The sequence below is a fragment of the Aythya fuligula genome, chromosome 8 (genome assembly GCF_009819795.1).
Source record: "Aythya fuligula isolate bAytFul2 chromosome 8, bAytFul2.pri, whole genome shotgun sequence".
Classification (NCBI taxonomy): domain Eukaryota; kingdom Metazoa; phylum Chordata; class Aves; order Anseriformes; family Anatidae; genus Aythya; species Aythya fuligula.
The window spans coordinates 29,103,623-29,170,738 of NC_045566.1; the positions used below are offsets into that span (position 1 = coordinate 29,103,623).

The 67,116-nt window shown below is 37.0% G+C and overlaps 1 protein-coding gene across 2 annotated transcripts; it reads right to left on the reverse strand.

The window, feature by feature from the left end:
* Positions 1–27,188: 27,188 nt before the first annotated feature.
* Positions 27,189–59,725, reverse strand: AGL (amylo-alpha-1, 6-glucosidase, 4-alpha-glucanotransferase). Of its 2 annotated transcripts, none has more exons than XM_032191966.1 (34): positions 59,718–59,725; positions 59,213–59,341; positions 56,542–56,752; positions 55,489–55,655; positions 54,830–55,033; positions 51,403–51,584; positions 51,070–51,181; positions 50,505–50,625; positions 50,219–50,321; positions 50,031–50,128; positions 49,366–49,505; positions 47,952–48,139; positions 46,278–46,401; positions 45,546–45,709; positions 44,863–44,964; positions 44,447–44,599; positions 44,214–44,364; positions 43,134–43,258; positions 42,913–43,025; positions 42,653–42,787; positions 41,999–42,129; positions 41,266–41,402; positions 39,369–39,502; positions 37,982–38,157; positions 36,024–36,126; positions 34,528–34,753; positions 33,947–34,058; positions 33,462–33,597; positions 31,716–31,828; positions 30,755–30,966; positions 30,065–30,162; positions 29,421–29,508; positions 29,199–29,332; positions 27,189–28,647 (listed from the first exon to the last, which is right to left on the reverse strand). In XM_032191966.1, the coding sequence occupies exons 2-34, from the start codon at positions 59,292–59,294 to the stop codon at positions 28,530–28,532; spliced, it is 4,593 nt and encodes a 1,530-aa protein (XP_032047857.1). In that variant the 5' UTR covers positions 59,295–59,341; positions 59,718–59,725; the 3' UTR covers positions 27,189–28,529. The 2 variants fall into 2 exon arrangements, with proteins under 2 accessions (XP_032047857.1, XP_032047858.1); XM_032191967.1 differs by lacking the exon at positions 59,718–59,725 and adding an exon at positions 59,453–59,461.
* Between the last annotated feature and the right edge of the window lie 7,391 nt (positions 59,726–67,116).

The following is a 67,116-nucleotide window of genomic DNA, read 5'->3' on the forward strand; positions in this document are numbered from 1 at the left end:
TAAGACTACAAATGTGTACTGTGCCAAGAGTAAAGCTGTATACAAATGCAAAAATCAAACAAAATATTGATCACTTAATATACATGATATATCACTTAATATACATTACATTGCTTAGGGCTGGTCTGTGGACATGAAGATGTGAGATTATAACCAGTCATCCTTCACTGAGACCTCCAAACTGAAACAATAAAAACAAGTGAGAAGGGAGAGAAACTGTTTCTTCCACACATAGTTTGGACAAAGAAAACAAATGTTACTGAACGTCCCTACCTCATCTCACATGCCAGATGCTTTCCAAAGATCTCCCAGTCCTACTCTTTGTTTCCTTCTTGCTCAAAGAGGGAAGGCCAAGAAAAATTCCTATAGCTGTTAAAACCAAAATTTGCTTCCCTAACACCTACTTTGAAAATCAAAAGCAATTTTCTGCAATTTAAATGAAAATATCCTACATTTCTGCTCCAAATAAAAGTGGTTTGTTCAGTGTACAGTATTTATGCTATTAAGACAGTGTTATCTTAGCTGCAATCCTCCAACATGTTTTAAGTAATTGGAAAGTACTCAACTGAAATTTCAAAACGCATTTCATAGTCTAAATTTACTGCTAAACCTTCTTACTAGGCTTTGTGAGTTATATCCTTAGGATTATAAGAGGGATGTTTACTTTTCCTTTAAACACAGTCTTTCTTCTGTGTCAATATTTATATTCTATTTCCAAGGCCTTTAAGTATTCCCACATTTTTGTGTATTTGTAAACATTACACTTCCTATGTCAGATAATTACATTCCCTTCTTTAAAATATGCCACCACATAATATGGTAGAATTCCTTACAGCTCAGAATAGTCCTAGCCTATTTGTCTCATTCTAGCTAAGTATAGTGTCTCTATTCAAAAAAAAAAAAAAAAAAAAAAAAGGATTACATTATTTTAGTGCATTATAAGAGCCAAATACATATAATTTTGCACTTCTAAGGAAGTATATTAAACGTACTCTTAAAAAACATGTAACAGATAATTTAGCAAAACAGTAACATACATTATTTTTCTAGAAAATAAAAAGATATGAAAATTATCCTTTCTCTCATATTAAACATTTTCAGTTCCTTGTCATCTTTAATTGTTTGTCTTCTCATGTTAGCACTTTTCCTGTCTGATTTAAACCCTGACAGAATTAATGTAAAGACTCGTTCTCTATAAATAACAATAATGCCCACACCCTGAAAGTCTTAGATGATGTCACTGGGAGCCTAACAGAAGAATTAGTGAGTTTTAAAAAAAAAAAAGGGCGGGGGGGAGACGACCACATCTACTCATTTTTATTTTGTTTTATTTATTTTTCTTTATGCCACAATCAAAATGAGGGTGAAAAAGATTGTGCTTACTGGTGCCATACACTTCTGTGTTGCTCAGGAGAAACACCTGTCACGAGCAGTATATACAACAGCAGTGACATCCGAACATTGCGTCATCTTATCTTGTGTTGTGCAAGGTAGCAAATAGCGTTGTCCCTATGTGCTTATAAGGTGAGTGTTTGGGTGTAGCTGCAAACATACGCAATACTTCATATAAACCACAGTGACTACCATTTGTGAGTGCTTCACCAGACTCTATATTCAGATTGACGTAAAGAATTTAAACATTGCTCATGGAATGGGAGACATAGGAAAAGGATTTGACTACTCTGATATGCAGTCCAAAAGAAACCTAGAACCTTAATATTAACAATCAGAATTCATTGTTTCCACAATCCCAGAGAAGCTAAATAGTCTCTCATATGTGTACAACCTACTGGATTTACTGAAATGTTATGTTAGTACATAATTTTGTATCTGTGGGTCTAGAACACTTCTGGCATGGTTAAAATAAGAAACTTGTTTACAGGCTATTTGTAAGGCCCTGAGGCCTAGAGGATCCATCAGTAGTTAATGCAATGCACATGTAGACTTGATATATGTAAGTGTGGCCCATTCATGAGCAAGCAGTTAGGGTTCGGTCATATAAGTTTATCTCTAGAATGGCTAGCAATCCAACAGTACTGGGTCAAAAATAACACAGCTACATGGTGCAAAACACTGGCTACTATAAACTCACTTTGCTGATGCACATTCATGCATTAAAAAATCTTAACTAGTTAGGCTCATTGACTTTTGGGTAACTTTTCAGAAAAGTAGTTGCATGTCCATAACTGATACCCTTGAAATTTGTACTGCTACGTGACCAGATAATGCACAGATCTGGCATTAACAATCACAGAACTCCAGCTAAGAGCTTCTGTTCGGTCAGAACAGGGATGTTCCTTTGGATTTCAAAATCAAGGTAGACACTTGGGACCCATTTGTTCAAAACCGTAACCCACTAGGAAGGTTATTTTTTATCTCTATATTAAACTATAATACAGCATGTTTCCTGATAATGGAATATGATTTCAGCTTTGGGGGTCTCAGCTTTATTATTTGTAGCAGCCAAAAAGCAGTTATTGAAGAAACATGAGTATTTTTTGTTAGGCAGAGAGGCTGATTTTGCCTAACAATGCATGCACAACTACTTGAATACAAGAGCATAAAGGAAACAGAGGCATGAAGGAAGGTGTGATGGGCTCATGGGGTTTCTGATAATATCAAATTCCCAAGCAATAGCCAGTTAACAACATACATCAGCAGGACTTGATCAACAAGTTGATATTGTACAGGTTTCCAGCAATAACTAATAAGACTTCCCTTGCATCTTTCCTATTTCTCTGAACACGCCTTAAAAATAGTAATGAAGTAATCCTCACAGCTTCTTCTGAGGCAGGGAAGTGTTATTACTACTTAATTTTACATGTGAAGAAACCAAGTCACGGAGGGATTAAGTGACTCGGCCAAGGTCATACAGAAAGTTCGCTGCCATACGTGGTATGCGTCAGTCCTTGTCAGCACTCAGTGACACTCCCTGAGGAGTTCACTCACCCCCTTTCTCTGCGTAGGTTAGCATCTTTAAGATTTCTTAAGAATCATCTTCTACCCTAACCCTGAATGAGAGAAGAAACATCGCCAGCCCAGGTGAGAGTCAGGCTGAGCATGATCCCCAGTTAATGGCTTTCCTGTTAATTCACATAGGACTCCTGATTATCTTCTGGATTGTACTTTATTTTCACCTCTGCCAGGAATTCCTCCTAACGGACTCCTCTAATTTAAAACTATGTCACTAGGCAGGGTAACATGGCACAAATAGACTATACAATAAATACATGCAGTAATTATTTTAAAAATACATTTGTATTTCGCTCAGAATGTAAGTGGAACATAAAACTCCCAATTTCTACTGCACTAAAGAACAAACGAACTAACAACTAAACTTTCCTTCTTTACTTAATATAAATTTGACAGCCCAAAGTTTCATAGAATTTGTCTTACTGTGTACACTTTTGCGTACACACGTACAGACAAAACACGGATAGCATAATACCTCCAATATAGACACTGTTACATTACAGATGTAAATCTGTAAATCCATAACCCTCATAATGATTATCAGCAGGAATAATCTCAAAAACTAAAAACCACATGCTGAAATATTTCACTTTTACAGCAACTTTCCAACGAAAATCTCTGATGTAATTTTATGTGTAAGCATTTATGCGTACTCCCACTTTAACTACAATGATGCATTTCACAGATTACTATTTCATTGTGTGCTTGTACAGTCAGAATATTTACTGTACTTCAGGTGATGCCTAAGGTGAAAAACTTCAGTGCACATCAGGTCCCTGTCTTCTTTCTGATTAAGCAGAAACTCGAGCTTTATGTTAGGTTTCAGTTCTCTAAACATTGCCTTAGTTTATGAAATTTCTTCAGATCTTCCTCATTTTAATTCTTCTGTTCCTACTATTGAACAAGCACCCTGAATCTCTCTGTTCCTACTATTGAACAAGCACCCTGAATCAGTCTACAACTTCCTCGTAAGGGGGTGTCGAGAGGCAGGAGACCTTTTCTCCATTAACACCAGTGACAGGACCCGTGGGAACGGGGTTAAGCTGAGGCAGGGGAAATTTAGGCTGGACGTCAGGAGGGGGTTCTTCACAGAGAGGGTGGTCGCACACTGGAACAGGCTCCCCAGGGAAGTGGTCACTGCACCGAGCCTGTCTGAATTTAAGAAGAGATTGGACTGTGAACTTAGGCACATGGTCTGAACTTTTGGGTAGACCTGTGCGGTGTCAAGAGTTGGACTTGATGATCCTTAAGGGTCCCTTCCAACTCAGGATATTCTATGATTCTATGATTCTATGATTCATATTCTTAGAATCTTTTTCTAAACTACCTAATAAAGTTTGTAACTTTATTCACTTTGAAATTTCAAAAGAGAAGAAAATCCTGCTAGTTGCAATATCTTTTGTGATTTAATTTACTTTTAACTTTTATTATGTTAAATTGCATTTAATTTGCGTTTAGTCTTTTCACTGAATTATGACCTTTTTATAAGGTCAACATGACTGATGACAAATAGTGACCAACTCTGAAACAAAAAGAGGACGTAAGCAACAAAATAGTCAGTTTAGATTTTGAAGGTTTTTAAGTGGTTAACCTATAAGGGGAAGTTAGATGTGTTGGACAGGATAGGAGAGAAACATTACTCTTTTATCTGCATTAGCAAACTGCAAATTGAGAAACTGGACATAGCCAATGAGTCAGCACTTAAGTATTGGCCTCATCATATCCAGCAGACGAAAGAAAATGAATACCATTTCTGGATGGTCAACAGAAGCAATCAGTGCCTTTTTCTCCACAACAGGGAAGAGAAAATACTGTTATCCCCTGTGACCAACACTGTGAAGATTGCATTTTCCTCAGGTGAAACAGAAATGCTGAGGTACAGCCACAGCCAAATCGAGAAACTCAGTAATTAATTGCTATGTTCAAGACTCAAGCCAAGATTAATAGCTGTCCCATTAATTCTGGTCATACTAGATTTCTGGAGGTTGGTCCTGCTGAAATCCCCCTTCCCCTTCCTCACTTTCCTCAAATTCAGGTCTCTTGTAATCTTTACAACCTGTTGTAAAGCATCCCTGTGCCAATAATAGCTTAGTTCCTCTATTATATTAGTAGAAGAAAAGCAGAGTTGATGTTGTTTTACTTATGTCACTGACTCAGTAATCCACCTTTTCAGTTCATGCATTAGCAGTACTGCTACAAGAACAGGAGTGCCTTTTCTTTGGGGCAGAAAGAGCCATTCTGTGAACAAAACAATAGGCATAAGAGCTGGGGGGGCTGCCATCTATACCTTGCTCTGTCACCGATTTCCTGCATGACTCTAACAAGTCATTAATCTCTATATGTCTCATCTAGAAAATGGGATAATAATATTTAACTATTTCATTGGAAGGTTTAATGGTTGTGAAATGTGCTGAGCTCCTTGGATAGAAGTAAGCTGCTGTCAGAGTAAACAGTAATAGCATGATTATATTTGGTGGGAAGGTTTTAGGAGAGTCACTTTGTAACATCAATATTACAATTCTACATTACACAGGCAAGCCTGGCTTATGAATCACTGACCAAGAAATTTGTCTTTTACTTCAGCTGAGGCATCTACGCACACTGCATGGAAACCAAAATTAAAGAGAACAGTTAACACCTTATAAGCCTGTGGAAAGGTACCTTCTTTAGAGAACATCACATAATTTTCTTTAGTTTTAGAATCTAACTGCAAGTGCCAGCCTACAAAAGGTTTAGAAACACGTCTAGGGGCACTGAAACCTGCTACAGGCAAGTATGTTCCACCACATGACAGATCAGTTATAGACAAAAGCACATGTATTAGTGCCTTGTTGATTTTTCCTTTGATATTTTAGAAAACAAAAGGGTCTTGAACTAATTGGTCTTCCATTAATATATTCTTAGATGAGACTGCTACTATGGATTCTGAACACATTTGTAGAAAAAAATTCTAATCCACGAAGTCAGTGGGAAATGCAGATGCTTGGCATTTCAAAACAAACAAATAAAACAACAATGATAAAAACAACAAACTGACCCACAAAGCAAAACAAACAAAAAAGCATCATTTTTTTTGCAACTTCTCTTTTTGTAGGTATTTAATGTTATACGCATACCAGGTAGCTCAAACTTCCCAAAGCCTTTCCCCTCTCCAGTGTCTCACTGTCTCCCTCTTTCTCATTGATGTTTTGATGTTGATACAACATCAGTGAACATATATTGTTTTCCTCTTCAAATTAAAAGGTAAATAAATGTTCATATACACTGTTTGTAAATATCTGTTTCCCTACAACTAATATCTTAATAAATAAATAAATAAATAGATATCTATATCCAGTACCTTGACTACAGGTAATAACATGCAACTTTTTTACTTGGAAAAGAACTTAATCAAGTGTTTACTTTCACCAAATGCATATTACTAAATAATAATGAATAAGAACTGTATTATGTATTAGAGAAAACAGTATACAAGGGAGAGAGAAAGCTATTCTTGTATCATTTTCTGGTGAATATATTCTCAAAGGTTCTCATGGCACTGTCATGGCTCTTATGGGATTAGCAAGAATGTATAATCATTGCAGAAGAAAAGCCTTGTAATAGTAGTGGCTCTGTACCACCAGTCCTAACAAATTGTCTCAGTTCACAATGCCTTTGAAATTCAACTGAATTTTCCCTAGGAAACACCTGTCCACAGGATATTCATATTTCAGAAAAAAAAATTATCTTGGGAAAAACATGATGTTCACGTATTTTGTCAAACACAGGGCAACTAGCTATCTAACTGATTTAATGAATTTTGCAGCCTCTCCACAGCAACACAGATGAATAAACATCCTCTCACACTTCAGTCACACTTCCAGGTTTCATTTTTTAATGATCTGGAGATCATTAAAATGCCACTCTAGTGCCTATTGAGCTGTTGTCTGGTTGCAAAGTAACCAGTTCTGAGTGGAGTCAAGAGATGTCATTTAAATGGATTTGTAGGTAGCAGCACTTCTGAGTTCCATCAGCAAATAACTTGATTGAAGCAAACCACAGCAGAATCAGAGCCCTGTTATGATATACAAGTGGCCAGAATACATATATAGTAGGTCAACAGGATAGAATATTCATTCTACAACCTGCACCTTGGGAAGCACATATGAAATAATTACCCAAGTCCCCAAAATAAGAAACATTTACCATTTACCATGGCAATTTTCAAAAACTCAATTGCAAAATGAATGTTGAAATGGGAATTAGAAACGCAGAACCATTGTGCTTTTTTCTGCTTGGCAGTATCTAACTCTTTTAAATCTAACTCTTTTAGTGGCAAAGTTTAGAACACCAAGTAGATGAAAATTATGAATTATGTTAAATGTACAGATATAGAAAGACTTGAAGGGACTGTTTCTGGTCTCTTACTATGTTCTGTCTGCTTCTGTGCTCTGAAAAGCCTTTGTGACAAGCATCTTTTTAACGTATAAGCTTTTTGAAGTGCCCAGTACCTTCTCTTTTGTGTGACAAAAGATAGTAGATATGCTACAGGAGAGAACACTGAACCTCTGAAAAGGCCATGGATTAAGTTCAGTCCAAATTTTAGAACCAGGAGGAGTCACCTGCTTTGCAAATTGTTATAAAATAGATATACAATGACAAGGCCTATCCAACACCTATAACTGATCATTCACTAAAGCTAGGGCTTGTCTAGTATGACTTTATACTCTAGAATCTGCAGATTTAAAATGAAATCAGGTCATGTAAGTTCCAAATACTCGCTTTCAGCACGAGGAACGCACCAACTACATTGTATAAACTGACATCACTGACAGGTCTGTACAAATCTACAGTTGCTCATAACAACAATAGACATTTACAACTGAGAACGAGTCCTACTTTTGACTCAGAAGGCAGTGCCTGACATCAGGAGCTAATAATCAACACAGAAAAATGTGAGCTTGGCATGACTGAGGTAGGCATTATAAGATGTACAGCTGGGAGTGGATAAACCAGAATGGGCAAGGTGGAGACTATTAAAATCTGGCCTATTTCTTCTACTGAAATGCTCAATGAAGAACTGTACAAGTATAAGGCACCATACACATTGTATGCAAAAGTAGTAAAAATGAACAACTCTTCAAAAAAAAAAAAAAAAAAAAGAAGTAGAATGTATATGTCAAGTTTAGGCAAATTAGCATTGAAGAAAACAGAAAAACGTGAAGAGACATTTTAAACTCTAAATGAAGAAGTTACAGATTACTTATTTTCCTCTGAACATTGCTCTTGATATTCGTATTCATCTGTATTGATGGAAAAAAAATGTATTGTGTTGTACATACTGCTCAGCTCATACCCAAACTCCCCAGTTGACTCTGTACCTATCTAATTGGAATTATGTGAGCTTGTAAAGACTGTACCATACCCATGCAGCTACAGAAAATACTTTGTCAAGATTGCAGAGTTCTTAAATTGCATAGACTCTTCCTTGCTCAAAAGTATGAAATAGTTGTAATTAGAAAAGTAATAGGGGAGAAAGGGAGCTGCAGAATTGAGAAATCTATAAGTAAGAAGAGTAAGAATTGCAAAAGGTGTGGAATTTACCTAACATAAGCACAAAGTAGCAATAAAAGAATGAGAATGCTAACCATTGCCTTCAAATACAGCTCTTTTGCATTCAGCCTGTGGTAAGAGCAATGAGCAGATCTTTGAAAGCCAGAATCTTTCTATTTTTCTCCCCATGAAAACCCCCAATACAGACATGTACAAGAGCAATAAAAGAACAAAATGATCGATGACCTAGCTACTCTTGCAATGAAATCTGTTCCTTTTTCCTGTATCAACATTAAATGTTTAGTAGTTAATTATAGAAAGTTAATATTATCAAAGCATAAAAAATAACTTTCATAATAAATCATATTCATGTTTCACGTTAATAATTTTACAGTAGAAAAAATTACTTTCTTTAAAATTCAAATACATAATAAACCTCAAAAGGTAGTGTTTATGTAGTTAGGTTAGCTCCAAGGTATTTAAAGTTTTATGTGTTTACAGTTTATACTCTGAAAGTGTTTATGTGTTAAGTGTCTTTTAATTGTAAAGGGCTGCTTTGTTGAAAGGGTGCAACCCAAAGTTCAAGGGCTGACCATGACCTGTGCGGAGATGACTTGGAGCCCTAGGGAACTGGGATGTTCCTTAATTTATTATGACGCTGGCTAAGACATCACAAGATTTTCTGTTCTCTTGGTTAATGGTAACCTTGATCCTCATTCCCTCACAACAGAAACACAGGCTAGTTAGGATATACACTTTCCTCAAGATGCTGTTGCAGCTTTATGAAAATAAAATAGAGAGAAAAAAAAAAAAAAAAAAGAAAATCTGGGCAAATAAATTCATTTGGAGGCATACAATTGATAGGCTTAAAAAAAAAAAAAAAAAAACACAAAACAAAACAAAAAAAACTTTATTTGAGCAACACGGTATTGTCAATTCCTATGATTCAATAATGAATTTCTTTAGGCTGAGAAGAAATAAATGATTACATAAGAATATTGGCTTTCTTCTTTTCACTCTAGTGAAAAGCAATTGACCATTTCATCTGTATTTTAAAGACTGAGGACAGGAAATATTATTTATTTAACCACATAGCTTTTTAATGTTAAGTTTGCAAATTTACGATCCTGGACTGCAAAAAGATGGGAGACAGATAAGAATACCATCTGTATAATCTCACTCTCCAGTATTTAACAGCCACAGCAATCCAGAAACTAAAAAGGAAAGTGCAGCATTAGTGGCACTCTGGTTCCAGCTAGCCACAGCTATTTATTTTGACAGAAAATGCAGACATATGTTGGAGGAGGAGGGAAGGATTTGAGAGGGAGTGCTCTGTGTTGAAAACAGGATATGGTGAAACAGCTTCATTAGGCTTACCCTATCATTAATTTTAGGAACATATCTTGCAGCACCCTAAGGATATCTACTCTTTCCTGGCTTTGTGCTACAGAAGCTCACACTGAACTGGTACTAATTCTAGACCATAAACTTTTCTAAGCTCATGAAGGGTCAGTAAAGCAAATTATTTACTGCATTTCAAAGTTTTAGACCAAAGCATTAGTCTTGAATTGGACTGTTGGGGAGTTGGCAACACACTTTAGTAGCATGAGTTACTTTCTAATTAATGACCTATCACCTATTTTTATTATTCTGGAGCTTAGGATAGAAAAAAATGAGACCTCAAGAAACAGTTCTCCTGCCACATGAAAAAACAACACAACACTGGATCCTACAATATATACAAGTGCTAATGAAGAACAAAAATTAAAAGCGTAACATAAGGTGGCCTAACATACTTTCAGTTAGCAAGACTAGAAACCACAAACAACTTACTGAGCAAGTTCAGTATATTGCAAACACTACAGAAGCAAACTTAAAGGTACAGGATCTACAAATACTTTTTCCTAATAAAAGAGTTTCTAAAAAATAACAAAAGGTTAAACAGAATGTGAGAGAAAATGTATTAAGTGATCTGAAATTCTGAGTAGCTGTTTTTCTGATACTGAATAAAACCAGGTTCCTAAAAATAAAGCGTGAGAACCAATCACCACTGCTAGTACCAGCAACGGTAATTATCCGTTCCACTTATACATGTACCAAAGCGATACTTAGTGTTATGAAAATAGGAGGGTGGCTGCTTCGATCTATCAGCCAGTCTAGATGAAGGACCCTTCCATGCTCAGAAATAATGGAACTGGAGAGGTGTGGATACACTTACATATACGAAGAACATTATTTACTGGTAGGGCCTGGGAAACAAGGTGTGACAGGCTTGAGCAATGCCTGTCACTATTTCTACAGATAGCTTGCTACATTGAAATCAGGCCTGTGATACATATTTCTAGGGGCTTGATTGGGTGAAGTTGCATCATAACTCCATTTTCAACTTTGTACCCAAAATATTTTTGCAGACCAAAATCTATTTTTATCCCAAAGCCTGTTGTATGATGACAGGAAATGTACTTTAAAAAAAATGATGGGGAAGAACATAAACTACACAGGAAGAGGCAGGCAACACTGCACATGATATGCTTATTCTGTATTGATCAGTTTTGATAAGTGTGATGCACACCAGTGTCTGTACACAGTTAGATCAGTGACTGACAGTAACAATCATTTCATCTCCATTTATTTGTCTCTTTTAAAGCAGCAAAAGAAAAAACTCGCTGGGTGGCTCAACTATCTCATTTATATAGATGAAAATTTCTGGATGACTTGGAACAATTTTTTGGATGTGAGCTACTTCATACTTTTATATTTAGACATGAGGGCATCTCAGCTAAGATTTGCTGTTGCTGACAGTTGATAATTTCCTTATATCCTCAACTTGTGAGCTAGTTATCTACCCAAAGGAACATTTTTGTACAATCATATGACCCTGACACTAATACCAACTTAATGTACTTCTAAGACCAATGTATAAAATGTTACATCAGGAAATACAATTTCTATTTTAAACTTCATCAAACTTTTTAAAGTCAAACATTCAAACCTGTAGATTTTAATATATATATATATATATACAATAATTATTATTGCATTACTCCCAGAATATTTTTGATGCTTAGGCTATATATTCTACTTTTTGTTATTTAACTTCAATTTTGGCTCTGTCTAATATCTTCAATTTAAATGCCTTAATTAGACACTTCATGGTTAAACAAACAAATGCTTAGGAGCATTAGTCTTCATCGATTAAACTTCCGTGACTTTGTCACAGAAAAAAATGTAAAATTTTACATTTTTCTTAACTTGTTGTCTTTCATCAAAGATTCAAAGAACATATTTGCTACTCTTATAAACCTATGCTGGTTGCTTACTTAGTTATCATATGAGTAAAATATCACAGAGAACAGAAAAAAAAACAAACTTGTTTTCTTGTAATTACTTTATCAAAAAACAAATATTCTCCCTCAGAATGATGCAGTAGATCCAGTGCAGTGGCAAAGAAAGTACATACAAATTTTGAAGAACAAGTGAGTCTTTGGAGCTGAGTTCAAGGAGTTGGATACGAACATTCCCAACATTAAAGAAATTTACAGAGGGCATCACATATGAAGCCAAGGAGACAGCAGTGAGTGGAACAGAGAAACTTGAGTGGAGAGCAGCAATACATAAGAAGATTACAAATGAGTTAGGTCAAACTTGTGGGCATAGATTTAAATGCAGTAGACAGAAATTTGAACTTAACATAAATCACAACACCTCACTTTCTTCTCTGCCCTTTTTACCAAAAATCCCTCTGCCCACTTGTTAGAGAATACTGCAGTTTAATTTCTTACCTACACCACTTCACTGCCCTCAAATCCATGAAAAAAATACAGCTATCAAGAATCTTTTTTTAGGTCACTCCTTTCACTCTACATAGAAATGAGAAGTCACCGCAGAATGTTCTCTCATGATGCTAGGTCATTAGAGTTGTACTGAGTTTTCACTTTCAAAGGCAGAAGCAGGTGAAGTCCCACCCCTTCAGAGAATAACACTAAAACAAATACCCATGGGAAAATACCTGTTCAGAATCCTTAATATTTTCTTTAGGTGAATTTGAGATCTCTCCACTGAAAGGGAAAACATAACTTACTTTATATAGACAGCCAGTTCCCCAAGGCTGGAACAATCTTCCATTTTGTTTCAAAATACTAAACGTGCCTGAAATAATACCTGAAACAAATCCAAAATAAAAATGAGAAATGCATAACAACAATTTAATCCTAGCACAGATTAATTTCATTCAGAAATTCCTGTAGGGCACTCTATCCTGGGATATGATGACACACCTTATTTACCTAACATAATAATATAGATAGTAAATACATATATATTATATTTATAAATACTTAGTGCACCTAATACTGTCTTTTTTTTTTTTTTTTATTCATATTGCAGTAGACAGAAGTGCAGTAGTGGATGAATGTAATACAGAATCATAGGATAATTCAGATGGCAAGAGATCTCAGGAAATCTGTGGTCCAAAGCTGTTCATATCTGTTGAATTACAGATACGAGGTCAAACCTCATATAATCCTGTTAAGGGTCATATCCAGTCAGGTCTTGAACACCTCCAATGACAGACTGTGAAACCTTTTTGGACAACTTGTTCCAATGCTTGAGTATATCTCCATCATTACTTTAGAAGGGCTCAGCTTCTTTTCCAGATTTACATGACACAGTACATAATGAGCTTTTCTTGTTGCCTACAACATAGAATCTAGTTTAGATTCTAGATTAGATTCACAGAATCTAGTTAGATTCCTCTAAGAAGAGGAGACGGGAAAGAATACAGGAAAGGGTAACATAACCTGGGACGTGAGCTTGACCCAGATGATTTGGACCAGTCTTAGAAGTTTGAAAGTAAATAACTATATTGCATTCGAGTACTGTCTAAAGGCTAAAACATCAAAGTTTAATCCAATTGCAATTAAATGGTAGCATAAATATAGGTTTAATCTATTAGGCACGTAGGATTAGTTTATGCTTTTGTTTAAACTTTGCTGATTTACAAATTTTGTTTTATAACTGTTGCAATATTACTTAATAAAATGATAGCAGCTGGGTTCATGCATTTCAAATAAGGATCTTCATAAGACAATTTTGTAACCATAGATTCAAGTGTTATACCTTTGCTTTGATTTTTTGATCCAAATTGATCACGGGTTTTAAAACAACATACACGTCCAATTGTATATCTAGTGCATACAGCATTTAGCATACAAGCCAGCCTGCCATTTTGCCAAACAACATGCTCAACCTGATGGCATTTTTGTCTCTCTATAACACAAAAAATGTGAACTTTGTAACTGCATTATAACCAAAATTCCTGGAAATGCTTAAGGCATTGGTGGCTAAAATCCTACTGGACTAGGGAAAATTGCTGATGGAGAGAGAAAGCAAGAGTACTCCTTGCTTTATTTAGTATAGCTACTCTTTCAGGCACAGATGTACTTACCAATCTGCAATTTTTTGACTGGGATATGGTCTGTTAATGCCTACCAGCATCATTCCCAGAATGCCCACTACCTGAGCCTCAGAACAAAAGCACCTGGCTGCTGTTTGTCCTTCCCATTGAATGGTAAAAGGTAGAAGTGCAGTAATGGATAAAAGGTGCAATGGTTGGAGCCTTAAAACAGCTAAGATACCATATATCCTGCAGTACCACAAGTAGCTACAGAGCCTGATTTGCAAAGACTGCTCAAACCAGCATAATACATAAGATCAGACAAAAGTACGACAGGCTGAAGACAAAGCATTACTACAACTTGAGGCCTTTTAACCTTCCCTTTTTGAACTTTTTTTTTTTCCTTCCTCTTTCTTGATCACTTTCCTGCACCATCACTGTCTCCTCCATCAGACAGAAAGAACATTGTCCTCATGTGGGAGCTGTGATTTACACCAACTTTCTGGCTTGCAAAGCTCATTTGTAAACCTTCACGTCCCTCTGGCAAAACCTTCAGACCCGGAGCTTGGTTAACAAACTCGGCCTTGGAACATCCACAAATTCTCCATCCTAGAGACCAAACCAGAGATGACAATTTCTGCTAGACTAAGATACCTCTTGTTTTCTCAGGTACTCTGCTGTGGGATACTTTGGTACCCCATGTAGTATTCAAAATACAACAGAGTAAGTGACACACTAACAGTGACCTCTGATTTCTGAGACAAAGTCGTAACATGGGAATAGACACAGCTCCTGGTATGGTGAGGAGGAGAACCTGTTTTGGCAGACAGTGGAATGGAATATAATGTACATGGGAGTCCACTATCTATCAATGTTTCATTACCTCATAACCCTGGGTATAAGGGAAGGGGCACATGGAGACCCAGAATAGAAGAAAAGGCAGAAATGAACTGAAGAGAGCAGAGCAATAAAGAACTCCAAATGGGGGAGGAACGGGAATGTGAACAGCCCCTGTTTATAGGGAAGTACGAGTCACAGGGAAACCTCCTGTGAAATGGAAGAGTCCCTGCAGCGTGCGAGCAAGCCTTTTACAAGAGTGGTGAAGTGTACCTGCTCTCTACATTGGATAAATACAGCTGCCCTTACAATTTAAAAGACCGTTTTCAGAAAGAAACAAATAACGCACTTCACACTAGTAGCATTCCCTTCCATATAGCAGTCATTCATGAAAATACTTTGAACTCAGAGTTTACTTAATTACAAACACCCAGCAAGTTAACTAAGACAAAGATCATGTTTTTTTTTTGAAGTGGCCACTCTAGCCTCTTGCTATCACTCATGGTGTTATGCTTAATGTGTGATTATCACCTTTTGGAGGCAGAGACTGGGTATTATGTCTTTGAAGCACAATGAATCCTAATTAGGTATAATCAATAATAATTACAGTTATGTAATGGAAAATAAGAAGATGAGGAAAAGCAAACAGCTGAGATCATAATAATTACTGTATATTACGACTGATAGGGAAACTAGTGTAAGAAGCTGGTCAACCAAGGAAACAGATAACTATTTCTTTGGCTTTATAGTTGAAAAAGCAAAGCTAAAGTGTATCAAATGCCACACTAAATGTGATTTATAACTTAAGTTCTGGAAGTGAAGCTATGCTTTTTTTTTTACATGCAACTCTGAGAGTTTTGCTGAGGTAATTTCTTTGGAATGAAGCAATTACCACCTACGTGGCAAATTGGAAGTGTTACATTCCTCTGGTAGTAATCCTCTCCTCCATTTAGCCAGAGGACAGGGAGGAGAAGGAGATGACTTGAACGGAAAGAACTGTCAGAACTACAGAGCATTCTACTGCAAGAGTGAAGAAGCACTAGGTGTTAATCTCACAGTATATGATTTAAAAGCTCTCCATGTGGAGTGTAAAAGCCTTCTACACAAATGAAATAAGAGATAATTTGGTCAAGAACTGAAATTGTGCTCACTGACCCTTCTGATCATATACTTTATATTCCTACTGAGCATTGAACTCTGGCATTCCCAGAAACATTGCACAATGCTGCCTTGCTAACCCAAGATATATCTATTTTTTTCACTGACAGGTTCACATTTAAATGCTACACACCCAAACGATAATTACATGCTACAACTATGTTTATATATATATTTTTTTGCTTTCCAATCCATGGAGAAATCATGCTACAGCTGTGTAATAGTATCAGCACACACACATATGCATATATGCATACATGTAAATATTTATGCACGTGTATTGATTGGGAAGTATCAACTAGCACTTCAGAAATTGAGTTTTATAAATAAAACAATGTTTTATCTTCCAAACAATTGTGGATAAAAGACAGGATTTCAGAATAGGTCTGTACTTTAAAGAAAGAGAAAGGAGTATTGCACAGATCCAAGCTTCTTAAGTTAAGCTTCTTAAGAACAGCTGTGTTGTTCTGAACAAGATAGGACAGCGGTACAACTTTCATACACACTTATGTTCTTCTTGGTGCAGTTAAAACAACAAACAAAACATGGAAATCTCAACCTTTTGGCTGCAGTTCAACAACTGCATTATGCAATCTCTATGGCCAATCAATAGCACTTTTAGTCCTCTACCTAATTGGACAACTGTATTTTAATCACTGTAAAAAAAAATCCTGTCAAAACCATGTTTTCTCAATTGTCTTTATTACTGTTGGTTCATATCCAGTTCTTATGCGAACAAAGAAGTGCTCATGTTAATCCTAAAAAACATGCTCTCTATAAGCTTTCCCCATTGTGCAAATTCCTGCTCTTGCTGCAACCTGTAGGGTTATATGAATGTCAAACACAGCACCGCAAAGACGCAAAAACGTCAGACTCAGTTCTGAGTAGGTCTAAGATGACATCGTGTTTTGCAGCTTATATTAATGAAGACAAAATTGTAGTATGATGGTGCTGAATGCTGAGAAGTAAATAGTGCAAAGCAGGTGTTTTAGTACAGTGATGGATTGTGTTCTGAGTGCAGGTCTTAGGCCTCTTCCAAGCTTCAGAGCAAACTTCAGTTCTGACGGCTCCACAGAGAACCTGCTGACTGTTGAGGCTGTTCCTGACACAGGGTCATGGCTGTGCTAGACCTGTAGCAGTTCAGCATACAAAAAGACAGGACAGTAAGTAATAAGTTATCATGTGGCAGCTATGGCCAATGGAAGCTTTAAATCCTTTTATTCTTCCAACACTATTTTTTTGCTCTGCAATACGAACCTACTGTCCAGCCTTCTTCAGGCCATTGGGTCACTGCGATCAGGTGAAGTTTCTGTTCAGCTTTCTTGAGTTCCTCCAGACTGATGTTCCATCCATTAAATGGATTCCTTAGAAAGTACATTATTTTTTGCAATAAATACAAATGCGATTGTAATGTGTGACTACCCAATATCCTGAATTGTCTCTCTGATGGTTACAATGGCCCCATGATGCTGAATACACGGTGTAATTGTACAATCATCCTTATGAAGAAGTATTCATCTAATCTAAGCCATTAATTTAAAGACTTTCATTCTTAAAAGGAGTATGTCTTTCAGACTGTGGATAACATATCTGTTAACGTCATATCACCTTTTCACAAAAGGACAGCATTCTTTTTGTCACTGTAGTGATAAAGAAAACTTTATATATACATGCATATATGTTTAATATGTCTTTTAATTAGGTTTAGCAAAGGAAACTATTTGTGAAAGTCAATTCAAGGTCAGATGTCTAAGTGATTTACTGTCAGTGATTTGCCACCCTGCAGCAATTCACAGGTTGAGAATTTCTGCAAAAACTCAGGAAAATGCATTAAACTATTTGCTACAACTGCACGTTCATACCTCTTGTTGTATTACCTATGCACAAAAATGTCTTTGCATGTCTACTTTAAAAGTGTTAATCCATGTCCTGATCCACAGGGTAATATATTAATTACATACTTGAAACTAGGTCACTGGGTATAGTTTTTAAACATTAATTGAAACTAAGCAATACAACTAGGAATAAAAGGATAATAGAAGTGAAAAATGGGATACGAAAAGGGAAAAAAATGAAAATATAAACATGTTTCAAGTCAGACAGAAGTCACTGAAGTAGTACATACATCTTGCAGTTAGGCAATTCACTGGATTCAGCTGTGGAGCCAGACACCCTCAGCTTCACTTTTCTGTTCTCAAATAAGCTTTAATTTAAGGAATATGTTATTTCTACATTTCCAACCCTTCCTCCATCAATGCCAAACTAAAATAATCTGGAATAGTTTGTAGCTTCCAGTAACATTAATTGCACTATTTTATTTTTAAATCATAATATACAAACCTGTAGTCTACAGATGTAAAGACCTAAATTATGGAATATTTTAAAACAAAACAAAAACAAACAAACAAAAACCCACCTACCATCCAGCCTGCATCAAAGTGTTATATAAATGTAACTTTCACGCATCAGCTTCTTACATGCCATGTAATTTTCTACAGAATGCTGTATGCTGAATAACATCACAATACATCTGATGAATATTTGAGCCGTTTCATTAGGTACAGCCATATGATGATCAAAAGAAAGACCTATCCTGGACCTTTTGAAAGCTATGGGATACATTTCAGGATTCACTTGGGAGATCATGCCCAAAACAGCCCAGAAAGCTGCACGCAGTTAGGTCAGAGCACAGGTCGTGAGGTTTCCTGATGGCTAAACACGATATGATGTGAGCCTTGCCACAGCAAAGGAGATGCAAATTGTAAGAGATAAGGTCTTCGTTCTGCAGAGCTGGCTAAGCTCTTACCTATGGGCAGTAATCTAAAGACAAATACACAAGTGGACCTTGCAAAGTAGAGCTTGATGAGGTTGGGGATGATATAAACTGCTGTGTAATCCCTGGCAGATGCACATTAAGATTACATGTGAAGCACATATGGAGGGTGTATCCAAGGCCTTACCATTCCTCACATCTGCTCTATCATCAGGACTGTCTTAAGCAGCTCCTGATGAGTGCAGCTCACAGACAAATGTTGTGCTACTGGTACGCTGTTGGAGTGATATGAACAGGTAAAATTAAAACTGCGTGGACTAGAAACTAATTCTCAACTTCCCATTTTCAAATGTTTGAGTTCTGCTGAACTTGATGGTCTATGAGAATATCACCTATTACCCCATTAATGTTAATTTTTATTTTTTTCCCCTGTTAATTGTACCAGCAGCAATGAAACCGGCAATCTTTAGATTGCTCATCCTTTAGATGCTGCTCATCCAGGAGCAGCAGCAAGGCTGATGGTTCTTTGCTTAGAATATGCCTATTTGGCCAAGTAGGAACTTAGCAGCACACTTGTTATTGGCAGAAAAGGATTATTGACTATCTGGGAAGGACAGTGAAAATGACAGAGCTGTAGAGCCATGTCAAAATTACCCCAGAAGTGTTTGAACCAGCTAGCACTATTGCCATCCACTTCTAGATGTCCTTGGGATACAAAATGTTCATAGGGTGCAGCAGTCATAATTTTCTGAGCAAGGAAATTTAGGCCATAGATACACCTCCATACTGTGCAAACATCTCTTCAGTTAATTTTAGGTGAACCCTAAATTCTTAGCACTGAAAATGGACCATTGTGAATGATGCGTATTAATTACTGCCACAGATGTTTGGTATTTCTAAGCATTCTCACATCTGAGTTTCACACCACATTTATAACATAATACAGCATTTAGTAAAGCATTAAAACTAAAATAACAATTACAGTGTTGTGTTTGACTTCTACTGCTTTCCATGTTTGAAAACACGTATACATCAAACATGGTGAAAGAGTATATTTATTAGCAGTGCATTGAGTATATAATCATAACAAATAAAATAGCGAATGCTGAGAATTAACTTTATGGGATAAAAGTTACAATTATAGTAATTATTATTATGAATCACTTTTGTACATGACACTAAGAGACATTCAGATGTGAAGTTCAAGCACATAAAATCTTAGGACTTGATGTAGCATTTATGTCTCCAGTGAGTTCAATGATGTGAGTGAAATTCAGAGGAGTATTTTAGCTGTAGTGAGGAAGTGTGAAGTACAAAGAAAATGAGTTCTCTTTAAAATACCACAATGCACTAACGAAAAAGCTAGAAATAGGGCTGCCAAAAGAACAAAGAATGTTGACCACATTCAGGTGGAAAATGTTTTTTCAGCTTTTACAGGAGCTCCTTTCCCCTGAGATTTCAATGTAAAAGAAGTGTCTAATTTTCAAACGTGAAAAACAGGTGACAACTGAAGTAAGTTTGGAAATGCATCTATGATTACAATTAGTTACTCCAGCCACTCTTCTCTCTTCTGTGATCCAGAATTCCTGGTCAGACTACTGTTCCGTTTTGGTATATCACCAGAACCCTACAACTGTGATGTCTGCAAGGACATACCGTGCAGTCAGGGAGACAAACTTCTCACCAGGCACTTGTATTTCCAAACCAAACTACATTTCCACCACTACCACCATCTCTGTCTTCACAGATTTGGAATTATAGTCCACAAACAGCTGTATCCAAAGGGACTCTTCACTTCGTACATCTATTAAAGTCATGGTAACAGAATGCAGAGTACCTTTGCTATATAGCCTTAGCCCAGTCACTAGCCATATAAAACCTTAATGCTCTTTTTGCTCTACATTTTGCTGACTTTTTCTTGAGTATCATACATGTGTTACTTTGCTCCAGGCTGAATGGTGTACTTTCTGTTGAAAAAAAAAAAACAATATTTGTATTTGCTTACAGTATAAATAAAACTAGAAAAAAATAATTCTACCCATATTAAAAAATTATTGTAAATTTTCAAAATTGTTGAAAAAATTCCTTTGTAAAGGTCTCCCATAAGCTGTAACCAAAGACCCCACTGTCTGCATTCGCCTGCCTTTAAGAATTAATCTCTATAAAAAATAAGAGAAAAGCTATTACTTCAAAGCAACATTGATACAGGTAATTTAAGCAGCCTCAGTTCAATAATTTCAGTGAGATTATACAGGAGTCCAGAATCAGAAATGGATACAAATGAAGAGTTAAATATCAAAAGATAATTTACTTGCCAAAATCTTTCTGATGAAAACTTTTATAGCACGAAAACAGTTAAAAGCAGATTTCTTGTTTATCTAACAGAAACTCTGGTAAGTTTTTCTTTTATGAATGAATGTTATTTCATGAATGTGACGAGCTAAAATGTTACTATACAGTCATAAACAAAAACAAAACAAAAAAATGCCCATTCCTATTTCCTCTCTTTCCTGTTTCCTCCCTTTGAAACACTCTGGAGCTAAGTAAACACCCTCCTTGACCCTCTTTGCTGTCCTGATGGAAGTCCTTCTCCCTTTCCCTCACATCCTGCCCTTACACCATCACCATATCTGCGACCATCCAGACAGATTCACTGAGTGCCAAGCAGAAGGCTGCTCTTCAGTGAAGCAATCTGGGGTCCAAACTGAGGCACGGGCTGAAACACTGAGCTTCCACCTTCCAAGAGACTTCAACAAACCCCTTTCACTTCCAAACAGCAACCCAGCATCTCTCCCTCTCAACAAATATTTAAGTGGTTTGTAATTTAAACTCTGGCACCAAAAATAGAACACACACACCCCTCAATTAAATAGGGCCTTTTATGTTAAATGAGAGCAGGGAGAAGGACAGGAAGGAAGATGAAGCAGAGCTCTGGAATCATGCTAACAGCAACTTTCAGGTTAGAGCAGCTGATTCATCACTGGCACAAAATACACATCAAAATTTGAGAGAAAGGTTTAGTTACTAAAAAAAAGCTCCTGAAAGCTCACATCTCAGCTGCTAAACCAAAGTGTTTATTTATTTATTTATTTTTAAATATTGTAACTTTTAAACTTCTCTAGTCAATCTTCCAGCACAAACAGAAAAACCTTCCCCCAAACCTTTCAATTTTAGTGGTTTTCTTCTGCAGAAGTCAGCTTTGAAACGGGAACAGAAAGAATCAGATGAACACCTGTCTACTCCTACTAACACTCATACCTCATTGTTCTTACAGAGAACACTTGTTCCAGCTTGATAAATCCACAGCACAAAATCTTCTGGGAATACAGCAGAATTTAGTCTGCCCTGCTAGGCTCCCCCAAACATCTGACCCTTTATTTCACAGGAGGTAAAACCCCCTACATACATTTAAAGGGCTTACCGTGACTGTACATGTATATCCAAGCACAGAGCAGGCTCCTACCCTGGAGCAAACAATAGCGCGCAGCCTTAATGCTTACCTTTCCTATTTCAGCTGCTGTTTGTAAAGGTGTCTAAACCACCTAAAGCCAAAATTATGCGAAAGGAAATCTGAAATAACTCAAGAGGTGGAAGTTAAATTACCCCATAATTACTCTGATGCAGCTGATAACAGCATCTGGTGCTTAAATTTAACTGAATTTGACTGGAGGTCTTGGGAAGAGTGCTGGGGAACCGAACTGTAGCCAGTGCATTAACATGGGGAGAACAGTCCTAGAAACACACAGACAGCCATTACAAGAAACGAGTACACTTTAAATGTCTCTCACAGTAGGTCTGATTATAGGCCTTACAAATTACAAAATTATCTGGAAAATCCATCCCATCCATCTTCAGCATTTATTTTTTCACCCAATATTCTCACAATAGCTGGGCCTTCTTGGTACATAAAGACAACAGATCTCTATGTGTTTCCATAACTTTACTTTTATGGTGAAGTCAGTGGAAACATAAGGGGATTTGACATATTTCTAAGTTTACTGCAAGCGAATCATTTTCAATTACAGTTTCACCATTTTTGGCCCCAGTGCTTGCAATTGATTGTCCTTGAAAAATACTGCATGCAAGCTGAATGCCTTTAAAAAATGCATATAACAAAATACCTAGGTTAGAATAACCACAGCTATTGTGAAAGATCAGGTAGACTTTCATTTTCTGTATTGAGTTTATATAGCAACTGTATTGAGTTTACATAAAACATAAGGAGACAGACACGAATGTAAGCAATTGCAGTATCATTAGGTGAATTACAGTGGAAACAATGAAATGCATAATGTATACATGGTTTCATATCCTAACATGTCCCATTCTTTAGAAGGTAAACAGATTCCCAAACTTCACAATAAAAGGAAAACTGTTTGCAACCTTCTCAATACTGAAATCTGCTCATGAGCTTCGATTACCACTTTAAACCATCAAACTGTCACAGATATGGTCCTTTCACTTTCCCCCATGTGGAAATGTATTACTGAAACATTTCCTAAGGACCAAATATATATATATATATATATATGGACCTGTGGGAGTAGGAACAGAGATTCCAGCCATCAAAATACCGACAACATAGCACCTGTGGCTGTACCGAAATAGAGACTTTCTCAGGAGGATGTGGAGAGCTGTATCGCCCTGAGAGCAATGGAAAGTGGCAGACTGGCGCCACCCTCTGCTATCAACACGGAATTACTCATTTCCCTCCACTTAAAACCAAGCTTTTGTTGTGTGTTACTAGAGCAGATAGCCCTCTCCAGGTGTGGGGTGTATGCTGGGCTATTTCAGACAACGCCCATATGATCAAATAACGAAAATAAATAAATAAAAATAGCTCCTCAGTGTGCCCTACAAAAGAACAGATTATTCATTTTGTAGAAATCTATTCTGACTGTATGCCATGCAAATAAACATGCTATTTGGAAAGCCATAGGATGGCTTTATATAAACATATTTCTTTTTCAAAGAAGCCTGTACATACAAACGGCCAAGAAGGCCAATAGAGCTAGAAAATACTATAACTTGCAGTAAGTAAACCTGTTTGGAAAACAGAGCTTCTGTCTCATGAAGAATTTCCAAAATTGACATCGGCATATAGCATCACATCAGCTGAAACATTAGCCTTGTTTAGCCTATCCGGCAAAACTTCCCCAAAATGCACTCCTAAAGCTCTACTTCTGGTCATGGCTCTGCTTACAATCTGTAACGAAATTCTGAACAACTGCTTCAGAAATCCAGGTTGAAAAGCACAAGGTTAAACCTTTGACTGAATACCAAAAGTACAGCCTAGGCCTTGGCCTGGCTTCTTGCAGACATACAATCTATAATAAAATCACATTACTGACTGAATAAATTTTTGCAATGCCATGTTTTGGCATTGAAAGACATGCCAGTCTTTCTTTATTTAACCATGGTTTACAAAAAGAACTACAGTATTTCCATTTCTTGTTTGAGAGAAATCAACTAAATGCAGAGATTAAAATCTGGCTCTGACATCAACCCCTAACACACTAACAAGCTGAATTCCACCAAGAGCTAACAAGTTGTTTCACATGCTGGGTCTGGCTGGGAGAGCTAACTTTCTCCTTAGCAGTCCATGTGGTGCTGGGTTTTGGATTTGTGTCCCAAACAGTGTCGATAACATACCCCTGTTTGACCGTCGCTACACAAGACCTGTGCAGCGTGGCGGTCTTACCTTTCTTCCCTGTTCTGCCTGCCCGGTGAGTCAGCTCGGGGTGGGCTTGAAGTTTGTGCAGGATAAAGACAGGATACCTGAGGTGGACTGACCAAAGAGATATTCCATAGCACATAATGTTATGTTCAGCAAAATAAATAAATAAATAAATAAAATGGGGCTGAAGGGCTCTGTTTTCCAAGGGGACCGGTGTGTGGGGACTGGCTGGTCTGCTTGCGGGAGGCTGCACCTTGCTGACAGCTGCAGGTGGCTGCTCACGCCCCAAAATCAACGTTCCCTTGTCCTAATTCAAACAGGCATTTCTCCACTTGGGCAGCCCCACCTTTCTACAAAATTCAGAAGGAAGAAGCTTCAGACTTGTTTGAATAAGCACCTTCTGTGAAGTACAAAATAGAAAGGCAAGTCTTAACAGACTGTGAGCAGCTCTGAGGCTCAAGCTCTCTCACCGCTACGCGAAACTGACAGGCACAGAAGCTTCAACGTTTGCACAACGAACCACATATTCACAGGCAAACTCCTTTTCCTTTTTACGGGAAAAGGGGGCTGAGCGGACACACGCAGGGCGCTGCCCCCGCTTCTGCCTCAGAAGGAGCCCTCGCCTTTCCCGCCGCCGGGCGCTGAGGTGACGGGGCCGCTGCGCCCCAGCCGGCTGAGCCCTGTGGCGCCCACAAACAGCCCGGCAGCTCCCCAGATAGCGCTGTGCCACGCTCAGCACCAAAGATGTTCACACATTCTATCACAAAACCCCTGTACTATGAGACTTCACTTATTTATTTATTTAATACAAAGCAGTGCAGGAAAATGAGATCCATTCACTAGTGATCAAAATTTTGCATAGGAAACCGACTAACAATTGTGCAGCACTTAGACAGCTGTTAATCAGTCTACATTAAAACTGTTCTGTTGGGGAATTTGCAGTACTGTGATGAATTTATCCCATTTCATAGCTGCGGGGACACCTGGTCCACTAGTCCACTCCCTGCGCAAAACAAGCTGAGACAGCTGACAACTAGAAGAAGCTGGGTGCAGAGTTCAAGATGTTTTTATTTTTCTCCTTATTTTTTTCTTTTTAAAAATTTGATTATTTTTAGTGATACTCTTTATTAATCTTTGACCTGAGGAGCTCATGATCTGCTCTCTCATGTAAGTAAATCTGAAAAAAAAAAGAAAAGAAAAAAAAAAGCGTTCAGCTTTCTTCCAAACAGCCCTATGAAAAGATTAATTTGGCTGAATTAGGGAATTTTATTTTTTACATTTCAGAAATTAAGAACTACGTTTTCTAAACTCATCTGTTTCTGAGCTAGACATATGTAAAATTCAATTATGCTGCAACCTTTCCATTTTACATTACAACATGCAGTGCCAGAATGATACATTATTTTACATGAATTCCCAAGTTAATCATCTCTGAATAAAACAAGTGCTATCAACTGCACAGGAGTACTGAAAAAATGTTAACTGTTACTAATTGGGAAGAAAAAAAATCTCAGTACCCCAGATCAAAAGACATCAACTGGAATATAGTGGAGCCATAGTTGTTAACAAGTTCTTTAATTTATTTCCAAAACAAATTTTATTTATAGCTTTCCTTTACTAGACACTTGAGCATATAATATAAATGGTACTAATGAATAAAAATACAGTTCAAGATCAGTCAACATTTCAAGAAGTACAGTTGGCTATTTTTAAGATATTATCACTTCAGTATAGTTTATCTAGATTAACACCAGCTCATATAATCCTAGATTTAACATTGCTTTCTTCCTTCTTCATTTTCAAACTGTCCAGTTTGATGAAATGTTGAGTAGGTTTGTTTTAAAAAAAAAAAAAAAAAAGCTTAGAAGCTTAGTCATAGCCTAACATCTTACTTTTCTTGCTACGTAAACATTTTTTCCTATATAAAACATTTATTGTCACTAAAGTTATACTTAACTAATCAGTGCAAAAGCAACATCATAAACAAGCTTAAACTCCATCATATCTATTTGTGTACAGAAGTGATTTTATCTTTTAAAATATTACTATTAAATTAGAAAAATAAACTAGCAGTGACAATCATACTGTCAGCAGTGCAGTTTGCAAAACAGTGAAAAGTTACCTGTAATAAAGTAGGAATAATTTGATGAATAATTTCTGCCATTTTCCCCCAATACAAAGAGTATTATTACCTATGTCTATAATTTGACATCTTTTGGAAATCTTTTTTCTCTCACATCTCTTAAGATCCACTTCCAATTTCAAAGTATTTTCACCAAATAAGAACAATTTATTCTGCTATATTGTTCCTGCTTTCCACAGGAGCCATAACATATGCTGAAATAATAAACAAGAAATAATTATCTAGGAAAACAGTAAATGATAGTGACACAGTAGGACGTAAGTCTCAAAATCATTATCAAGAAACTTGCAAATTCATTATTATTTTTTTAAATGCGCAAGACATATAAATATTTTTCATAATCTGTTGCTGACATTTCAGTAAAATTTTTGATCAAGTGACACCTCTCATACATTACGTCGAGAAAATAAATCTCCTAAACCACGTATTGCAGCAGTTCAAAACTTGAGGTACAATATACTCCATCCTTAATCAGAACTTTTAAGTACTTTAGCAAGGGAGTTGATCTATATAAGATTATTAACCTTTCAAGTAAATAGTGCAAGTATAGCCGCTTCTTACAATTTATCTGTCTTCTGTTAACTTGCCCTTAAATGCATCTGTAACATCTCCCTGAAAAAGGCAGCACACTTGCGCTACACTTCAGACTTTAAGAAAAGGGTAAAAAAAAAAAAAACAAAACTTCAAAATACTGGTACAATAAAATATTGACCTATGTGTTACTAGTGTGTTATAATTTCATCATGTATATATTTCATTTTCAGTATGTTGTTTGACATTAAGAAATGCACTGTTGATTTTGCTTTTCCCCCTTGTGATGCAGGAAGCTGTCAGCATCAACTTCAACCTATTTATTCTACCTGTTTTATCACTAAGATGTAAAACCCACATGAATAGAGAGCGGAGAATTACAACTGCACTTTTGCCAAACGCTTTCAGTTTGGGAACGCTAAACAGAGGTCAGTAAGGGCATGCAGGTATCTATACATTAAAGAACACAGGTGTTTTGCATTTTGTTCACTGCATGTTGTTCCCAAAGAACTACACATAGAGGTAGCCTGCTTATTCCTACTGGTGTAATTTCACAAGTCTTTAAAACCCCATTTTCACCAGTGGTAGGTTAATTTCTTTTCCTACTGATATTGTTTCTATTTGCTTCAACAAAGCCAGGATTTTACTAAGAATAAAGACCTGAGGTGGCCATGTATTTTCCATAACCAAAGATATATGGGCTCCCTTAACATATATGCAGTCCATTTTATGCGCATGCACGTTTCTTACGAATTTCTCATAGTGAAAAATCACATTTAAATGAATAAATAAGTTTGCTGCAAGACTCACAGTATTTAAATACATTTATAAATGGATTAGCACAGGATATTGTCTCATCATTGCTCAAGAATTAACTCTAAAGAGTAGTTAAAGGTCTTTGAAAATATTATATGCAACTTCAAAGGTTTACATGTTTTGTAAACTTATTTCTGTGTTTACTTAATGGAGTGTTCAAATGAACACATACAGCTCCTCCTCCCAATACAGGTCAAGACAAAGTACTCAGCTTTTATTAGCGTATGTTGCTGTATGTTAGTCTACTACTCCTTAAGCATGCATTTGCAAATAACCATTTATTCTTAAAGAGACAAAAAAAAAACAAAAAACAAAAATAAAAACAAGAGAGATGTTCTTCATATGTTTAGCTCAGTAAAGAATCACCCTGCTTTGTTATACGTATGATTTTGACTTGAGATGTCTAAATTTCAAAGCTACCTAAAATAAATTTGTGCAAATGCTCCTTACTAAAAGTTTCTGCATTACATGTGCACTGCAGTTTTATTTTATTTTCTTGGCCTGATTTTCAAAAGAAAAACAAGCCCCACACAGTTACTCAGCATAGGATCTGCTCGCTTTCAGCATTTTTGAAAGTCAGGATGCAGTTAGTGATTGTGCAGAGCAGGACATTTGTGTTGCAGTGTAAGCCAAGTGTTCATTTATGCCCAATAATGAGAAGACCCAGAAGTTTCATCACATCAATCAAAAACTTTCACAAATCATAAAGGATTTCAAGGATAACACCAATTGACCAGGCCTGAGTTTCACAGCTGAAAGGGCAATATTGTCCATTTTCATTGGTCAGCTCTGGAAGCCCTTTCCAGGATGACCTGATAACGGAAAAACAAAGAGCATTCTTGTTAGATTATACATTCAATATATATTTATTCAATATATACAAACAATATATCGCATAAACTTATCTGCCATCTTTTTATTCTGTCACTACTAGCCCTGTAATTCTTTTGTTTTGCAGGCTGTTTATAAATACTTTTATTAAAAAAAAGAAACAAAAAACAGACACCCAACATTTTTTTGCTGAAATTCATTTTTTGTACAAAATTAAGATTCCTAGTTTTTACACAAAATGTATTTTCCCCAGTCTTTCATACGTAGGTAAGTAGTAATTCTAAAAATCTATAAACAGCATGAGATCGCAGCTGTCCTTGAAACCTGACTTGAGATCTGCAATAGAATTTATAGCACTGGACTTTGTATGTAGAAAACAGATGTTATTTGTATTATAGACTTGAGACATTATAGATGTTATTTATACCACAGACTTCTATATCATATGATAATATTATATACTTTTATATGCAATTGGATAGTGGATACCACTAGTTACTGAATATTTTGAACCTGTTAGCTGCTGTATTACCTTTCAAGGTGAACATAGTGGCGAGAAAGCACATTCTTTATCATAACTACAGTTTTTGCGTATATCTGTGGACCAATTAGCTTTGAGAAGTACAATTTGGCACGAAGGAAATATCCAATTGGCCACAGCCATTCCTAAGAAAAGGATGATAAGAGAGGGTTATAGCTGTCATTTTAAAAAATTATCAGCACTTATTCTGAAATGGAATAAACTGACTCTTACAGGTCCTTGGTGATAGTTAAAACCTCTGGCTACATTATAGTTGTCGTTGTCAAGAGCATTATCATATACTCCACAGTACACCATATCACTGCAAGAAAAAAAAAAAAAAAAAAGAAATTTTGTAAACAAAGCATTAACTAAAATAAGGCATAAATTAGGATGCAGAAATGAACAAAAAAATTGTCATAGCATTTAGATTTGATGATGGTTAGGTCAGGGAAGTCTCCATCAGGTTTTGCTTTTACATGACAATGGAATTCCAAATACTCTTTAAACTAGTGGGAAAACAGTTAAAATCTTGGAATGACATATTTGTAATTTTGCCCTTATGTTTTTATTCGAACTGCAATGCATAAACTGTAATGTTTACTTGTATATGATACAGCGTAAGCATACAATGCAATTTTGATAGCATATTTGACTTGCCTGTTATGTGGCATCCAAAACCACCTGCCGCTTGTCTACATAAATAAAAGCAACTGCATGGACTTTTAGAACAGCAAAATACTTGTTCCTGAAGCATTTATTGCAGCCTTATTTTACAGGTATACGTGAGGATTTTAAGAAACGAAACATTACACCCACACATTAAATAATACATACTGGCATGTTTTAACACTTATTCTTATCCCTACTATACTTACTCTGGGTCTAAAGTTTTCATGCCTAATGGACCAAGTAGTTTTTCCTCTGCTATCTGCAGAGCTTTCCAAGCTCTCTCAGGTGTGAACAACTCAGGTGCCTAGTAAAATAATAACGATTTACTCAGTAAACTCTGCACATGTACAAACACAGGACTATGTATATGAATGTAGAAGACCATAAAAGCCCTAGCTATCATATTACTGAATTAAAATACAGTTACTCTTACAGAACCTACAAGTCAGAGTAAGCAAGATGACAAAAGCTATTGCTTTGGACTATTTATTTTAAATACACTTGGAAAAGACTATTACTGAAGTCCTTTACAATGAAAATAAACGACCCCGTGCTTTTTAGCTAATTTAAGGGGACTCCCCCCTCCTCATCCTAACCTAAAAAACAAACAAAAACCCACAAACACTTTGAATACAGTGAATACAGTGAACATTTCAAATTTATTCCAGTGATTAATTTGGACAGCCATTTCATATAGCTGAGTTCTGTCAGGGATATACTTTTAGTGGATATTTTAAGACAGATCATTATTAAAAGCAAGGAAAAGAAAACAAGCTTTGAAACTTTATCCTAATCAATATATATTCCTGATATAATGCCATGCAGACTTTATAAGTTCAATAATAAATAAAACAGTTTTAAGTAAAAATACTTCCCCCCTCATATGCCTCACTTACCACAACCATTGCTATTGTAAAATTTGGTCTGAGTTGGTAATCACACCATGGACTTGAAGCTCCATAGCTGTCTTTATAAATTCCACGTTTGTGAACAAGATTTGGATGTTTTTCGTTTGGATCTGCTGGGTTCTCAGAGACAAAGAAGAGCTTTTCAAAGTGTGCTTGAATTTTTCTGTCCCATTCATCATATGTGATAGTTTCCTCCTTTCCTGAAAGATATTACGTGTGGATTTCATTTTCTGAAAACGGCCACAGTGGTAACAACAGAAGTGTGCTTATGCCTAGTTCTGTTTATTGCAGTATTACTTATGATATTCCTAACACAGAGGTCATTGAAGCATTGCAAAAAGGGAATTATTTATAAGTTGAATTATACTGTAGATCAATTCCAACACCTGCACAACTTTTTACAAGACAAATTTTCTCATTTGCTTTAATTAGCTGAGTAAACAGTATGAGATACTATGATCTATGGTAACTAATTAATTGAATAAGTCTAAAATTTTTGATCAACGTTTTTCAGCACGTTAACATGCCATCTCTTGCATCTAAAGATACTTAGGTAAGTTGCCAATATTTACAACATAGGATCAAAACAGATGTATCTTGTGTCATTTTACTTCACCTTCTGTAATAATGTGTTTCATTGTGATAAATGGATATCAGTGATATAATTATTATGCAAGAAATTGGATATAGGCTCCAAAATTCCTTTGAAATCCACACCCTATTATACAGAATAAAGTATTTGATAGGTTGACCAGAGAATGTTGATTGTAATAAACTTTTGTGGTAACTAAAGATTTTACCTATACTAGATCCTTTCCCAAGTTTTTCCACTTTTCCTCCTAAACCTTCTTGAATGGTTTTGATATTCATCCCTGATGTTACACTGCCACCAGCTCGTTTCAGTTATATTTATATTCCAATCATGAAATTGTGAGGTGTGTGTCTTTACCATGTCTTTTTATGGTGACTCCATGGAACGGAAACTCGTTTTTCCTAGATAAATCCAGAAGCCAGCGAACAGTTGACTTGCACAAGCCAACGATTTCCACAGCAGAGCCATCTCTAAAATGATAATAGTAAATAAGTCCAAAAATTACTTTAAGAAGGCCATTAAGGATACAGATTGTTTTCAGTTACTTGTTGAACTTTAAGGACAGATTATTCAGATACTTAATTTTTCCCATTTTGTGTTGCAGCCCACATCATACCTGATTTTTTTTTAAAGTTAATATTTTGCCTCAAAACTGTGTACCATGTCTATCAAGTATTGCCACATACATTCTCATAGTCTTCTCCGGATAATTTCCAGTATACAATAATATTATTTCCAACATACATGTTTTTTAAATTACTTTTCCCTCACTGTTATTAAGAAGGCCAAGAATTTGAAAACTTAAACTGACTTTTGTTAGTAAATAGTCACCAGTCATTCACAGCAACATCATTCAATTTCATAACTCTGCTATTAGCTTTGAATACAAATTCAGCGAAGAAAGAAAAAAGTGAAAAATAAAACAAAAAACCACAAACAAAACACAATTCAGGAGGACAAACAAGATTTCCAATACTATCATCCAGATGGAAAAAAAAAATCATTTAAATACAATACCACTTATTACAGCCACAGTCTGTACATGATCTGAATGCTGAAAATTGGTCTGTGAAAATTAGTAAAGTAGATCCTTGCATGGAAGACATGAATTAATCAAATGAAACAAAACGCAAATCCTAGGTGATATTGGAAGGTTGAAAATAAATTAGCTTGCCAAAAGCTTCTATGATTCTGATTTATTAGTAAACAAAAGGTATGCATTAGAGATATACTGATAGTTGCTAGGATTGCAACTTTTTTTTTTTTTTTTTTTTTTTTTTTACACAATACTGTCACTCCATAGAACTCTTTCACTGAGGAAACCTGACATATCTCCTTTATGAAATAAGACCATTATATTTTACTGTTTGTAATCCAAGACAAAAATTTACAATTGTACAAGAAAAACTCAAACAACAACCAACCAAAAACTGGGAGACTCCTGCACAGGACGCTTAGTCTGTCATTGTATCTCATTTTCTGGCTTGCTTTAAATCATACTGGTTAGGTTTGTAATTTGTTGCAGAAGCCTACCACACTGCCACAGTATTTCTCCTCATCTTACATAGTACTTTGCCTTCAGCATCAAGCAAGAAAATCAAACAGTTTATTTCACTAAAGAATACCCTAGTGCTGTAAATTTGCAAGAAAAGAGCTAATTTTTAAAAACATTTTATTTTTGCCTTAAGCTTAGATGTTGCAAATATTTTTGAATTCTAAATAAGAAATACTTATAATTGTGTGATTTTAATATATTTTATAATAAAAAGTTATTCATAACCAGTCTAAATAAAAATTTTTCCAGTAATCTAGTATTGCAAGCATCTAATTTTTCCTGTTATGTTTTACTACTTGAATTCAAAACTTTCGCTCCTGGCATGGAGCAAAGTCCATGAAGATGAGGGCTTCCCCTGCTAAAAATACACCTCTTTTCTTTAAAGGAGCACAAATTAAAAACACAATTAATACTTGAGCAGTCAAACAGAAGTTAGAAACACATAGAGCACTGAGAGCACCTCTCAGATGTGTTAACAAAAGGTGTAATTGTGGAGAAGAACTTCAGCTGAAAAGAAATCAGCCCCCCACATAGGTTAGATTTTGTACCTCGGAGTAGCAGGAATTCCTCTGTTGCGAGCTCTGTCACTCTCCCCCATTTTATCCATCCAGGTGCCACAATTGAAACGGTTCCCTCCGAAGACAAAGCCAGTTTCACGGTCAACACCCGCTGTTACGTTAAAACCTGCCAAGCAAGAATATCATGTACGAAGCCTGTACATTAACTGACACAAAACCCCAAATGCATGCTGAGCCCAACCATCCTAAATAAATGAAAAACCTTCACACAAGAGATCTGAAGTGGGTTTCTGAAGGCAGCTATACTTTTTGAGTAAACTTTCAAAGACAAATTGCACCACAACATATAAACAGTTGCTGAAAGAAAACAAGCACTCTTAAAACATTAAATTTACCTTAAGTAATATTGTTTTAATAGCATTAAACACTTTTTGAAAAATAAACTTAATAACTTGAGGAAAAGAATATAATCCTAACCTTTTGAATTGCATACCAAGTGTGTTATATTTTGTTACCTTCATCTCTCATGTTTTGATCTATCTGTGGGCCGGCATTCCTTTCTCGGAAATTTATGCCTTCCATGTGTCGTTGCATTGCTTCCTGTATTACTTCATAAAGCGGCTGATCCTAGATTGATTGCATGTTTGGGTGATAGGAGAAAGGCAAAATAAAAAAGTACTAAAAAGGCTGTATCTATTGTGCCAATAGTAGCAATTCTTAGCCTCTAGTTTTTTAGAATTCAAAAGAAAAGCATCTAGCATTTTCAATAGCGTCTTTATCAATGGGATACATTTTATAAATTTTTTAGTATTATAGAATTATTAATATAAAATTTTTTCAAGACTGAAAGCAAAGAAAAATTTAGAAGTAAAGCCAATGGATTTTTTCTTTCTTCATCCCCAGTTCCACCCCACAATTTTCTAATCAAGTAATGCAGATGTACTAAGAAGTGCCTAAAATATGTACTTCTTGCACTGTAGTCATCTTCCACCATAGAAAAACAAATACTGCCAAGTTCCTGTAAACAGAAAAATTGCATCCTTTCATTAAAAATTATAGCTGCATTCATGACTTATAAATCAGAAGTCATCTTTACCACGCTGCCTGCAGGTTGAGGAGAAGAGTCATCTCTTGGGTACATTCTGGAAACAGGACATCTGAGAATGTCTAATCCATTTGGAACAATTTTACAGTAGTCCTGGATACACTGAAGCCACCACCATACAGCATCACGACAGTTGTATCTGGCATGCGTCCCCTGGCCGAGCAGGTTGGGAATGAGACCATGTCTTAAAGTCCCACCAAATGCTAAAATTATGTTTCTAGAACAGAAATAAAAACACCGTCTTGATTAAGTTAATTTCAGGCAATTATTTAGCCAAATATTAATTACAAAATGTACAAGTTCATCTAAATAGCAAAGTAAGTCAAAGAGAAAAATAGGATCTTAAATACAGATTTGTAGCTTCCAACTGTAGCATTTTGGCATGACTTCACTTAAATTCTTCACTAGCACAAAAACTTCTTTTACAATAAAAGTTTCAAATTTCTCAGTATGAATAAATTTAAATACATTTGTTTTTATGAAACATACGACATTGCTAATATGGTAAAGGCAATTTCATTTTTCATAGGTTGTGATATTGGCCCTCAACCTAAACCTCACTGAGGTCAGAGGAAAGGTTTTTACTGATGTTTACTGTTTATGATTATCCTTGTAACCTTTTTGATTGGGGTGGACAAGGAGGGAGAGCAGGAGCAGGTGACAATTTCTTGTTAAAATACAGAGAGGTGCCAGCAACTGAGATGTTGAGAATTTTCATTTGAGAACCTTTGTGCAAACCTTGCAGAAGACACGGACTCCAACTCGTATTAAAAGGGAATATAAACATACTAGTAGACTGCAGAAATTACTGTATGAGAAAGGTAGCAGTTAGCTGGCCAAACATACAACAACATAAACAAATGCTAATTTAAACTAACTTTTATGTTCGTGTCTTGTGGAGAGCTATGCCCACAGTGAAAGATTAATTGGAATACCAGCTCAGTAAGTCTGGCTTACATCTAACTCATTTATCAGGCTAAACATTAGCATATCATATACAGATATCAGATGATAATAATCCAGTTAGCTGATTTCTAGTTTTAATAGAGTAGTATTAGCAGTCACCAAAAAATCATGATAGACCTTCGTACCTTTCTGATCAAAATAGAAATCCCTTGCTACTTCAAGTTCTTAAGTAATTTTCAAATTATTGCTCAGTAACAATAACACAAGTATACTTAAAATAATCACTTTAAGGACAAGCAGTAGCATTACATGGGCTAAAACTCCCTTATCTATACAGAACTGGAATATGCTATCAATGCTAAAAAAAAAAAAAAAAAAGGCAATATGAGGAGTATTTTTCATTCCATGTAAAAAGAACTTATGAATCCATCTAAGACCATTAAAGTTTTATTTTGCACATGAACTGTTTGTAACAGGTTGCACGTTCTTCCAGGTTTTAAGAGCAAGAGCATGAGTTTTTCCTAACTATCTGAAAAACTATTTCAAGCAACAGTAAGAACTAAGAATCAGTCAACTCTTACCTTGCTTCTAGATAACGCCCTGTAACTAACATTAGACCTCTCAGTGCAATAAAGGTATCCCTTCCCCAAGAGCGAAAAATCCCTGAAGAAAAGTGAGGTAAACCTAAAAAGAAATGTCATTGATGAACTCATTTGTTGATATGGCAGAAATTCCAAGAACACATGTATGTAGCGAACTATACAGGTAAAAGTATATTCACATGCATAATTACTTTTTTTTTTTTCCTGAAATAGAAACTCATTTTAGAACAATTAACTTCTAGAATTTCTAAATCATGCAAAAGACTATGCATGTCAGTAACAGTCATGTTTTTCTTTTTTTTTTTGATTAAAGCACTTGATGTCACCTTTAAATAATAATAATAATAAAAAAATACACAACTCCTACCCCTCTCCCTTCCTCCTCCCCCCACAAAAAAAAACAAAAGCCACAAACAATACAGAAAGAAAATGAACAAAAAGCCAGAAGTATGGCAATATACATAATGCTCTGCTTGCAAGAGTTTATGTATGAAAGCCATGCTATCTCAGTATCATAAAAGGAATGACTGGAGAGCTGTGAATTTCTTCAGCCTAATAATACTCTCAGCCACTATAAAAGGAATCCTGTTTCTTTTTTCCAGCAGCTTCTAGAGCTACATCTTACTGCAGACATTATGACATGTATTTTTATGCTTTAACAGCAAGACTCATTCTTAATAATTAAAACAGTGAAATCCATCCTTGTCTTTTCTTCTATTTATTAACTTTCCAGTCTAACAAACAAAAAGTTCCATAATAAAGGCTCAAAACAATAGTCTGTTGTGCATGCTTGCTCGAACTAAATTGTAGCTTCTATTAGGTACTTATTCAAAGCATTTGCTAATGCTCAAAGATGACCTTCACACCTCCCTAATTTTATAGAATATGGCAATAAGCAACTTGAGAATGACAATCTATTCAAGAGTTAAAAATATCACAGACTCAACTACGTGAAGGGAATATTTAAAAGGAAGCCCTTTCATATAATTAATCTTTATGACTAAATTAAGAGAACAGTGCTTGTCTGTGCTTCCAGGCAACACTAAAACAGGCAAATGGAATGGTACAAAAAAAAAACAGAAACTAAAAGCAGTAAAATTCCATAAGAGAAGGACAGACAGCAGAAAAAAAAAAAAAAAAAAAAAAAAAAAAAGAAGAAACAAAACAAAAACCAGACAGACAGAGGCCATAGAACCTGTAGATGCTAAGTTTCTATAGTTTCAAAAAAGGAATGGACCAACTTAGGGAAAAATAAATCCATTCTAAGTCACTAAACACAGGAGCTAATGCTTTCAATTTAGGAAAGTGCCAAGTTCAAGGACTGCCAGATGCTGGCAGAACATTTGGAGGAATAAATACTGTTTGCTGACTGTGTTTATGTTCTTTCCTAAGCAGCTATTGTTGCCCCTTTCAGGGACATGTCCAGACCAGAGGTTCTTCTGGTCCACTAATGGTTCTTACATTTTTCTGAAAACTTGTAAACAATAAATCCATGCTTAGACTCCATTAAAATTCACTTCTTAAATTCACATTTAAAAACAAACTAAAGCCTATTATGGAAAGTATATATTTTTCTTTCCAAAAGACATAATTAAGATAGAGAACATAATTGCAGATCTCCATACAGGGTAAAATTGGATATAGTTTAGAATGTCTCTAAATAAAATATTTACAAGCTTTTATTTCCAAGAGCAAAACCAAAATGGTTGTCCCCAAAAATACTGCTAGATAAAACTGCCATAGTTTTAAACAGTCAAACCTTTATCTGGAACACAAGTTAAAGCACAGGAGAGAAGTGAAGAAAAAAGCTACCTAAATTTTACATACGGATGCTGACATTTAGATCCCAAGCATAGTGGAGAAAACTTTATAGTTTTTCAAAGCAATTTAACTGCTTTGTGAGGTTTTGTTTTGTTGTAAATGTTGTGTTCACTTACCAGCTGCCAAAGAAACACAACACTGTTCTTTCTCATTTGTAATCTCATTCAGTCTATAGGGAACATCATGTAAGGAAGGAGACAGATCGGGCAGACATGAGTATTTTCCTATCCCACACATCTGGATTGAGCCCAAGGAAAGGTGTTTAACAAATGTTGATCCATTCTGCACAAAGCTGTAATTCAACATAATTAAAAACAAAAACAAAACCCTTTGCATTCAGCAACAGCAGTCTACATTTTTCATTTACAGAAAAGTATAATAGATGTTATGTGTAATAAATACGATGGACTAACAATGAGTTATTCTGAGTATTATGCATTAATTTTGCACATAAGCTTTACTTTGTATACCCCTCTTTTTTCCAAAATAGGTGCCCAAAATTAGCCTTACATTTTTAATGTATTAACGCCAATGGGAGCATTTTTGCTTTGCATACTTTTAGGGAAGATGGCAAAATAGTGAAATTGGTTTACATACACAGATCTGAGACCTCAAAAGTATAAGAAAGCAAAAATATTTTATCATTTTTTTTTATTTAAATAAAAGCTTGTAAAACCTAGTCATCATTTTTAAAGACACATTTGTATATATATATAAATTTATATATATATTCATGTAAAAATAATTCATTAAATCATTTAGCACGTTGTCTAAAAATAATGAAACTTGCATTCTTGACCAGTTCATCTCCAAGTATTTTTTCATAAAATATACTATGTTCCACATGCTATCACATCCATACCAAATTCTATGCCCATTTTAACATCTTTATTTTTACAAAATAATGGTGATTTAGAATACTCATAGCTAGAATAAAGCCTCCATTAAATCAACCTTCTTTTGCTTTCCAAGAAATGACACTGAAGTTCAAACAATTTCCAGAAGTAAGCAAAGTACTTAGATATGAAGGATATTTAAAGGTCTTATAGAAGAAACTGTCCTGATTTCAGCTAGGATAGAGTTAATTTTCCTCCTAGTGGCTGGTACTGCACTGTGTTGTTTTTTTTTTATTATTATTTAGGTGGAACAAAGCATCAACAAGTACAATCTGGTATCTTATTTTTCCTTCAGACTTTAAGGAAGCCTTGCATTTTCACTAAGATCGTAGCAAGAAAGTTTCTGAAGCATTGCAGGGAAATTCTGGCGTAACATTTCATCCCCTACACAATGCCAGCAGTAGTTATAAATTCAAATCCAGGACAGACATCTGAACTCTCAAATTTCCCAGCCACTGCTATTAGAAGATTGATTTTTCACTACCAATTTCACCATTTTCCATTGGATAACACAAATATGAAAATATTCCAATGACATTCTCCAACAGATAAAACATAAAAGGTGCAGTTTATAGATAACTCTACATATCTGACATGCTAAGCATACCTAGACATCTGATGCCATCCCACATCCAGAAGCGTTGTGTATGCACCCACTAATATGGCATCAAAGTAACATGGGATAAGGTAACGTGGAATTTTCTTTAAATAGATAAACATGGCCTTCAACCATTTACCAACCTATTAAAATATAATATTATTAGAAGCTGATAACACTTGATAACAACGGGGTTCAAAACCAGTGCTTTTAGGATGCATCTAGTTAAAATATTTATCACAGATTTTGAACAGATTGTATTATATATCCAAATTATGCTTGGCCATCACACAGCTGATGCTATTGCCCGTTACCTGCATCACCACTACCATGCAACCATTCACATTCAAGAAGCATTCCATGCTAGATATTTGTGGCAGAATTGCTGTATCCCCCTGCTCCAAAACTTCAGCCAAACTCTAAGAATGGTAGGGAAAAAATTTATATTGTTCAATGACAAATGGGCAAGAACAGCAATTACGAAAAGAAATTAGTTCTTGCAAATAGCACATTTCCACAAACAACACAAACAAGTTTTTAAAACTAAGAAGCAAAGGGAAGATGCAACTCAAAAGCTGTCACTATGACTCGAGTGTGGGAAGGAGGTTTCTCATTGATTAAAAAAAGACAAGACTGAAGAGGTGAAGCTTGAGACAAGGGACTGAAAAATTGTCAAAGACCGAATAACGTGTGGCCACTCATGCAAATGGCTGCTGATCTGGGTCTGTGACTTTAGATTCTTGAGCTACACCATCTTCATTTCATGACAAAGTAGTTGACACCTGAAAGTATTTTTCTTTCCTTGCAGTGCTTTTGAATGACAACCTACTGTAAAGTCACTACCACTAAAGACTGAAAACCTGCAGATGAAGACCGTATAGATGAAGAACACATCAATGTAGTACATATAACACTATACTTTTAACATAGAAATTAGAGGGAAAATTACCTATGTAAACACTGAAATCGCAAAATTTAGTTTCACGAGACTTTGATATAGCTATTGCTACTTCATATTTTCTGCAGAACAGAAAGAAACACTGCAAATTAAGAACTCAAAAAGTATGCAGACAAAATAAGCAACAATCTTGAAAGAGCACTGAGTCTGGCTACTATCAGACTAACTTGCTTTCATCAAGCTCCCATAACTGAAGTCAGAGTCATCATTCACTTCCATACAGCATTCATCATTCAATTACCCTTTTTTCTGCTTTTTATCAGTACACTTGGCTTCAGGAACAAAGCAAAGTAAGAATGTTACACTCTTTCTTATTAAATTCATCACCTTCATTACCCAAAACATGTCTTTCTCTTGTGAAATGAATACAGAAATTGTCTTATAGGAAAGTGAAGTTATAAAACAGTTAACTTGAATCTTCATAAATTATAGAATAGTTTGGGTTGGACAGGACCTTAAGGATCATCTAGTTCCAACCCCGCTCCCATGAGGGGTTCCAACTCCTCTTCCACTCAACCAAGTTGCTCAAAGCCCTATTCCAGTCTTTAAATATTTCCAGGGATGGAGCAAATCCTGCTTTCTCAGTGCCTGGCTGTGCAATCTTACTGTAACTGTATCACAATCACATATGCCTCAGTGGTATTTAGGTCATCTTTTGAAAGTAGTCACTTAAAAAAATGGTTACTTCGTTTTCATTTGAGCAGAAGGTAGTAAGCAGAAGGAACCCTTCAGGCCCTAAATATTTTCCATCTCCCTTTTGCAACCTACTCTTAAATAGGATTAAGAAGAGGGAAGAAAAACATATTAATGGTTTAATCTCCTAGAAGAAATTGCCTAGACAATAAATACTTTACAGACAGACTGAACTTAAAAACATCGTAATAATTGAAAAAGAAGCAAAGCAGTCATTTGAAATCCCCAAGTCACCAAATATATATTTTTACTTACTTCTGCACAGGCTCCAGTACGTGAAATCAGACGATTGCTGACATAATCAATCATCCAATCTCCAGATCTTAAATTATCACAAAACGGGTGGCCCAAATCATTCTTTGGTCTAATGTCTGCCATTACTGACATTAACCCTGCAGATACAAACCCAACTCAGTATTAGAGGACACATAATTACCCAGAGGAAAAGCTACAGTGCAACAGCTATAATAACTGGCTTTAACTAGAATACTTTTCTTGATCTGCAGTGAGTTAGGATACAACTCACAGTTTCCTGAGAGTACATCCCAGACAGTCACAAAACACACTGTGAAATAAGTAGCATGATGGAATTCATATGTCTGATAAATTAACAATGCTCCTCAGTTATCTGGTAATGCATATGGTTTAATAAATATTACTTCTCTCATTAGCTTCACATTATATGCGTTTTCCTTTTATTTTATTTTATTTATTTTTTTTTAATGACAGAGCACTGGTGTTAAAACATATACTGAAAATTAATTTTGCAACCCCCACAGTACTAGAAAAAGAAGTTCTTGTTTAATTATGTTGTGATGATTTGATTTCTTGGGGTATAACACCAATTAGCACGGTCAAGCAGAAACAACTTACTGTTTTTTATCCAAGCAGTAGCACTAACCATTAAACAGTACTAAAGTATGATCTAGATTGAGCTGCTCTATTTTACCCTTTCCATGACAGAAAGATGTAATGCTGAAACTATTACCTTGGAGGCCTGCATACTTCAACGGTGACCAGTTTGGTATATTGTAACAGCCGCCACCATCTTCTTGTTCTTCTGCCTCACACCTATACAGCACTTGATTTAGGTCAGCCAAACTTAGTTTAGATGCAATTCTGAAATAAAGATGAAAAAATACAAACCCAAAAGCATCATTTGCATGGAAATACAGAGAGAATTTTACAAATAATTCTAGTTGCAGACTTGCATTAAAGCAATTAAATACATAAAACTCCCTCACCACTTAACCTTGAAAATTAAGAGCCTGAATTTTCAGATATTCTGAGTAGTGCTGCTCAGTTGTTTCTGAGTCTATTTAGAAACACCATATTAAGAGGTTAAGCACAAACACTGTAACAATCACACTCCAACACTGACAAGCACTCCATGTTAGGAAGTCTACTTTAAGCAGCAGTTATACGGAACATGAACAAAAGAGCCTGGGAACCTTTTAAGTATTAACCCTTTTTGGTCTTATGCATGTAAAAGGAGTATCTAAGAATTTTTATAACAATCTGACAATCCATATTTATCCATAGAAAAAACAACAACAACAACAAATCCTTCTTTTAAATGTACAGACCTTTGCTCTTACTATATCTTTCTCAGTTCTACTTCAGAAACCTTAAGAATACTTACGAAGAAAATAATGTTTTTAATATGGGTGCTGAATGATCATCAGGAAGACTTCCAGATTTAAAATGAGGACTAAACTGGATCAGATGACTACGGAGTACACCAACAGCCTCTTGTGCCTTTGGATCAAGACTAACTCTGAAATATGAATGCATAATTTATAGGAATGTAGCACTTAAAGTAACTCTTCCTAAGTCTCAAAACAAAGAATCCTATCATTCTATTTTAACTAACACATCTATTTGGCAATTATCATAACGTACCTGAATACTATTACACTTCCTGGTGTTAAATTTTCAAATTCTATTTCTTGAACAAATTCATTTGGCCCTTTTATGGCAGTTCCAGCTTGCTTTATAATTTTACTGTCTTTAATCTTAGAAGAGAAAACATATTTGCAACTGAAATTCAATATATTTACTAATATAAAAAATCACAAATGACAACGTATTACATCAGAACATGGGTGAATAAGGCTAATTACCTGAATGTGCTCTCTGAGTTCCACTGTGAAGTTAGGCAATCCATTTATAAAACGTTCATCTTTTTTGTAAGGATTAGTATTTCTCTCAATGGTTCTAGCCTCAAGTACTACTTCTTCAATTTTCCCTAAGAAAAGTTAAATTATGTTGTAGCTGTTAATATAGATTCTTTTGCAAACATGAAGCAAATCCTAAAACTAAAGAAATAACTATGTAAAATGTAACTCTGGTTTGTACAACTGAAGAATAACAAGGTGACAAAACATGTGAGTGCTATAAATCATATGAGCATTGATTACACATTCATCATCTGGGTTGTATTTAAAACTGCAATTTTGTTCTTCTATAATAAATTAACCATTAAATCAATCACCATTTACAGCCTGCTTTTTACTGGTCAGCTCTAGTTAGTTTATTTCTAGTTAGTTTCCTTATTATCTTTTAGGAGACTTTGTATCAGATTAGTTTCTAAACTGCAGATAGTGTATTTTCAGAGTGTAAAAACTTTTATTAATATTCAAATAATTTCCTCTGTTCTCTAAATAATCTACAAACTAAGGTGTATAAGTCCTGTAGACACTTGTGCGTGGTCTTCGCATACAAATGTGACTGACTTAAACACACACACACATATAGACCTGGATAACACACAAAAAGCCAGTATGGAAAGCTACTCTTCAGAAGTATGAGATTTGGGCTTTTTTTTTTTTTTTTTTTTTTAAATCAGTGTAACACTTTACAAATCGCAATTTCCTCCCCTTGCCCTGTAAAACTAATCACCTTCTTCTCACTTCTGTAAAACTAATCACCTGTTAACTAGTTCTTACCATTTCACAAACACACGCACATGGCAAACTTACAGCAGAAAGTGTACTCAGTAAGTATGCCTTTGAAAACCCTAAGCAAGTTTCTTACTGTTTAACCACTTTTAGAGCATACATTTTAGTACATACATAAGAAATGTTACATACTGAAAATTCTCATATTGATTTCACACACTCAACGTTGGAAAATATAGAATTGGAATGACTTGATTTTTTTTTTTTGTATAATTGTCATCCCTTGAAAAGAGATCTGATTACCTGGGATACACATTTCAGGCACTTCTTTACTGTAGAAGGAAGTCTTTGGATCCCTGAAAGCAGTTCTACTTACAGCCACAACAGACTGGTGTGTGTTAGGGCAATGTCTTGTCACTGCCACTATATCTTCATCAACTTGATCTACATACACCTAGAAAAGGCATACCATTACAAAACTGTGCTCACTCAGAAAATAAATATAGAAAAGTCCCAATGTTACCCTCATATCTTGCCTGGTTAAAGCCTTTAGCTCCCAGCTCCTGATGCAGCCTGTTTATGGCCAGCCTTCCTGCTAGAATTCCTGTTTGGAAATTAACTTCACCAGAAGTCAGGTGTGCTGCTGGATTCCATGTTGCATAAAATCTCTCTTCAGATACTACAGATATCTGTAAATATATTAATATTTCAGCAAATATCAGCCACTCTGCAGGTTCAACTATACAATGAAATTGGATGATCTTAAGTAATGCTAGCTAGTAAACTGCCTGGTAATCAATAAAATCAAAACAAAACACCAAACCCACCATCAAATACAACACCACCACCACAAAACCAAACAAAATAATTACCCTCCCTCCTCCCCAAATATTAAAAAAGATATCATAGGGCAAGAATCAAGTAATTTTGGAATTAAACTATAAGCACAGACCTGGTGTGGTACAAGTTCATCATAACCTTTGGTGCTACCTGTAGCACAGCATGCCATGGAAACAATCATTGCACTGGGAAGAGCGTCATATGCAGATCGGTGCTAGGTTAAAAAATAAATAGGTAGAAAATGAATTAAATCCATAATTCATCCCTCCCAATTCACCATACGTAGGATACACTCAGTTTAACAGAGGAAACAATTGCTATCATAATTTTCTTAATCATAATTTTCGTGATTACAATAGATTTACTGAAAAAAATTGCTACAAATACAGTACAAAAGCAATTTAAGAGTACCCCTCAAAAACCCACTCCAGTTCACACTGCTGTCTTTCTCATCCTCTCCTGTAAATGGGATCTTAGGAGAATGGATGAAGAATAAGAGACAGAACTGCTTACAGCAGTTCTGCTTACAGCAGGTGGAATGAAAAAGTCAAAAAAGCTCATTAAATAGCTTTGTATACCTTTTCCCTTAAAGGACAAAACCTTGAAATTCAGTGGAACTTGTTATAAAATGTTTTTCATTCAATAAAAACTTGATCTGAAACAACGTTTTTCCTACATATCACCCAGAAAAAAAAAAAAAAAAAAAAGCATCCAGTCTGCATCAAGCTCTCCCAAGGTTCAGAAACATCAATTTAGAAAAGGTTAAACAAACTGGTTTCCAGTTTAAATGCTCACCTGGATGGGACACTCATTATCATGTGTAATATCCATGAACAGTGCATGAGCAATAGCTGGCATCAGGGGTCTCAAACGTGGCTGAACAAAAGAGCCAACAGGTTCACCTCCAAAACGATAAACTAACCTTCCCTCCTCATGGCTATTATAAGCTGTCATTGCCTCTAAAGAAGAAAATAGGTAAGTGTTTGCATAAGAATAACCATCATATATTACAGCATGCACAGAGACGTTAATGCAGCATTTTACATTTGTTATTTTGGTGTGTTCAATCATTAAAAAAAATCAAAGTAAACCTTTATTCTCCAATGTAGATACTCAACTTTGAAATATTCTGTCTGCTATAATATGGGAAGGTAGGGAAGGGAGAAAAAAAAAAAAAAAAACAACACAAAAATCTGAAATGGCTTCCCCAGTGGGCTTAAGAAATTCATGCAACAATAATCACACACAATGCAGCACTTGCATAGCAGAGCTGTGCTACAGCTTCTTCTTCTCTTCCTAGAACACAAGTGAAACCTTCTGTAAATTAATGTAGGATGTTTTTTCTTGATTTACAGCTAGTACTGTATTTTTTGCTGAGTATCAGAAAGCCACAATACAACAACTGCACTTCTTATCATGTTGAGTACGAAATCAAAAGTGCATAATCCAGAAGCAAACATTTCTTTGGAAAAAGTACATCCTCTATAATCTCTGGTTGGAAAGACACCACATATATAGCAAGCCTACCTCTTATTAAGGAGGTAATGCCCAGCCTATTCACAAAGATATTGTCCAGCTCCTCATTTCCTGTGAACAGTTCAGCCACTACAAACAAATCTGCTCGCAATTTTCTAGCTGTGTCCAGCATGTACTGCAAAAAGCACAGCCAAAAAAGCCACAGAAAAGGGAAAGGTAGACACAAAAGTGGATAAGTTTCAAAGCTAGGCAGGGATTGACAATAGGAAAATGCCATGCAGCAAGGACAAATAGAAAGCCAAAATTAAGGAATTAAAAAAAAAAAAAAAAAAGAGTTGAGTTACAGAGGACGACACAAACATAAGCAAAAATCAAGAATTAGGATACAAGATAGAAATTAAATACAACACAAAGAAAAGATAATTGCATAAGCAAAGAACAGAAATACGTAAGAAAAAAAGCATACCAATGTTAGTGTCACATCAAAAACTCTGAACCATACATGACAATCCTTTATAACTTTCAACTGCTTATTGTACCTCTAATCAGGCTGGTAATTCCCAGGCGGTTGACAAAAACATTGTCAATGTACTCACTGCCCGTGAAGAGTTCAGCTATCACATAAAGATTAGGTCTGACTGATCTGGCTGTTGCTAGCATCTCCTATAGATCATAATACATATTTAATGGAAGTCATCCATTGTCGGCTACATATGCGCAATCATTGATGTGAATCTTAACCAAACATAAATGAGTTCTTAACACATGCAGTTCATAACAAATATTACTAACAGGTAGCATTCATAAAATTATGTTTTTATTTTATAGAATTATTCAGATAATCTACAGATCTCTATAAAAATCTTCTGAATATTGTAAGCTAATTATAACTTTGTTTTTAAACAAAAATTTGACTCAAAATGCAAGAACAAAAGGTTGGATAAGAGACGTATCTGTTAAAATGAGAAACTATTGCAGGACTTTGGTTAAAGCCTTCAGGGTTACCATTCAAAAAATAGTAACAAGTGAAAGAATAGCAGAATTTTTGAAAATGGCTGCATTTAGGAGTCACTTATAGCTTTGGTGTGGATGCATAAACTGATTTAAGAGAGCTCTTCACAGATTTAGGGAAGCTCTGTACCCAAGCTAGGACTTAGCACAGCTCAAATCTATATAAAGATATTTTACTAATTAAGTACAATTTCTGGATGTAGTCAGTTGCGAACTTATTGGGAAACATTAAGTGAAAAATGTTAGCAATAATCCTGTCTGACTGAACTTTCTGTAAGTGTTCTTTACCAACTTTTAAATTCTGGAATGTAAAACACTTTGTTTATTTCATCAACAGCAAAACATACAGGAAAGTATCAGTGTTTGTTTGCCATCCAGGTCTTGGAAATTACCAAGTCTAGAGCTGACATACTAGATACTGGCAGTGATTGCACTTCAGTCCATAGATACACAACAGAAATTTTACCCATGCCCATCAGCATCTACAGGATCTCAGCTGAAATGGAGAATGGAGACATACAACAGCTATACCATTTTGCTAACAGTTCAAAGTAGCTGAAACCATACCTAAACCTAAACATTGCCAGTCACAAAACTTTATCAAGAAAATTCATTCACTCTGCCATGCCGATTCTACAGATTTTGTAGAAGCAGTGCAGAACTTTTGTCACAGTCAGAAGCTGCTTTATCGTAAATGTGTTTATTTTTGCGTACCTCAGCTACATGAATAGGTGTTGAGTGACAGTTGTCAAGACGAACGCCATGGAAATATTTGGCAGTGATTTCAGTGTATTTTTTCATATGTGCCCAGAGGTATGGGCAGTCTTCAGGTTTGTTCCCATAACGCAGTTTCACACTGTCTCCCCAGCAAATAAGCTCCCTTCTCAAGTAAACATTTGAACCTGTAAGGGGAAAAAAATCACTCTAAGAGCTATAGGACAGAATGTGAACCAAAAAGAAGATGTGGCAATTCGTTTTCTACTTCTTAAGAGTAGGAGAATGCTATGATGATGAGTAAAAATTCTAATAACAGTATCAACTCAAAATCTTTATATAGAATAGAAAAAAATAGAATAATATTTTTATAGAATAGAAAAATAGATTAGTTTGGTCTCTGTGGAGAAAGACAGTTTTGTCCTCAACTGGAATACTATCTAATCTCATTCCGCCCTCCCCCTCAAAAAAACTTTTTTTTTTTTTTTTTTTTAATTTTTAAGTACTAAGAGAAATTGGAAAAAAAGAATTAAACCCCAGAGAGTAACTCTAATATTTGACTATTACTTTGAAAACTGTCTACACACTCCTTCTGCACTGAAAAGAATCCAACAAAAAATTGGATTGGATAAGTAATCTTTATTTAAGTTCAAATATACATGTATTTGAGGGTTTTGAAGAAAGCATACACTCTCATTCCCAAAAGAAAAGATTATCTGTGAGCTAATTCAGAAATTAATTATATAACTTTTCCTTTAGATAATAACTCTCAGCAATTTTACAATAGCATATCAATGCAATTTTCAACATGTTTCTACCTACACAGTTCTGCTGACAGAGACTTCACTATGGTGCAGCTCCACATGTAGCTGAGGCGACCTACTTCTTCAATGCTGACGCTGAGAGGAGAGCAGAGAGAGCCCTCTCTGCTGTCTCTTTCCCTGTCCCATCTCAACATCATCTCAGGTGCCCACCTTTCAACTGCCTGACATACACACACTGGACTTTTCAAGAAGCCAGGTTTTGCTCACTAATGCAGCAAAATGCCATTAATCTTTTTATCGTACTAGTTTTCTGATGCCTTATGAAAATGCCAACAAGTAGTGGTGTTGGAACAGTGCAAGATAAGCAACAATGACAGAAGTAGGGGAGGTCTCCCTCTCACTGACAGAAAGCTGATAATTTCCCTCTCATATCTTGTGACGCTGTATCTCAAATTCCAGTTTTTACAATTGACCTTCTGTGTGCTGAATAGGAAATAAAAGCACTATGAAGTGATTATCTGCCTGCTATTCTGCTTTTTTAACTTCATAGGAAACTTCAACTTCATATGGGAAAATTAGACTAAATAAAATATTTGCTTCGGCTATAATATCAAAACATTTACAAAATGATTCAAAATTCTTTTACAAACCTGGTTCTGCAAAGTTTCTAAGAGGATCATCGCCCATAACCCATCCATTATGGGCCATGAAATAGCAAGCTTTATCTGGGTGATGTATCATAGCTTCTTCTTCCTCCACAGTCATGTCTTTGAATGGATAAGTAAAATACCTGTGGAATTAACAAATAATTCAGAAAAGATACATAAACCGAAATTCATCGTCTTTGAAATTAAAATATCTGCTATGAACTGGCTTGTAGACAAAAGATTCAAAAAGTCAGACTATAAATGATGGTGAGTTTTCTATTTTGTATCATGTTTTGGAGGAGAAAGGACGGGTGCTGCCACTACCTTGGTGTCAGCTGGTAGTGTAAGACTATAGCCTCAACCCTTCAGATACATTAATGGCATCAAGTATATCAGACTTTCCTAGTTCCACTCCTGCTCCATCTACAAGAGCAATTTGCACTATGTAAGGCTTCATTGTGCTCAGAGTATTATTTCAAGCTGCCTTAAGTCACATTCATTTAATAAAGAGTTATTATTGTGGCTTTAAAAAATAGTCATCTCATTGATAAAGTGGCATTTATCTATGGGAAAGAAAATACAGCTGCACTTATGTTTATTTTTAATTAACTTTGAACTCACTTTCCCTGGATAGACAAATAGTTTTCAACAACAACAAAAAACAATACCTGGTAACTAAAGGATATTTTCTACTAATAGGACCCAGTTTAGGACCATGACCAGACAGTCGTTCATAAACCACAGTCCCCGCAAGACAGTTGACTGCCTAGAAGTAATTAAATTATGCATTATTAGAATGCCTGAATATATTTGCAATTTAAAGCAATTCAACATTAAAAAACAGAAAGTGTAAGACCTGCTCTTGATGGTGATGAATCTGTCTGTGTTGCTCAGCATTCAGCTCCTCAATCCTCTTGCGAAACCAGTTACAACACTCTTCTATTGCACCTGGTCCATTGCTTAGCAAGAAGATGCAAAGAAGAGAACAATTTAAATAATTTAGTTTTAAAACACATAATTAAAATGAATTTAAAAAAAGATTTTTCCTATCTTTGAAAAAAAATTTTAAAAAAAAGATATTTATTTGGTTTTGTAAATTTAACTTCACTTGCAATTTTAACTTCTGCTTAATCATACAATACCTGTGCGGTATGAAGGTTGCCAATGCTATATTCATATCTACAGTACAGCCAAATCGTCTATATTCAGGGTCCTGAACTATCTGAAGATGTTGATTTGGATCAGATTTAGTGCTCATTTTGCCTGAGGACAAAATAGAAAACTAGTCACAAAGTGAAAACAGAAATTACATGTAAAAGACAACTTTTACATTTTGAGAACAAGTAAGATATGGGTAGACAAAAGGTTACAGAGGGGTGCAAAGGAAAAGATCTGACAGAGCTGGCTCCTCAAAAACATCTGTGCTCAGTTACAATATTGACTCCTGGCAAAAACAAACAAAAAAAGAATCTTTGTTATTTATTTCCCAGACTATGAAGCACAGTCTTCAAATGCTTTACCATTCCTCAGAACATTCTTGCATGCTCCTGTCAGCATGGTAGATTTTTCATACCTCCCCAAAAACTGGATTTTTTTTTTTTATTATTATTTTCCAGCTCTTTTTTTTTTTTTTTTAAGTTTATTTATAATTCAATAAACATTATAGGTAAAGAGTCCACCTGTTCCAGCAACACACACTTTCTTTACCTTGAGTTAGAAGGGTTCTAAATTGTTCCACAGCTTTATTAACATCCACTTGGAAAAATTCCCAGAGTTTAATTTTTGGATATATCTCTTCCCAAATTATTTTACGGACACACTGTAAAAATAAAAATTGTGTTAGTTAACGTTCACGATTAATATAAACACACAAACAAGCTAAGTGCTTAGTTCAGAAAAAAATAGTAAAACGAGGGATTATTTCAATAAATATATCTGCTAAGTATATATTCTGTGCATTTCCACAACCTTAGAACTGTTCAAAGTTTATTCAGCTATTTACAATGTTCATTGCCATATACTTAATTCTCATTTACTTACATTCAGGTGGTGATCATTTTCAATCAACGGAGGGACCCCTTTATCAATACACTTTCCATCAGCCACCATACAGGTCAAGTGCCACAGAGCTCTATCTAAGACCCAAGCTGGCTTCAGGTGAGGGGAATTTACAAGGTTATAGCCACATTCTGGATGCATCCTGAGCCACTCACTGTTAGTAGCTTATTCAAGAAAGGCATGGAAAAAAAAAAAAAAAAGTACACAAGCTGAATACTTAGTTGTTTTACACAAAAATCTTAACACCAAGAAGCTAAGGTACTATGTCATGAATCACACATTTCATTTTAAATAAAAATGGGTGTGACATTCTAATACAGACAATAATGTGCATACAACGGTATGAGTAAATACATATAATGCAACGAGAACTTTAATTCTGGAAAAATAACAACAACGAAAAAGGTTTCAGTAGTTAATTTCTTTCAATTTTTCAGAACTGTCCCAAACACGCAATTTAACTGAAAATAATCTCCATACATTCTTTTGAATGTAACAATTGAAAAACTTCACATACAAAAAAAGCATAAAAAGAAAACTGCTGCTTAGGTTTTACAAGCTTTTTTAGAAATTGTTCTTCACAGAACACATCTTAACATTCACAAAAACAGAGAAAAATGAAGTAACATCTAACAGAAGAGAAAAAATATAACAAGTTATTATACTGGAAACAGTAAAATAGTAAATAAAATGCCCAAAATTAGAGCAGAACAACTAAAAAAAACAAGTCTGCTTAGTTCAATGTTCAAACTAAAAAATGAAAGGTAAAGAAACTAGTGTAATCTCTCACTCTATAGTATGAATAGCTCTTCTAAACACCCTCCTGCATATCTGAAGTCCATTATGACTATGGCAAAATTCCATGTTTATAAGGTCAAACCATTTGTGGAAGTTAAGAACTTCATGGTTTAAATGTCATAAACAACTATAAAGCACTTTACTTATTTTAAAGTTGCATATAGCAATAATAAACTCAGGCTGTTAAAAGGCCATTCTAGGCCAACCAGATTGCTTTCCTTTCTCTCTCTCTCTTTTTATTTAAATGTATTCTTGCAGCAAGAACCATGATTTACTACCCATATCCCTTCTGAAGGGAATAGCAGCCCCAAAAGTGAACATGCACCAAGTTACCAGGCAGGGTTTGCAAGTCTATCTATGATACTCCTACTAACATGCCAAAAGTACATCTATGTTGTTTAAGTTTAATGCATATTAGAAACTAACAGAGATGTTAACATCAAAAACTGATTCCCACCATTCTCTACTATACAAGCTTTCCCTGCTCCTTTCCAGTGTGTAAAAAAAACAAAACCAACAAACAAAAACAATCAAGAACAAACCAACACTTCATCTTAACCACCTCACATTTAAATTGAGCTGTCTGACTTTACGGCAGGAATGGTGGGGAAGCATCACCATTTCATACAGTGGTCTCAGCTAGAAAGAAGAAACTCTAATGATAATGACTGCTGTAAGCTGAGGGCTCATGAGCTGTAAGTGTTACCAGCATTAGCGGATTTAGTGTGAGACAACACAGTGCTTTAGGTTTTTAATGCAGATATACTGTGGAATTAATAACCATGAGCCAGTATCCATAATCCACTCAAAATAACTGACTATGCATTTCACATCTTTTACATTCAAATGAGTCTGTGAAATATATATTACAATTAAATCATCCCGATATGCAAGAATTAACTGGTTTTAAATTAGAAGTTTCTGTTCAATGAAAATGCGAAACACAGTCCAATTTCCATCTTATCATGCTATACAAAAAAAAAAGGAAAAACATTTAATAAGTTTTCTTATTATTAAAGCCCATAAAATATCTACCTGCACATGCAACACCATGACTTTAGCAGACATTTATCATTTATATGCATTTCTGCTTATGCTAAGTTTGGTATTTAACAAAGTTTGTAGCCAGTTACAAATCAAGAGTTCTGATAATGAACAACCCCAAGGGAAAAAAAATCCAGCAGTCTTATTGCAAGCTTATAAGTTTGAAAGCAGATAAACCCATCAAATACATCTTGATTAATGATTTAAGTCAGAATAATGATCACTTGAAGATACTTATAAACATCCTTTCACCATGGTATAACTTAAATAGTTTACTCATCCATCCCTTGAAAATTAATTTGAGCTCTTGATATAACCAAATAAAATCCTTCTGCAAACATAGCCAAATATCAATGTGACTTTTTTCCTTTTATTCCTGAGTATAATAATTAGACATAGGTATTTCTGTCCGTAAATACATTTTCCTTGGTAGCATGCAAATATATACTGTAAAAAGGTGATGGGATCTCAAGAACATATGATAAAAGAGATGGACTTTTAGTTGGGAAAGTGCAAGAACTGTTTATCTGCTGGGAATGTCAAAAAGCCAGCTTCCCTGAGACATATGGTCAAAAACTACACTTAGGAGAGTAACATTTTAACAAACAGAAAGGGCAAACAAATGGGCCCATATTACTTTGCAGATTGATTGGATAGGAATGTTTGACAACAGTAAACACCAAAGAAAAAAGCAAATAACTCTTGTAACTCATAGTAACTCTATGTAACCATTTTTGTTAGTGATGGTTTTGTTTTTTAAACCTCAGAGAACTGTGACATGAACATACACAGCCATTTGTTGTTTTCTCTGCCATATGTATACTAATTATTGTCATCTTCAGGATTACAGAATAATCAAAATAATCTCATTATCTAAATATTCATAAGCTTATGAATAATGAAGTGTTATCATTTAAACTTCCTCAGTCATACTGAAAAAAGCCCACTCTCCCTCTGTATAGAATGCACACCTTTAGCTATGAACTGCAATTAGATGAAAAACCTTCAGTGCTTTGGCATATCTATGCTTAAAAAACAACACAAAAACAGAACAACCCCCCCCCCACCACCACTTCCCACCAACACAGACAGAGCTGTAACATTTCCTCCATTGCTTAATCCTAGCCTCTTGTCCCTATCCTGGTTGTTATCTGCATGTTAGAACCGAATTGATGCAGCAATAAAAACGACCCTGTTTAACAAGAAAGTAGTCAGTTTATGTTCATCACATAAATTAATTATGCAGATTCCATTCATTTATGTGGGCGCTGCACACCACAGATCTTAAAAATAAGCATGATATTATGAAAAATACAGATGCATACACAGTTTATTAATTCATCTCTGTGAAGGGCTCTATTCACTCAATTTACAATACAAAATTATTTTACATCTGTTATGGAGATGTATCTGTTGCAATTGTGAAGAACTCTCCTAGACTTGAGAAACTCAAAACCAGAAAAACTAAGCTGCTTAAAAACACTACTTAAAGATGTGTTAGAGGGAGAAAAGTTAAAGGAGATGATGAAATATAGGACCGATTTGATTGTTCACACAGAAATCATACCGGTATGATTGTAGACCACATCTGTGATGCAAAGCATATTCCATTCATTCTTCATTTTTTCCACAAGAGCTCCTATATCACTCCAAGTGCATTTTTTATTATGGCTTGAAAATTCAGGATTTACTTCTAACTGATCAGCCAGGGAATAACATGATCTAGACAGTCCAAGCTTCTGCAGTGGTGTAAAATGAATCATGTTGTAACCTGTGTAGTAAGAAATCATTTATTTAATAAGAAAATAGAATTTCAGTCAAAGCAGTTGATTGACAGAAGCATGAATTACAGGTATACCACATATCTAAACCTAGTGTCCGGAATATCCATCGTAAATTCAGCTTAATCTTCCCCTTAAAATTCTGCATAATGTAAGTTTTAAAAATCATCCTGTCATTTCTACAAACTCCGGTATTTATCTGAAATCAAAACAACAAAAGTAATTTCCTATTATCAGGGAATTCTGAATTTTTGTACTTCTGCAAATATCTAAATCATTTCACTGACTTAATCTGTTAATTAAATTTAATCTAGTGGAAAATACTTTATTTACAAACTAAAGGACAAATTAACTGTTTATACTGAAGCTCTTTGGTGCAACTTTGTTTTATCATCTCAAGATTTTAAAAAAAGCATATATCCTTTAATATGTATATTGGCATTACCTGTTTCTTTTGCCACTTTGAGCCTATCTTCCCATTCATGAAATGGTCCCAGACACTTAGCAAGGAATGTCTGGAGTGTAACGCAATCCAAAGGTAACACATGGTTATCAGCTCCAACACGCAAAATAGGATCCACAACTATGTAACCTCCACCACTTTTCTCATTTCTAGGAGAAATTGATTCACATTTACATTGATTTACATAGTAGATGCACATTGTACTAGTCAGTTACAGAAGCAGAATCCAACAAGCAGAGCAATTTCAAATACACAGTACCTTAACAGGCTGGTTAGGGGGCTTGGGGGAAGAAAGGACTGCAGGGAACCTAACAGGAAACACTGAACAGATACTCATCTACTAGGCACCATCTCTCTACTGCACTTAATGCCACTTGCTTACAAGAATACAATTAGGTTACAGAGCTTTAAACTCCACAAAAGCGATACCTTTGTTACCCTGGTTCCTCCTTTAAGAATACAGATGGTAACAAAGAAAACACAAGTGCCCACCTTTTACACAAAGGCCTCTATTTGGAGCGCTATCCTGAGAAAGAGACCTGAGCTAAAAAGAGACCTAAGCCTGAGGGAATTTAGCCAGCAGCTCCCATCTTCCAGGAGCTCAGAATACTAGGCCATTACAGTCATTCTCTTGTGTTGAAACAAAAGAGGAAGTATGTGAAATAAAGAATGACAGAACCTCTGTGCCGGAAAGATACATCTTTCAAGAAACACCATCCCAGGTCAATGAAGAGAAAACATCTTACTTGAATATTTAGAATACTGATGATTTTGAAATCTTGTAAAAAATGTCTTGCCTTTCCAACTTACACAGAAAATTGATCATTGTTCTGTATATTCTGCAAATGACTTTGCAGAAAGTCTTAGCCACAAAAGCTGTTGTCTTTCACTAGCAGATTCAGATAGATTCTATTTTTGCATTTGAAAAATGCAGGGGAAAATTATGTTTTTCTTCTTAAAAGTGATTTCTTCAGTTTAAAAACATAAACTAAGGGAGCAGACTGCATTTGGCTGTAAGTATAGTGCTTCACTTACCCAAGACTGAAATAGTATTGATATGATCCAGAAATCTGGAGATCTAATTTGCAATATTTGTCAGAGTCATCTTCTTTTCCTGTGGGATTGTGCCATGATAACGTCCTGAACTTGTGGCGATCAAATAATTCTCCAGAAGCTGGATAATTAGTGCACACGGTAACATGCTTGCCTTGAAGAGTTGGGCCCAATCGGAACTGTAGTTCAAACCCTCAAGGAAAAAAAAGAAACACAAAAACACGGGCATCTCATCAGGAGTACTAGATATTTCTACTCTGTAATAAAAAGTTATAATCTGGTATTATGTTAAGAAGAAAATATACCAACGTATCTGCCAAAACCTTTTGCCAAATAGTCATATTTTCTCCCTATTTTCTATTTTCCAAACGTTTTTCCTTGCACACTTCACATAAAGTCTTTTTCCCTTTACTTATATGGTACCTTTCCAATTTGTTCTGCTTCGTTATATAAACAGTCTAGGAAACAAAATACAGCAGAAGATCACAGTCATTAGACTACACATATTTTTATGCAGATTTTTATATGTAGTACTGTTAAAAAAAAATCTAAAAGGTAAATCTTAAATTTACTGAGTCTATATATTAAGCTGATCCATGAAAATAGGAAAAAAAAAAAAAAAAAAAAAAAAGAGGAACAAACTTGAAAACAAAATATTTCAAATTCATTCAAATACGTTCTCCATTTAAAGTTCACTTAATCCTAAATTCCTTATGCTTTCAAGTGCAAAATGATGTATACTTGTGTGTAATCTACAGGGTACAGACTGTTAAACTGAGAGCTCAGCAAGTCAGAGAGCTTTGTATACGTGCTGCAGCTCACACACATCAGAAAGAGCAGTACTCAGACTAAAGATAGCCATGACAGAGAGAATACAATTACGTTAAAAACACTAGGACCTAAAATTATTCTGTAGTTTGCTAACTGGATATGAAGAAATCAGTGTTGTACAGAGGTTTCAGAATATGTTTTCACTTGCAGGTATGAGAGCCTCCATCACGTACCTGGCTAATTACAGAGCCCCTTAGACTGAAAGAGGTCTAAGTGCTTGCACAATGGCTTTTACTATGTTACATACCAGTCATGCAGCTGACTAGCTACTAGCCCTAACAGTCTACAAAATTAGAATTTTAAGCAAAAGAAACCCAAATATTTGTATAGAGACAAAATTATCAATACACCCCTAATTAATTATGAAGTATAAAAAAAATTGAACAGTGGCAAGTTCTAGCATCTTCAATTGGAGGAAAAAAAACCACAAACACAAACAAACAAACAACATAACACTCATACTTGCTCATGAAATAGAATCCCAGCAACTCTGATCTGATATTGATCAGGTCTCAATGTCTGAGTATGAAAGTCTCACCAAGCTTACAGCTTCTCTTATTAACATAATCACAATTACCCCAAAAACTTTACATACAATAGTGGTTTTAGCATCTGAATGTCTGCCAGGTAAAACAAAGCTCATTTGATTAAAAAAAAAAAAATCCTTACATTAAAAAGTCATTTCAGGAAGGTTAACTACACTCTCAACAGTAATGTCCTGACATTTTATTACAGTGATTACTAAAATTAGAGCACAGGGATATATGCCATCGATATCTTATTTCCTGTAACAGTTATACTGATATCAAGAATGCTGCGCTCAAAATTAGCTATGCCCTCCCAGAGACTGCCATCAGCAGAGACATTTTGAACGTCTGGTAGCCATGCATTTCTGTCCAACTCCTTACAACAAAATTTACAGAACTGGGAGGAAGAGTTAATAATGGAGGTTAGGGTCAACTCTGCACGTATTCATTAATGGCATTTTTTTTAGATTACATTTCTAGAAAAATTTGAAATCAATACACTTGAAGAGAATTCTTATTCTCATGAACCTAAATCTTGCTCCTCTACTAAACCACTTTGACATTAGGTTCCTGGATCAACTCCATAAAGTAATAGAAAACAAACAAACAAAAAAAGATTTATGAGCAATAAATATTGCTGCATTGTTAAAAATGATTTCTAAGCAGAGTGGCTTTAATTTCAGTCTGAATTTAATGGCCAGCATAATAGTGGTCCGGTTCTGTTTTTTGTTTTTGTTTTTTGGCAAACAGACTCAAGAACACTTTCAACAAGAAACAGCATCAAGTTCTTATTACTATGCAGGCAGAACACCAACATAGCGCCGCGATAAGGAATCTGACAGGCACGAGAAGAAGATTTAGGAGGAGCTGGGGGATCCTGCATTCTGAAATGTCACCTCAGACTTTCCAAGAAGTTAGTGTCACCGTTATATTTCAAAGCTATTTTATTAAAGATGGGGTGTGTTGCATAACATGTTGCAGATTAGTACTTCAGAGTTTGACTTAAGAGGACTTTTTCAGGTCAGTACAGCACGGTCACACAGAGAGACGCTCTGTCCCGTAAATAATGCCTCACACGAAGACTGCCGGCTCCCAGCCGCTGTTTTCTCGAGGTTTGCGAACCAGGCTGCACCTCAGGGCTCCGCAGTGGAAGCAACCGTACCAGAAACTGTTTCATATTAAAAGAATGGGAAAAACAAACCCAAACCGACAGCCTCCCCACCCCCACCCGCGACCACGGGCTGCCCCCCTCCCTCTCGCCGCTGCCGAGCTGCCCTCAGCCGGCCGCGCCCCACCTTGCTCCAGCCTGAAGAGGGTCTTGTCCAGCTTCTCCATCTCGTTGAGGTGCAGCAGCCGCGTCTCCCTACCGCTCGCCATGGCTGCTGCCGGCTGCCTGCCGCTCCTCCGGCGGCTGGGGGCTGGCCCTGCCGGGGGGAACACACACACACACACACACACACGAAGCCAACCCGTCAGCGGCGGCCCGGGGAGCAGGCGGCCGCTCGGGAGCGCCTCACGCCGCCGGTGCCGCTTACATCTTCCGCAGCCCCGGGGCGAGCGGGGATGGGGCGAAAGGGGAGGAGGAGCAGGGCGGCAGGGAGCCCTCAGCCCTCCCCCGGCCGGCGGCAGCAGCTCCGCGGGGCAGCTCCCGGCCCCGAGCCGCCCCCGGGAGGGGCGCGCCTGACACCTGTCACCCCGCCGCCCTGTCACTGTCACTCTGTCACTGTCGCCCTGTCACTGTCACCCCGCCGCCCTCCCCGCTCGCCCGCTGCCGCCGGGCCCCGTGGCCGCCATACTCACGGGCGGGACCGCGGCGGCGGCTGCCGAGGCTGAGAGGAGCCGGGGCGGGAGCGGCCCCGGGCGGGCAGGCGGCACTCGCACGCTCGCCAACAACAGCGACAGACCCCGCAGAGCCCCTCCCGGTCCTGCCGTTTTCTCGCTGTTTTACAAATAAACTTCACCGGCTCGGGCGGCGCCGGCCGAGCTCCCGCGAGAGCCAAGGGCCCGCCCCGGGGGCGCGGCCAGGCCTGGCCCGTGCGAGCGGGTCTCTGAGGGACGGCTCCGTCCCCGGCGCTCTGGGGCTGCGGCCGGGCTGAGCCCCCCGCGAAATGGCGGTGCCCGCGCAGGGTCTGCCCGCCCGCAACCCCCGGCTTTCTGCCCTGTAGCCGAGGTGTGAGGTGCTGGTTTTAAAAAAGAGCGCCCTTCTTGCCCTTCTTCCTCTGAAGGACTCTGCCCCTGCCATGGCTGCGCGCTGCAGTACCCGCAGCACCTGCAGCCGTTTGCTGCTCCCACAGTAAAGGTCAGGCTTGCAGCCTCGGAAGGTCAATCTATTTCTGTGGCCTAGAACTCCATAAGAAACGATTTTGCTTCTCAATTTACAGTCACTGTGTTATGCTGTTTATCGTTCCCTCCCAAGGTAGTATATTTGTGGAGCTATGAGAAGACCACAAAGCAATTTAGACTTAACCATTTACCTCCAGTCATCCCATGCACCCTATAGCTGTGTCTTGCGGCAACGCATTCATCCAGTTAAGATGCATTTAGGGACAGCTGAAGGGCTTTGATGTTTATGGAAACACTTCCAACCATTTCAAACTCAGTTTGTTATCCTTTGGTAGGTAAATCCCTCCCACCCTCACTCCTCCCACAGAAAATTCTAAAGCATCTTTTTTTCCTCATTACAGCTAACACTTTTGTTATCATTGAAAAAGGTTTTCACAGTGTAAGTGAAAACATCAAGTTTTATGCCCCAGGCGTTCCCTAGACAGGCTGAGGGAAAATTCAGAAAAGCTCCCCCTGCATGATCTCCCAGCCCTGTTAGGAGCCCTGTGTGAGTGGATGATCCAGGCTGGATTGTTTCACGTGGATATTTCCATGGTGCCCTATGGGATTCTCCCTTCTTTGTTCTTCCCAGCCTCCTTATTCCTTACCCGGCTTGCTAAACCTGCATGCTTCATGTTATAAGTTGCCCCCTTAATTAATTTTCAGAGAGCATTGCATTAATAATAGAAAGGAATTTATTGAGTAAGCAACAGCAAGCAAAACAGCGCTGGGCGGCCGGGGAGTCTCGGCTCCTCCAACGGCGCGCACCTCACCCCCGCCAGGGTCCCTTTTTATATCTTGGTAATTCCGGGATTACGCAGCACATCCTGGTATATTCTGCGACTGCGCGCACTGTTGCTAGGGGGTCGTCTCTGTCCCTCTGGTGGTCGTGAAGATGAAGGCCGTAGTCTTCCTCCGCGTTGTGGTTCAACTTCTTTTTTTTATTTGGTCATGTTGGCCCAGCGTGAGACAGGAATGCAGGATGTTGATACACTAGTTTAGCAACTTATCAGGAGATGGTTACATGAACTTTGCAGCAGTGTCTTTGAACAAAAGAGGCAACTGAGATGCAGAAGGAGAGAAGGGGAGGGGGTTCTCTTTTTTGTTACATTAAGCAAAAGAATTTTCATAGTGTCTAGCAAAGGAGTTTTCACAACTCCTGTTCCTCAAACAGAACTCCTTGTTTTTATAATACAAAAGACAATGAACAAACATTTATTGTGTATTACAATCCCTCCTTTTTCTTTTAGTTACTCATTTTGTTCATTGAATCTCTGCAATGCCTGGCTACTAAGAACTAATGTTTCCTTGATTCCTTTGTTGGTACTTATTGGCTCGTATTTGGCATGTATGAGCATTAGATGTGCCGCTTCTAAACATCCCTTTACAATCGCAATCAATTTATTAAAAATACATGGTCCAAAAGTTAGTGCTATTATTAATAACAACAAAGGTCCTGCTATTGTTGATAATAAAGTAGTAAGCCAAGGTGAATAATTAAACCAAGATTCGTACCAGCTCTGTTGGGCTTCATTCTCCCGTTTCCTTTTTTCCAACCCTTCCCTGGGTCTTGCCATTGTATCTCTTACCACTCCAGTGTGATCAGCATACACAGCATTCCTCTTTCAGGGCTGCAAACAGCCCGTCCTGTTGAAAAATACCAAATCTAATCCCCTACGATTTTGTAACACTACCTCTGAAGTGACCTGATAGATTTTCCAGGGCCGAGATGGATTGTTCAGTTTGGGTCAGGTAAGTAAATTCTTGATTTTGTTTAACCAATGAGGCTACCCTGGTCCCCACTCCAGCTCCTCCCAGGATTATTAGGGTGGCCAAAGTTAGAGCCGTGAATGGTTCCCGTCTTTCCAGATGATAACTTGCCACTGTGTGCTGGGTATACATACAATCCTCAGGGTGGTATAGAATCCTTGGTATAATTATCACCTGTATACAAAAATCACGAGACGCATTAAAGAGTTTTAGTGATAGACAAAGAGTTACGCCCACTCACGAACAAACCCACCTAGCGTTGTTGGCTGGGATTAGCCACTCGGTTGATTGTTTTCCATTCTCCATGGTATTACATAGGTGACACTTCCCACTAGGAACCGTGCCCACACACCTACCACCTCCAGTGACTTGTGTTAGTCTTACCCTTATGTCTTTTCCCCAACTGCAATGTAGAGGGCTGTTCTTTGTGCAGGTGGGCTCCCCAGGATCCCCAATAGCATCATAATATGAAGGCCTTATACTAAAGCATAATCAACAGTGTTTTGTTACATTTGGGCTTGTTTTGTTTAATAATTGGTAGCTGGCATTCATGACCCCCCCATATGTTATTCTCAACTATGTTATCATTCTCAGCTTTACCTGAGCTTGTAGGGCTGCCGAGGGTTGGCACTGTAGTATTTTCCACAGGCTGGATTCCCTGGACATTTTCTGACAATACCTCATTTGTTCCTACTGCCTGGGGCCCATCAGCATCCTCCTTTTTATTAGTATGAGTCCTCCCCTATCTGTTCCGTGTTCGTAAAATCTGACATTTTCCTAGTACCCAGCTAGTATCGTCCAAGTTTGTTATATTTATATATAGAACCTTGCAAATTTCTTTATTTCCGTGGAAGGTTCATGTATACCCTATACCATGCCCTTGCCACCTGTAACGGGGATCCACTTGTCAGTTACAACCTTGCGGCCCATATCCCACTTGTAAGAATTTATTCCGACCAGCCCCGAGTGTCCAGTCCGTAGCAATGGTTTCACACCCCCAGTATGCACAATAATATGCGTTTGGATAATTACAGTACCCCTTTCCTGGGTTAGAACTTGGGCAGAAATAAAATCCTGATAGGTTAAAGCATGGCTGCACTGACGCCAGGTCACATAATGTGATGCGGAAACTGGGAGCACCCGCTGTCGTTGTTTGCTGGATGATGAATTGATCCTCCCATCTGATTAAGCTCCATTTAAAAGGCTGGTGGGGATGCGCAGACCCATAGCTGACCAAAACGATGATACTGACTCCCATGTATCGTAGGAGGTGGTCGGAGCCCATCTAAATTGTCGACCCCTCAGTCCCCCACCGTTTTCACTTCTCTGCCTCGCTTGTCAGTTCGGTTGCAGCGAACTACAAGGTATCAGTTCTTCTTGGCAGCAGCAGTGTTCTTCAGGGGAACCTAATAGGGAGCCTCCGAAACAGGGCCTCCTCCCCTTCCCACGATACACAGATAATACACAATACTTATCGAGTCCGCCTTAGTGTCAGCTTCAAGTCGTCAGGGCCTGGAGCTGCCTCCCGTTTACCTTCCCGGACTGGTCCTTTCACACAGCTGGCATGTGTCCATCCTTTCTCCGCAGTTCGAATAGCCGTTTCTGTGGTAAGCAAAACAACATAGGGGCCTTCCCCATAGTGGTGTTAAAAAAGTCTCTTTCCAAGTCTTAATTAGAATTGAGAGTGATCAAGTGGCAATTCCAAGTCATAGGGCATACCATATAGCATTTCAAAAGGAGAAATTCCTATATCAGTTCTGGGCTGCGTCCATATGTTTAACAGTGCAAGAGGTAAGCATTTTACCCAAGAAGCCTTAGTTTCCAGCACAAGTTTTGTTAGTTGTTTCTTAATTTCACCATTCATTCGCTCTACCTTTCCAGAAGAGGAGGGGTGCCAAGGGCTGTGAAAATCCCACTCAATCTCTAAGGCCTGCTTTAATCCTTGCAGTAAAGCTTTACACCCATTCAGTCACGTGGTCAATTAGGACAAACAAGTAACTCAGTAAAGTCTACCTGTATACTTTGGAAAGGTCAAAGCCCTGTCTCCCGTCCCCCTCTAGATAGGTTACAGAAGACCATTTTATTTACCCTTTGACATATAGTACATCCTCTGCATGTGTGCTTCCCTGAAGTATATATTCCTACACAGACATGCTTTCTTAGAACAACATCACACATTGCTTGCACCTCCCAATGATTCTTCTGATGTAAAACAGTTATTTGCCTCATTATCACTTTGTTCAGCATTTCTCTCCCATCAGGGAGTATCGATTTTCCTTAAAATGATCCACATATTTGTAACAATAATACCTCCTTGGGAGGTTGTAATTGCCCCAAAATCTTTTTTAGAATTTACCCAAATAGATAGGTGGCCCTGTAAACCCCTGAGGTAAAATTGTCCACCTATATTGTTGCTTCCGCCCCCATTTCAGGGTCTTTCCAGTCAGAGGCGAATATACGTTTGCTCTCAGGGCCTGAGAGCACTCCATTAATAACACTGTTATTCCAGTCTAACAATTTACTAGTTGAATGCCCAATTTAATCATCAAATCCCTTCCCAACAAGTTAGTTTCCGCCTTGGATACATACAATAATTGCCCAGTGATCATTTTATCCCCTGGTCTCAGCTTGGTATCCCCCAAAAGTGGCACTGTTATCCCAGTCCCTTCTACCCCCATCACATTTAGGGTTTCATTAGTTAATTTAATCCCTGATGCTTTACAAGTCAGTAATGATTTAGCTGCTCCAGTGTATTGGGTTTGATGGCAAGGTTTGAGGGTGTGTGAGGGGTGTGGGGGTGGGAAACTGCAGTGGCAGCCCCCGTGAAAAACAAAGCAAAACAAAAACAGAAACCTCCCCGTGGTAGATAAGGGACAATTTCATCTGGCCCTAAAGAAGCCCACTGCTGCCCAGAGCCAAGCCATAGCAACATAGTCCGTGCCTCTGTGAGAGCACATCCACGAAAACAAACAAACAAACAAACAAACAAACAAAAACCTGCTGCTCAACAGCAGCTGGGAGAGCGAGAAACCCCCCCGCAGACACCAAAGTCAGTGCAGAAGGAGGGGGAGGAGGCGCTCCAGGCGCTGGAGCCGAAGCCCCCCTGCGGCCGCTGGAGAGGCCCCTGGTGGAGCAGGCTGTTCCCCCCTCCCTGATGCTTGGGAAACTGAACAAACACCACAGCAAATATGCAAATATACCAAAACTTCTAGACTGTTACTTAGATAATACCTACATCACCTTTCCCTGCTCATTCAACTTCGAATACCTTTAACACTTTCCACAAACCTTTTAACACTTCCTTTATCTTTCTCTAGCCTTTACTTTTCTAATGCCGACATCAAAGGCTCAGTCAGGGGCCAACTTAATTCCGTACCTTTTCCCTCCAAGATGCTGAAACAACATCAATATACAACATTTCATCCTGTTTTCCTTCTTTCCACAAAAACAACATTGACTGTAGTATGGTGTTATAATTAGTAGTTCCATTTAGGGGCCACTCCGCTCCATCCTCTACTTTATAAAGTGGCCACCACTGATTACAATATTTGATAAGGGCTCTTTTACTCACTGTACCCTCTCAGCCCACTATATCCCTCCAATGTGTTAGTATACATCCTAGGAGGCTTTTCCTCGGGGTTTCTTTGCTTTGAACTTTTCCTATTGTAATCTACAGTGGTTAATATTCCACCGTTTTCCTAGAAGATCTTTACTAGTCAATCCCAATCCCTCCAAAATCCACAATATACAGATACACAAGTAAAAACAGACCACTGTAAATTAACTGCCTGTAGACAATTACACTGGGGACATTTAAACCTGATGAGCCGATAATATACCTGGGCAAATTTTGTTCCCTTAGACATACACCTCAATGGCAGTTCTTATATTTACATATTAACATATGTATAAAAGAACACTTTAACAAAAATGCCCGGGCTTTTATATATACAATATACAATGTACAGTTATTATTCCAGTTAGAATTATTCCTCAGCAGCTGCAAACATTATGCCAGTTGCCATTAAAGATCGCTTACCCTCCTCCTGTCTCTTTCTTAAAATCTCAGACGTCCCCGGAGTTAATGGGGACTGCCACATATTCCTAGTCACTAATCCCTGAGTGCTAGAATCAGAGTTGTTATTGGCATCCCCCTGGGGTTGCAGATTAAGAAGCCCGGGAGTCGGAGGGGCTGCAGGTGGGGATGGTGGAATATAGGGAGGCAGTGGGGCTGGGATCTCTAATTCTCGGTTTTTCTTGTGCCTCCCATCCCCTCCTTTTTCTTTTAGAGGATATAAATTGGCTCGAGTTTCCGAGCTGATCCACAAATGTGCATATTCACTTTCTTCCAAACTAAAAGGTTCTTTTGAGTTTACATAAATATTTAGGGCCTGGCAAACCCAATCTTCAAAGGACCCAAATACGGGCCAGTAAAGGTGGTCTCCTCAAATCTGTTTACCACCCCAAACTTCAACACAATAATGTATCATTTTTACTTTATTCCTTCCCCGCCTAAAAGGGGAATCCTCCCAATTTTTAATCATTAATCCCGGGGTAACCTAACATCAGATGTTACCCCGCCCATGGGACCAGAAGGCTTACTCTTCTTCTGTCCCATCTTCTGGAGCGCCTTCACACACACACACAAATCGCTTCCCCCTTTTCGTGGCCCAGTCCCTCGCGGGATGTGGGAACCGCACTACCGAGGGGTCCGCACTCGCTTCGTCCGCAATTGGACGTCTCACAGCGACACGCTCCAGGATACCCAACCCCAACCGAACGGATCACCGGCCTATACTTACTCACTCCTGAGTCTTCGTTCGGTCTTCGTGCACAAAGATTACTAGGGGTTGCCGGCTTTATTTGCTTGCTGCCGAATTTAGGGTTCGTCGGTGAAGGATTTGAATGAAAGCAGTCCTAGCGAAGGCCGCTGAAATCAGCGGGGCGCCCCCTCCGAAGGTCTTTCAATCAGATTGCCTTCATCCGAGTCACGGCACCAAATTTTGTTATAAGTTGCCCCCTTAATTAATTTTCAGAGAGCATTGCATTAATAATAGAAAGGAATTTATTGAGTAAGCAACAGCAAGCAAAACAGCGCTGGGCGGCC

What these genes read in the sequence shown, in the direction of transcription:
- AGL (XM_032191966.1), bottom strand. Translation starts at nt 59,294, where the DNA reads ATGGCGAGCGGTAGGGAGACGCGGCTGCTGCACCTCAACGAGATGGAG. An exon ending in GAGCTAAAGGCTTTAACCAG is followed by an intron (nt 44,365 to 44,446) that starts GCAAGATATGAG and finishes TGCCTTTTCTAG; the next exon opens with GTGTATGTAGATCAAGTTGA. An exon ending in CACTATGTTCACCTTGAAAG is followed by an intron (nt 28,648 to 29,198) that starts GTAATACAGCAG and finishes TTCCGTTATCAG; the next exon opens with GTCATCCTGGAAAGGGCTTC.